Source organism: Anopheles aquasalis, chromosome 2 (genome assembly GCF_943734665.1).
Source record: "Anopheles aquasalis chromosome 2, idAnoAquaMG_Q_19, whole genome shotgun sequence".
In the NCBI taxonomy this organism is placed as follows: domain Eukaryota; kingdom Metazoa; phylum Arthropoda; class Insecta; order Diptera; family Culicidae; genus Anopheles; species Anopheles aquasalis.
Genome location: NC_064877.1, coordinates 65799579 through 65860646, shown reverse-complemented (window position 1 = coordinate 65860646; position 61068 = coordinate 65799579). Strand labels below are relative to the sequence as shown.

Here is a 61068-nt window from a genome sequence, read left to right as displayed (position 1 = left end):
AAAATACAGTATACGCGTCGATTTTTGGGAAACGTGGTTGCAAAAACTCACTGTTGGCGCAGTCCATTATAGCGACTCTTCCAATTCGCGCTGGTTTCTTTCTTGATATAATAATCGATGGTATTTTGTTAAATAATAAAGGTTTTGTCGATTTGTAGAAGTATTTCTTACTTTTAAATACGCTTCAAAAAGACTTTCTAGTGAATGGTGTACCATCTGTACCATGTACCATCTGTTCATAATTTGAAAAGGATTAGAAGGACTTTGCAAATGTTAATTTTGAGAAACAACCTGAAAGTTGTGATATGCTCTGAGTCCTGTATGAGTGCAGTATTTCAAATCGCTTTCAAAAGACTTGCGGTGAGTGTTTGAAAAGCGTTTAGGTAAATATGATTAAACAAAAAAAAATAAAAATAATATGACTTCAATTGCAGCAGTCATTGAATAAAATCTGAAGGTAATAATACTAAGTGAATGAAAAAAATAGGAAGAAAAGAAATAGAAAAACAATAAAAAGTACTATTAGTATTTTTTACTCTTTACAAAATTCAAAAGTTTCGCTTTAGTTATACCCGTTTGGAAAGACATTTTAGAATTAGAACCGTAAATAAGTTTTATGAGCAATTATTTGCATTTTAAGTTCCAACAAGACACTAGGTCATTTTATTGAACCCATTACTAAGTATTTATTTTTAATTTGAGTCAACTTTGTCTTCAATAAAACCAATATCCGAACTAATTCAAATGAGCAACACAACTTTGGAATTATTGAAAGAGTCACAGTAACCATTGCATTCGCAAAAAGGTTCATCTCAGAATCAGTTTCGAGTTTGTTCCGCGTAGCTTTAGTTTTCTCTAGGTCCAAGATGAGCGAGACACCCGGTAGCTGCCCCGAAGCGTTGTCCTCTGATACCGATTCGTTCCTGTTGCACGTCAATCCTGCGCTGATTGAATCGGCACTAACACCCATCCCATCCGGGCTAATTCAACCCAACGTATGGCCGCTGATGGAGCACAAGATAAAGAAGGGCCAAAACACGGACCTTACCGTGCGCATCGACCAGCAACGTTTCCCTTGCCATCTGCTCCCGCTGCAGTGTTTTAGCGGGTTCTTTGAACAGGAAGTGACCCCCGGTAAGGAGTTGATCGAACTGCCCGGTGAAAAGGTGTCCCCGGCTGCCTTTCGCATCATCTACGAATGGATACTGGATCCGAGGCGACGTCTTGAGGCTGCCCACTTTACGGCCGTTCTGGTGGCGGCCGAATTTCTTCAAATTCCCGCTCTGGTCGAACGCTGCTGGCAGCATCTGGACAGCCCGCGAGTGATTGAAGACGTGGCGTTCTACGTGTTTCTGCAGAGCATTCCATTCCGGTGCACCGAGGTGCGGACCATGATGTTGCGGCGTGTCTGTCGCTTTTTCCTGGTCCTCGTCAGCACGCCCGAGTTCTGCGAGATGACGCTGGACGATCTGTCGGTGCTGTTGTCCTCCAACATTATCGGCGTGTTTGACGAAACGGACGTTCTGTTTGCCGTGTGTCTGTGGTTGCTGTACGATTGGTTCGAGCGGTCAGAGCTGGTGGACGAAACGATGCAACTGGTCCGGTTCGAGGCGATGCGAGCCGCAGATCTGGGGCGGCTGTGCATTTTCCGCGAGTGTGCCGAACTGCAACCGATATTGCGCCATCCGACCACGAAACAGTTGGTGGACAAAGCGTTGGCCTCGGTGTGTGCCCGCGAGTTGAGCAGCGAAGGGGATGTCGCCGGATCACAGCAGACGGATTTGCGTATCCGGTTGCAGGCGGATTCACCGGAAACGAAGGCGTTCGCTGCGGGAGAACGGTGTTTTGAGGGGTTCAACGAGTTCATGGCGCTCATCCGCTCCGATCCTACCGTTTGGCAAACGTTTCGGGTGGCCGGAGGCAATACGGGGCCCCTGCCGGAAGTGTTCGCCGGTATGGAAGGTGGACATTGAAGCCGATCGGAACTGTATGAAGCTTGCGTAAATTCTTGTCGTTAGTGTAGGCCAAATTCAAGGTGCAAAGTATGAGTACGGGACTATCTTTTGAAGCTTTTTATTTGATAATATATTGACGAAGTGTTAGAAGCATGGTGTAATCACTATTAAAAGTAGCAAATTAATGATGTAAGCGAATTTCATTCGGAGGCAAGGTTCTGATTATCCAGAATGTTATTCAATCATAAGCCTTTCTTCAACGGTCTTCCAGAGAGATTGATTGTTTCCGTGATTGTCCGGTCAGGCTAAAGTAACCTGATTAAAAATGGAATGATAACAAATGAATACAACACCTGGTAATTATTTATTGTTTTGTTCGTCATGGTTTTTTAGTTGTTGGTGGATTTTCAGTTATGATCGTCACGGGAACTTCCGTGATGGAGGCGCATGATTACGGTGCTAACATTAAAATGTAATAACATTTCAATATTATTATATGTAATAAAATTAAATATTAAAATTACATATTAAAATGTAATAACATATCTTCTTTCAATTGATGCAAAAACTGCAGAAATTACTCTTCAAAAGCTAAGCATCTAGACATTTGACTCTTCACGATTTTCCCGGCGATTTTCCGGCAAATGAGTACGGTTTAAAAACGGCCGATCCAAAATGGGTTCAATTCATTTTCCACTAGAGTACGCTAGAGTACTAATTTTCTTTCTCGCTCTTGCGCGTGAGAGAAAGCGAGAGAGTTTTAAAATACAGTGATATGCTCAACATCATTTCGCGTTCAAAGACTACTAAGAACCGTTGATATTCTTTAAGAGAAATATTCGCTTGTTTTAGTGCCCAATCTATTGTTCATTTATTTTTTTACTTTGGTTTATGGTATGTTCAGTGAAGAAATACTAAGAATTTCACTAATGAAACGCGTGGCTGGTCAGATGATGAGGATGAAAAAAACTTCTTCAGGGAAGAGTGGTGGACTAGACACTCTACCCTGTGGCATGCCCGAAAAAAGAGTTAAAGGAGAGGACAAGGATTAATTTACGGCAAGGCCCCCAGTAAGTCGAACAGGAAGTAGTGAGGATTGAAGTTGGACGCTGCACAGGAGTTGGTGTAAACCACTTCGATTTGGTGGCTGTTTAATTTGTAGGGAAAAAAGTTATTGAAGAAGGATAATGAGGTTGACAGGTTGATATCCGTTTAATACAATGCATACATGAACAATTATTTAGGATAAACTCGTCTGTTTAAATTACATAGTATACTCCTTTCAATTTCTTCATAAAGAATACGAAAAGGAAATCATAAATAATTTAAAATAATTTGAGTCGTCTGCCATGCGGACAATTATGTGCAACAGAGCGATATAAGCAATTGGAGGTCGTCTCCCATCTCCTAACCTAAGGGAGAGGACCGGCCGTCGATTTGCTTTTCACTAACAACAAACGCCACGCCATAAAAACGAAAAATATTGAACCCTAATCCTCTCCCCCCTCTTTACAAAGCTTCCAACGCTAACAACACAACACGACCCGATCCGAGAGAGCGGAAAAAACTGAGCATCAAGTTGCTCTTCTCTTTGCTCGCCATGGCATGAAGCGGAGTACCGTACGGTGGGAAAGGTGAAGTTTGTTGCCAAACTCAAGGAGCTGTCCTCCCACCCACCCACCCATCCATCGGGCGGTTGAGCGGTTGCGAATCGCATTTACTCTGGCCGGATTCTGGCAGCCACCGACGCCGACGCCGCTGTCCCCTGATGGTGTCGTAGGTTACGGCGCGAGTACGGGCGAGTTTTCGTTTTCATTTACAATCCCACGGGTGGCCCTCCCCCGGTACCGGCTACAAAACGGCGTGCTCTCCGCTTGTGTACAAACACCGACAACGACGACGAGGACGACGACGAGAGTAAGCCAAGAGCCGACGGTCGACTCTCGCTGGAGCACACCAGGCCGGCCATCGGCGCTCAGCGAATTTTCCGGCGAAACTCTCGAAGCGTTCCTTCGCTCTCGCAGCAGCAGCAGCAGCAACAGTACGGCGGGAAAACGTTGCCTTCTAGTGACGACAAACCTCTAGTGACCGACCGAGCGGACCGTGGTGGAGTTCAGTTTTATGTTGTCGCTCGGTACGCCTGGAACGCATAACGGTCTGACCCTCCGTTGAGTTCGGTTTCGCTGCGTCTTCCTGTGGATGCACGACATTTGAGGCTTTTGTGTTGGTTTTTTTTTTGTTAATCAAAAGAACGGAGAACGAGAAGAACAAAAAATTTTGAACCAGTGAGCGTTCGGCGTGTGTTTGTCGGGGAAACTCTGTTTTGTGTACGTTTGGTGTGGTGGAAAATTTTGCAACAACACAACTAATCCTTGAGCATACCACACACCTGTTTATCTTTGTGCAGAAGCAGCGCATATGCGGATTATCCGTCGGCAGGATGTCGATTCACCTTGACCAGTGCCAGTGAGTCCGAGTTCCCCGGAAGAAGAAGAAGAAGAAAAAGAAGAACGTCTTAAAAGTAAACCAACTACTAGGAAGCACCTGCATGTGCTGCCATGATCAGCCAATAGTTTATCGGATACACCCGGTCAATCAAGATCCTCCCGCGCTGCCCGCACGCGGCGACTGCATCTCGTCCAGACTAAACACCGAGACCGTGACCGCGAGAAACATCCTCCAAAGCACCGAAAGATGGGCGTCAGTGTCTTGTAGTTCTGTGATCGAGTTTGTTTGATCCGTCGACGCTGCATTGGTGGAAGGGTGGAACACCGGTAAACAAGCGATGAAAATGTAACTTTCCACACCGGACACCGGTCGGATTCCAGTTGCAGGGCGGCGGTCTATTCACGCCCGGTGTTAATCGCACAAAATGGAACCCACCATCACGCGTGAGTGAGTTTGTGAAGGAGTGTTTTTTTTCTTCGTTTTGCCGATCGACAAAAGGCCCCCTCGGCGTGGTTTTCTGTGGTTTATAAAATTGGTTTGCACATTCGCGCTAAGGAAGTCTGAGTAGGCCGTGAAAAACATACGTATTTAAGCTTCTTAGTGCTTACATCGGAAGTAAAAAGTGCAGTGGTTTGATAACGGAGAAAGTGACGGCGACGAGAGTGGAGCGAGCAAGAGAGAGAGAGAAGGGAAGGGCTTCCAAGCTCCGGCAGACTGAGAGATACGTAAATCGTCACCGCAGGCAACGGCGAGCTCATTTCAGGAATCGTCGCGACAACCTTTTAAGGCGGGCGAGCGAAGGATATATTTTATGCTTTGGTAAGTACCCTCCCTGCCAAGCCACATTTGATGTGCACAATCTCGTGTCTCGTGACGGACAGTTCACTGGCACTGACGTGGACGAGACAAGACGAGAGTGGCGAGAGTTTTCCATTTCCTTTCAAACGATGTCGCCCCATGATGCAAAGTATGTTAGCGGTAAAACAAAGGTTTGGCATCGATTCTTCCAACATACAGAACGGTCTAATTGGATCACCGAATGTATGATTGCAGTACCGAGTGTCCAATTTCATGGCAGGGACCCTCTCACTCACTTTTACCAGCGTATTTCCACTCAATAGGCTACCACAAATTAGACAAATGAAGCACGGAATAACAAATTTCAAACTGTCCAAACATCACACCGCGACAGGTGTCTCACAACCGATAATCAGTTTCCATTTCAACGGAAAAGGTTGTTCCGGCACTCCGATGCTAAATCCGGATTCGTAAATACGTACCACCGTCGCCTGCGCGAGCTGATGGAGACATTGTAATAGCCTGAGAGAGAGGAAAACATAAAACTCTAAAAAAAACCAAGAACGCCCCATTGCTCCGTCACGGAATTTGAGGAAAATCCTCCGCTTCCGAAGCCTTCGCTCTATGCGTCTGTGCCTGCGTGTGTGTTTGTTTCGTGATTAAGTGAAGCGGAAAATAGAAAAAAACGCGCTGATGCCAGCCAGTCAGCCAGCCAGCCAACGGGCCGTCACTAGTTAGCCAGTCATTTGGCGCGCTGACGTCAGTCAGGCTAAGGTGGCCATGGAAATGGGGTAGCAGGAATGGGAGCGGAGGGAGGCAAAGCAACTGCGCGAACACGGAACGGAGCAACCCCGGGGTTGCTAGGGGCAGCACATCGAGCAATCGAAGCAGGACCAGCCACTGTCCTCGGCGTCATCAGGACCAGACGCCATTTTTTGTTGCTGCTACTGCTTCTCCGGGTTTCCGGTGAGCCAGTCCATTTCCGTTCATTCAACCGGCCGGCCAAAGGATGTGAAAGCTAAAGCGGCAATTGTCATCGGGAGCTGAAGCTATCGAGTTAGTGAAACGAATGACCTTTCCGTTTCCATTTTTCTACGCTCTCCTTTACGGATGGCCCATTAGCGGGTGTGATTGCCGCGTGCCGGTGGTACGATCTGTGCCTCTCGCTGCTAATTGTCCTATTTCCACCAACACCCCCTGCTTCCCCCTTTCCCTTCCCCCCGCGAGGTGCACACGTGATCACACGATTTCGGGCACTACGCTGTAAACACAAACATTTCCCGATAGTGTGTGCACCGCGAGGCCACCATTGCCGTAGCCAAAGTTCTGCTGCTGACCCCCCGGCACACTCTCTCTCTCCCTCTGCGGTGAAGAGATTGACAGGAGGCCGGACCGAGGGCAAATCGTCGTGGTTTTCGGTGCTAAAAATACCTTTTCCCCATCGACCGCGGCGAAGGGTGGTGGCCAGCCTTTTTGGTCACCGATTCTTAGGTAAGGGGTGGCGCATGGATGGATGGATGGCGGTGGTGGTGCAGGGTCAACACGGTCTTGGCATGGTCATCGTTTGCGTCCGCACCGCACAGCCTTGTGACGAAGGAAATAAATCGAACTATTAATCTTTCTTCTATTTCCGTTTCTATTTCGAACCGGTACACCGGTCGCAGTGCACGGAGTGTAGGCTGTGGCCGTACCAACGGGACATTGGAGACACACAGGTTGCTCGAGTTGCCGAGAACCACTTTGGCTCGATGGTTTATTCAGGATCAGCCATAAGGGCCCGAGCTTCGATTTATAAAAAGAGTAAACGAGGTAGAACAAGCCATCTTGGGCGGTAATAACACTTTCATTTGCATTAAATTATGTTATTCTCGGGACAGTGCCTCAAACCGGCATACCTTTTTCAAATGAAATTGAAGAGTACTTGGAATGTTTTATTTTGTTCGTCAAATTCCTGCAACGCAATTAATTGAAAAGCATCCTATATGAGTTTTCCTGCTCGCTGGAAATTCTGGAATTCATTCGAAGTACAAATACTGATACCAAGAAGTTTTCAAATATGATACCACTTTCAGTAGCAATCTTGACGCAGCACGAAACAGGACACTACAATCTCACTTCATACAGATCTACGGCCATGCAGTTGTTTGCCTCTGCCAAAATTAATTAAATTTGATTCAGAAAGGAAATTTGTAAAAGCTATGTATGGTAACAGTTGATATGAGGACAGTTTCATGCGATTAGAGCTGTGGATTAATTTTTTGGTTCATATACACATTCACAAATTTGATACTTTTATGAGAAATAGTCAATGAACTTTGGCCCTAAATCGTTTGTAATATGATCAAACAAGCAATATTGAGAAGGAGCAATATCTGGTGGTTAGAGCGGTTTCTGACACATTTTGAATAGTTTTTTCTTGAATTTGTGCCACGTAGCCCGGTGTAAAACTATTGGAGAAAATTACACAAACCATTCGCTCTAATAGGTAAGAGCATCTGCTTAATAGAGACTATTAAGCAACTTAATTAGACTTTTCCGGATAAAAATTCTGTGGATAAGAAATGATATACTTTACGCTTTAATCACTTCTAATGTAAAGGATAATCAATGACTACAGTAGGTGTTAAACGATTTCGATTATTTCACAAAAATATATTGTATATATCCTTTCTAAATGCATCAGAAATGCAAAGCCTATCCAAGTAAGGAATCCGACTAACTTAAGAGTATCGTAAACTTTTTTGAGCTATCTTTGAAATTAGAAACAAAACATGTCCGTCGTAGTTTACCTCGATGCCCGGGGGGTCAGTGCGCGGTCAGGTCCCCAAGGGTATTTTCTTCGGCTTCGGGGGCTTTGGGCCGATAAACAAAGCGAAGGCAATCGTATCCTTGTCAATCATAATTATCCTTGTTACCCCTTAATGAACGAAACCGGCAAAGGGATTGGGGATACGTTGAGTCATTTGCATCAACAGTTTATCAAGGTAATTACAAAAGAAAGCTACGACGCAAACACCATTCTCCCCCCACCAGGCATTACATTGCGAAGGATTGTGTGACTGGCAAAGGAATGAAAATGGGATACATCTCAATGCATCATTTCCTCCTCTCGCCCGGGGGACCGCATACGTAAACCTCAACCGTTGATTGACAGCCATTTGAATTTCACATGTTTGGTCACTGTCGTCGTCCTCGTCTATGTTGTTGGCCTCGTCGGAAGCCAACCAGCGTCATCACCAGGCTCGAGGTAATACGCCGAGTGCCAGCAACGCCCGTCGTCTTATCGCTTTGTGGTGACGGGCGGCGGAAGGAGCGTCCTGGAGGAGTATCCCCTTCCTTCCTTGGTTGAAGCTTAATTAAAACGGTCCGCTCCGGTCGTCCGATTTCATTTCCGGGCTTTTCGACCCCACCCATCCGGTGCCCATGTCAACCTTTGGACACTATCAAACTGGTCTCTTGGCCAATGCGGAAGGCGAAGTGGCGTTCGGTGGTCGAGAGTAAATCGTGGGATTTAAGGTGGACATCTCAAGCGGCATTAGCTAAATTCTACCAAACGATGCTGACGTGGACCGAGAGTCCGGGTAGCGCACGCGTTCAGCTAACCAAACGATATATTGACAAATCCCGCTCATGAGGGTTTTACGGACAATGATATTTCTTCGCTTAATTGTCCAATTTCTTGTGCCAGTTCTTTCGGGAGTTCTATTTTTATTTCGCTTCCCGTTCCCTCCTTCGAAAACTCATCTTCGAACGAAGCGAAACATTAGAAACCATTTGTTGTTGCCGTTGTTCCCCGTTTGGCTCGGGAAAATGCACGGAATCCTCCCCATCCTCTAATTGCCAACCCCGTAAGCTCATCATCCTTATCAAAAGGACCGCCACACCAGCGATACCAGCGCGCACCGTTCGTCGTCGTCGTTCCGGCGCTATGTCAGGTGGAAGCTTCCTCTTTTTCCCAGGAAATCCCGTCACTCCCGGTTGCTGAGAAAGGACACGACTACAGAACACTAAGTAGCGGGAGATTGTATGTGTGTGTCGTGGTCGAGTTAGTGTGCAAGTTACGTTGGTATTCGTTTCGCGCAACCATCATCGCTGGTGGTCCCTTTGGTTGGCAGAATTATGCTGGCTCTATTTTTAGCGACCGGAAGGCCGGAACCAGCACTTCAAGCGTTTGACGTGAGGACGCGAGCTGGAAGTGCGCGCGTGGCCACCGAATCCGTTGGGCTTATGGCAGGGGTGGGTTGGGATCCACTTGGAGCACGAGTTGCTCATGTGTTGCTCTGACACTCCTCCATTGGGGACGCTTGGATAATATTATCCAGAAGCCACAATCTCGTTCCAGTTGAGTGATGGTTGGTGGAAGTAACAGCAGCCTTAGTCGCTTTCGCGTCGATGTATGCATTCAGAGCCCTTGTCCTCTTTCTCCAGTTTCGCCAAATTGGTCGAAATGATGGAACTCATCCGCCTGTGAGGGTTCACTTTACATTTGGCCCTCGATTTGGATGCTGGAAGACTCGCCAGCCAGTGCCAGAGGCGTGAAATGGCGGTCGGAATCGAGTCTTTCTGTTGTTGCGCACCACTTGGACCGTTGATCGATCGAGGATCATTGACGAAAGGTAAACAACGTTGATGGTGCGGCATGGTGGCCGGTCTGTGCGGGCCAGACCGGATGGTTGATGGTTTTTCGACAGCTTCCATATGGCCACCGGGTACGGCAGATGATTAGGTTAGTTTGCGGTCTAGCGGGTTCTCGTTCCCTCCAAATGCCAAGCGCTCACGAACTCCCTAAGTTCCGCCGTCGACAGAGAGGAGAGAGAGAGCAGAGAGTGAGTAGAAGGGACCCGTATCGAGTGACGCCGGCAAATCGAGGTGGAACCGAGCATCACAGCCATCAGCGTTTCGGCGATTCGCGTAATCGAAACGGAAATGCCGGCAATTTATGGGAATGGACCGAATCAATAATGGAAAGCATAAAACCCACCTGGACTGGGGATGGGGAGATGGAGGATAATCGCCACAAAACCACTACGCTTGCCATTAGGTGACAACTCGAGGGCAACCAAACGGAAAATGGCGCAAATGCAAATGTTTCCCGTTTTGGGGCTGGCGGAAGTCGAGGTGTTCACAAGGTCACAAGGTAGCTTTTCGGGGTACATTGCGAGCACCGTTGGTGGGACCGGGCGGCCCTGGCATCCACCTGGCATCCTGGCACCCGCATGCCACACAGAAAAGACGGGAAGATGAATGTGGGCGTCTGTTTGGGTGGGAAAACAAATTGAAAAATAAAAGTGGAAATAAATTTCACTCACACTTGGAATCTGTGCTCGGTCGTCGGTTCCTTTCCTCGGGAAAGCGAAAGTGCGGTGGAAAATGAGAAAGAAAACTCAAATCCCACGCACACTGCTGGTGGGTTGGCGCGCCGGGCCGGCCTTTATTATCTTCGGGGAGTTTCGGCGATTTGTGAGGTTTGTTTATTTTCTTCGCACTTTTCCCGCTCTTTTCATTAGACTTCCGCTCCATAGGGGGTGAGGGATGGGGGGGGGGGGGGGGGTAGATTTTTCCACCACCAACCAGTGTGTATCACGTTATGGTCCGGGATGCCACCATTTAGATTTTAGAGGAAAATCATTTAATGAGATGCTGGCGCGATGAGATCGGTGGCCGGTCCTTCCTCCAGGTGCTCCTAAGCGAGCTTCTCGCTCAGCACAGCCTGCTAGAAGCTATCAAGTCGTCTGGCAACCTTGAGCAACTGACCGAACGCTTGCTGTGCGTTATGATGAATGTCCATTACGCGGCTCTCTCTTTCTCTCGCCCTCTCTTTCTGTGTGTGCCCGCGTCCTTCCTGCGAGCAGCCAAAATTCATTTTCATTTATTTACTTTGCACCCCCTCCCTCCCTTTTAACCACCCCTACAATTTGCGCTGGACGGCTTGTGGTGTTAATGATGCTTATCCCTCCGATGGCGGATGATACGTCGGTCCAATCCACCGATCTCACTCGCTGGCGAAGCAAATGAAGTGTATCGTCAATGGCGGCCAGGGGGTATGCAAGACTAAAATTGATCATTTTCCGCCCACCTGTGAAGGGCCACGACACGAAAAGGGGCGCGTTCGAGTGGATTCAATGCTTTTGGCGGAAGGTCTGAGTGCGGTACGCGTTTGGTTTGGTCTCGGTCGGCGATGGTCTCCGCTCCCTGAATCCAAAGGACGACATTGGCGACAGCAACGCTGTAGGACATCGGCGTGAAATTGAATCCTTTTCGGTGTCAATTTAACGATGGGCGCACCCGAGGAATGTTTGCTTAGGACGGAGGCTCAGGTGGAGCGAAGGATTGTGGTTTATTGTTTTTAAGAGATTACTTTTTTCGGGTCTGGCAGCGCTGCTGTTTTGGGCAACGAGTGCGACTTGATGATTTGTTGGATAACGACGGAAATGGCAAGTAAATGATTAAACAGAAGCAGAAACACTCTGCTTATCCTGAACCCGAGTAGCGAGCGAAACAGATTGTTGTCATTCTGTTGACAGAGGCAACTTGCTGGTAACATGATTCCTGATTGATCTACTCAATCGTGGCAAGCCTAATTGGTTGTTGTTAAGGTAAAATTTAAACAGTTTTTGTCAAGTAGATCAAGCTATAGAACAGATTATGTGGAAGTACTTTATCTTGTTTTCTTTGTTTATGAAGCTTCACTTTAACTAGAAAACAATCGCTTTTGTTTCTTAATCTCCATCCTTCGAATCTTTATCAATACTTCTTTCTTCCAATTTCAATATCTAACGATCGCACTGACGGGACTATCAACGCTGGCTCTCATTTAAATTGAGCTCATCGGAATTAATTATTTTAAGCTCCTTGCGTCAATGCTGTGGACTTCGAGGGGCATCTTGTCTTTGAAAAGAGGCAACAAGGGCAGAAATTCGAAGATCCTTTATTCATTCGTTTACAAGGGTGTTTGCGAGTTTCGTCCTCAAATTCCTGGAGACTTATAGTTAGCTCTAATTGATTCCAAATTCAGTGTTGCGTGCCCTTTTCGTGGATGACATTTCGTCCTTGTGAATATCTCGACTATTCCTCTGCTGTGTTTCCCTGTGTTTCTGCTGTGTGTAGTGACTATCACTGAACCTAAACTGAGATTGCATATAAAAAAACATCAAAAAGATGAATTTCTATCAGCGAAGCCTGTTCAATGCACTGTCGCTGTAGAGGAAAGATGAAATTTAAGAAAAAAATCAATACAAAACCACAATGAATCCGTACAACCAGCATCGGAGCATCATGTTTCCCGAAGCGCTGCCCCATTGCCATCTGACGACATTGCTCATTTCTGTCCACGATTTCTACGAAGGAAATACATCAAAGATCGCTGTGGGAAACAATAAAATGTTACACTTTTCTGCGAAAAACGCTCCCCGTTTGAATGTTGGCCAGGATGTTCAATGGAACGAACTCTTCCGTTCGCGAGCCGTACGCACCCCTAGTGTCCTTGCACCCTTGGCCTCCCGATGCGATTGAAGTTTAGTTTGAAGTGGGAAAAGCGCTTTTCCATGAACCGGTACTGCTTACGATGCGCGTAATACTTGGAATGCACAAGCAACGCTACAGTGCCTCAAGTGTTAGATCTACTCTGCTTTATTTCATTTCGCCCACACCTTGCTTACTTCCATGCGGCCTCCTCTTCAGTAGCGTCATCATCATCATCCATGCCAGCGTTGCTGAGGCTGATGAAGCGAGGTGACTCCACTCACTTATGCAAGTCTGCGTTTTGCAATCATCTCTTCGGGCCGAAGTAGCTGCGTCAGTGCGTCCTCGATCCAGCCGCTAGTGCTCGTCACTCCATCTGCCACCGTAGCGAAGCGGGGCAGCGAACGAACTTGATTGCTTCCTGAACACTGAATCCAAGCTGGCCCTGAATCTATTACCATCGTCACCACCCACCCACCAACCATCCATCCTGTTGCTGCAGTAACCGTATTTTCACAGTTGACTGGGAAATTATGAGTCGAAGAGGCCAGGGAAGGGAAGAAGGTTGAGCGTGTTGGGAGAAAATAGTAAAATTAGATTAATCTTGCCACTCAACGGCCAGAACTGGCTCAACGCTCAACGGAAATCCCTGCGGTGCTGGCGAAGGTTGTTCTAGCGCCCGGCACTCCAGAAGGTGGTTCCAGGTGGTTATAAGTTAAGCTACTACAAGGATGTGTACCATGTGCTATTCGCACTATTAGCAGGAGCCTCTTCAGGGCGTGTGTTTGAGAGACGGAAGCAGAGAGGAGAGCTCATACGCCAATGAGCCTGCCTTAACCTGGAACAACTGTTACCGATAGGCGGTTCCAATCGATTGGCTGAGCTACTAGGAGGGATATGAAGGGAGTGAAAGGGGGTGCTAAAAATAGCTCCCGGGATCCAGTTTATTTTGGGGGACCTCACGGACGACCTGGACGAGGCCGGAGGAAGGTTGCATGTTGAACATGCAATCGCTGCGGGAGTGATGGCAAAGCGCGCACTCGTTCTCGCTCTGGCATCGGACGTTCTTGTTCGTTGCTGGCAGGAGGAGAATGGAGCAAGGATATGCAGTGCGTTGAGGGTGGGTCGAGGATGGTGCCTTCCGTTCCATCGCGTGTGTTGTGCGCTTCCGGCCAGAGTGGAGTCCGTTAGCGAGTAAGTTCATACAGCGAGCTGACTATCGCAGGAGGCTGTATGTCCTGGTTGTATGTGTGTTGGTGTGTGGTTTGCTGTAGGCAAAGGACGAAGTGAAGCGCGTTGAACGGTTGATGGTTCATGGCATGCTTCGCTCTAGTTACTGCTCCCCGAGGACTGGGTCGCTGGCGGTTGCCAGAGTCGCTCTCTCTCTCTCTGATGCTCCTCTTGCTGCTCCTGACGGATGACACACAAAACACACACTTACACTGGGCACCTGAACGAACGGCCTACCACAACTGCTGCTGTTGCTGCTGCTGCTAATATGAAATGGTAACTGGGTGGACGTGCGGCGACTGAAGGTAGCGACCGATCCGAACCAGGACATCATCCAAATACACACCGAGACACTACGTCACGTTAGCATACAGTGGCCCGCTGTGGACGTGAGGGAATGAAGTCCGTTTCAATGGATAAATGAAAGCCAAGTCCGTTATTCGTTCTTCTTTCCTGAGCGGACTGTGGAGCGATTCTCTCTTGTCTTCGTCCTGCATCCGGCGTTTCGGTCGTCCGAAGGCCTTCCTACGGACACGGACTCACCATTTGTTGCGGGTAAACAGTAAACCGTTTGATGTTGCACACCTCAAGGACTCCGTCAAGGATAGTCGTGCTCCCAAAATGGTCGTAACAGATAGGCGTTTGTAGAGAAGGAGGAGGTCCTTGTAGGAAGCATTCAAACGATCACCGTGACCACGTTTCATCCAGGTGGTGGCGAGGTAGCCGAGGCCGTTTATCATGCCCGATACAGACGGCCAGGGACGGCCGGAGTTTGACCTTTCGATACCGACCGTGTGTTCCGGGAGAGGAAATTTTGTGTTTCCACCTGAAGGACGGACTCGTCGGGTGTTCCGAAAAACCGGAACAGACAGAGGGCAGGTGAACAACACGGGACCAGCCCCGAAAATCCTACACAAACTTTCACCCTTCGTCGAGGGCGCGAAATAAATTGCACGACGACTGTCAGCTGAGGGTGGTTCCGCTTCATTGGCGTCTCGCAATGAAACAAAACGGCTTCAACACGACCTCGAAAAGGATCCGGGGACCTGTTCAGTGATAGAAAAGGGCAACCATTTCGTGGAGGGCGCTCGTCTGCCTCTCTAATCTTGCGCTCATAAATTATCGGATGTTCCGGACCGGACTCCACACCAGAAAGGCAAAATGCCAGAATGTCAAAGTTCACGACCGCGACAACCGGGCCATCCTGTGTGCCCGATGCGAGTAATTGGACACATTTTGCGGCGAGGGTGCGCGCGCGTGTGCCATTAATAAGCATCGGTGTCATCGCTGGCATCAAGTGAGTAATCGCAAAGGAACAACCGAAGGAGGAAGGAGTTCCGTTCGCGAAATAACCCGATCGTTATCGGCAAGATTATTGACGAGCTAGTTTCTCCGAAATCGATGAGGTTGGGTGATTGGATTAATTAAAACTTGAACTACATTACCTGATTCCGATTCCGTAATTATGATATAATGTGGCAACGCGCCCTTGGGACGGTGCCTTGCGGAATCCATCTAGCACTAATTAATGGCTGTGTGCTTCGTCCTTCGGCAGGACTCGGCACACAAAAGGGACAGAAATAGATGGCTGGAGTGCTGCGAGCATTAACTTCTGCATGAATGCTTTAAGCCTAACGGCGCATGCCACCGGGAGGCAGTATTCCGACAGTTTCGTTCGTCTACCTCCAATTAATTGGATGGACAAATTTGCGAGAGTAAAAATATGATCCCGTTCCCGTGCCTGCAATCGTTCGTAAGGATTCATGAGCTTCAAAAAGCTGTCCCATCGGGGACGGCTTACGTTTTGTGCTTAAAACGGTGGTTTTCCCGTTCCACAAAGACGATGGAAAGATGAAAAAGGGGAGGAAGACAAGAACAAAGGACGCGGAAACCACGTCGGCTATTGATGCCGTAACGAGCGTGCCGAGCGACAAAGCAGTAGCAGCAACAGCAGCAGCATTCCGGTGGAAAACATTTTCAATTTTTTGCTATTTTCGTACGAAACGTCAACGACAACGGCGAGCAGCACCGGAGACGGTGACTGCAAATGAAGATCTTGTTTCCATCTTGTGACGCTAACGCGTCATCCTTGGTGTGCGCGTTTTGCACTGACTGATTGGCTGACTTTCCCTCTAGCAGGTAGCTCTAGCTAGTAAGAGTTGTAGAAACGAATATTCAATTGCAATAGAGTCATTGCACTGTATTTTAGTGGAATCTTTCATTTACATAGCAGCAACAAGAGTTGACCGAGGCAGTGTGCTTGCTATTAACGTTTGTTTTTATATTTTGAAAGTTTTATTGAATTCTTGCTATCGTGTCAGGCAGAAACAAATGTTGCTATGTCTCAAATGATAGTAAACCCTTGAGCAAGGATAGTTTATCGCTATTGAAAGTTCTTTTCGTGTACATGTACTTTAAGAAGTTAATCTTGAAACAAACAACGGTGCGGGTACGCCACTATCAATCGACAGAGAGCTGAAATCGGGCTTAATTTTTATGTGTTTACCATTCATCTTTAGTGATGGGCTTTCTAACGGAATCGCAACTGTTTGAATCCTCCAAGATGCTTCCTGCTTTATTTCAACTAACAGTAGGTGTTCAACAACCAAAAAGGCTCAACAGAATGATGCGTTTGACCTGTCACTGGAGTCTTCCTAGCCCAGGGAAGTCAACAATTAAAAAGAGTTGTGGGAGGATGCGGATTCTCAGAACTCTCTTCATGAACCGTTGCCTTTCAACCACAGCACCCACTCAGCTAATCGTCTTATCAGCGCGATACCATGGCAGCGATTCATCCTAAACTGCATCTACTTCCATGTTGAATGTTGAATAAAAAGGGGAGCTTATGTTTAAAGGACACCCCCCATTCGCTCCAATGTTTGATGCTTCCTGGAATACTTACGCTGCTCACGCTCACGCTGCTCTGTTTACAAGTACTTTATCCGAAGCCATACCCTCCAGCGACAGTCTGTGTGTATGCCACGAGAGGTGTGAAGCGATGTGTAGACGAAAGGAACGTGTTTGCGAGCTGCGCCTCATTATGGCTGCCGGCATCTGGCACCAAACACCACACACCACAACCACAGAATTCTGGGTGGAAAAGGCGATGCGTCGCGACTTGAAGAGCTAAGACAGCGTGCAAGATGACGAGCCCCAAAAGTGAAGAGAAGGGGGCGCGCTATTCTTGGTTAATGCCACCACAAAGTGTGTTCTGAAGACCGAGCTGCCGGTGGTGGTATTATGGAGGGACAAGTTTCTCGGAAACCACCATTAACACCAGCGAGAGGCTCACCCAATTAGGTCAGGTCCGGCGCCTCGCTTGTTGCTTGCTTGGTGGCCGGTGGCTGGCTGTCTATGCGATTTCCCTTTTCGTTAATGAGCGTTGGCAACAATGCTCGTATTTTATGGATGAACATTTTACGACCGACGATTAAACATCTTCCATCTTATCTAAGGTCGTGCCAGAGGAGTGAGAATGTTCAAAGCGAAGTTACTATCGATCCAGGAACCATCCTTTAATGCTTAGAGGGAGTTGATTCAATTAAAATGTCTCTCTCCACCTACCACAACCACAACCCGGGACCGAGCCGGCCACGGAAGTTACTGAAGACAAATTGAATAAATCAACTTTTAGAAAACTTTAGATCGACTCCAGCTCAGCTCACCACGGGTTCTGTAGAGTGTCGTAGCGTCGGAGAAAGTGTTATCGAAAAATGTAAATCACCGTCGACATCACAAGTCAGGCCCCGGAGCACAATTCGTTTTCCAATATATTCGTCCAACCGTCCCCCCCGGGGTCCCGGGATGGCAGTCACTCACAGACTGGTTTTTTGTTGCTCGCTCTCGCTACGGAGCGAAGGATTACTGTCTGGTGGAAATGGATGTCAAATTGTGGTTGTGCTGTCTGCCCTAGACAGCGGCCTTTCTCCTCCTGTCGCTTGCCCTTCTTTGAGCATCCCATGACTCATGCCGGATTGCGGTCGGCCTACCGTTCATGATTGCACGATAAGATGCGTTCGATGCGACAGGCGCGACCGAGCCCTGACAACTATCGATTTTTGCGCTATTTATAGCCTCACCGCCAGGTCGGCCTGGAGTCTGCCACCAATTTTATCTAGCCAAGTGTAACAACCTTCCCGTGGGCGCACCGCGTGGTCGCTAAGCGATTAGTGGGCGGTGGGTGGTTTCTTTTATTTTCCAGGAAATGGCTTTTTTGGCGCTCGGTATAATACAATAATTACGCCATTTGTGATGGGTACGGAGGCGTAACGTGGGCGAAACAAGAGCGCAATACAATTGCCGCGTGGGCAAACGGGCGCGAGATGTTGAAAAGACATCAAAATATGGGTAACGATCGGATTTGCAGAGCAAACTGGGCTAATTTTATTTTATGCATATGTTGGAACTGATGATTGGTAATGGTGACGAACAAAAGTGATCAGTAACTGTGTGTTCGAGTGAAATGCGCCCACGCCACCAACACTACAGACAGAATGGTTCGGATAGTAGAATCAGGCGAGTACGGGTTCATTTCCAATCGATCCACCGAAGGGGACGAAAGCTATAAACTATTCCACGAGCAATTTATCTGCAATAAAAGTAGTATTCGAAAAATTTAATGAAGAAACATTTTTTTCACATTTCAACATTCACAACATAATAGAGTTTGTGATCTCTTTTTTGTTTAACCATTTAAATTAACCGTTCATTTAAATTTTTGTAGATGGAGGCGCCAGGTATCCCCCACGAAAGTACCGGCTACCTGGCGCCTCCATCATCGGGTTTATGACAACGGAGCTACATCATTTCGTTTTCCTGGCGCTGCGACCAGTTTTGAAAGTACCTATATCTATCTGGCGACGAACATCAGCGCCGAATGGGCTTTGGTGTAAACAAAGCAAATTTAATAAAGCCATGCACCTCCAAATTATGTGATGAAATGGTTCGCGAACTTGCTTTTGCTTTTCTTTACATGCTAATATGAGTTTGAAACCCTTAATCTACATCAAGCTGATTGACGAAATGTACGATAAATTAACATTCTAAACAACATCAATTTCTTCTTGTTTTGGTTTTAAATACTATTTGAAATCGAACCAAAATTGTGCTCGGATAATGTTGCTTATAACAACCAGAATATATTTATATATATAAAAATCTCGTGTCACAAACTTTGCGTCCCAATTGCTCCGAAACGGCTGAACCAATTCTAACCAAACTTGGTGTGTATATTCTTTTGGTAATGGCAATTGATATAAACTATCCTACATTCACTTAACTTAAGTCATCTTTTTATAAATATTCAAAAACCACTTTTCACAATGTTAGTACCTAAACTCCTCCGAAACGGCTGAACCGATTCTCATTAAACTTTGTGTGTGTCTTCTGTTGGTATCAGAATCGGATGTAAACTATATTTCATTCACTTTACTTAAGTTATTCAAAAAATAAGAAAATTATTTTTCGTAACTGATTTGTAAGCTGTACAGGGACGTTTTTTATGGATTTTTCATACAAAAAAACGAATTTTCTCAAATTGTTATAGCCCTAGCTCAAACAGTCATTTTTATATGATTTTTTTAAAAATCGACTAAATCGCAGAGATTAGCAGTCAGGATGCTGAACAGCGGAAGAGTTGCTAACGAACAAGAAGGCCGGTGTTAGCTCTGTTGTGGACTGTATTCCAAATTAACAGACGAGACTTCTGATTTCTTTGCTATCTAATCGAATACACCTTTATTCTCTCTTCAACACAAAGAACCACGTGAGCGATCGTCTCTCATGAGTGCTCTTACTAATCTCAATCCAAATACTTAATCCCATCCTATAACACGCTCACACTACTCCATACATCGGTGAGCAGTTGACGCAACCGCCGGTTTAAACATTCATCGAACACTTCCCCCCATGTGCACCCCTCCCAGGTGCACACCCCCCTAGGTGCACCCTCCCCAGGCGCACCCCCCCAGGTGCACACCCCCCTAGGTGCACCCTCCCAGGTGCACCCCCCCCCCCCAGGTGCACACCCCCCTAGGTGCACCCTCCCCAGGCGCACCCCCCCCCCCCCCCCCCAGGTGCACACCCCCCTAGGTGCACCCCCCAGGTGCACCCCCCCCCAGGTGCACCCCCCCTTGGTGCACCCCCCCCAGGTGCACCCTGCTTGAAGGTTTGAATGTAATCTAATGTTAATTCCTTTGCAAAAATGAACAATAGCCGTCATGAACAAAATAGAAACTCAAAGAAAGAGAAAATTTCGGATAACACCTGTCTTTCACGCGTAGCGACGCACGCGGGGTCAAGCTAGTTTGCCTATAAATTTCATAGTTTTCTTTACGCTTTTTGCATCTCCTTTGAAAAGAAAAAAATGAGTTGAAACTGCACCATCCGCAACAGCAGCTTAAGCGGCTATGGAAATCCTCCCCAACTCTCTCCTCTATCTACAATTAAACAACAGCTAGTGCACCGTTTTCCATTTGTCGGAAGTTCATTGTACTGTGGCGGAAAGTGAAGCGCTTTCCAGTAAACGGCACCGACTCCTCGTGAAGGACAAAGATACCTCCGGTCATTCTCTTCACCGAACGCCCAAGAGTCTGGCATTACAAGTGGCGCATCCTTAAGCACACGCACTCGATCGCGACTGCGTTCGTGCTAAAGCTCATCCAGCCAGCCAGCCAGCCAACCATCGGGCTGCTACTACTGCTTTCCGGCACGTAAATCTCGCTCCCCTAATCGCTGCTGTCTACTCTCGCGTTGCGTTGAGTAAATTGTTTCTTCTTTTTACAAAGACGGCCCCACCGACAGGATGCTGGAAGAGGGAAAAGCTTTTACTTTTTACGAGGAAACTTTCCCCTTGAAGTTCAGTTCGCTTCTCTCGGGATTGACTTGCTCGGGCGGTCAAGTTAGGTCATTCATCCCCATTCCACGACGGATTCCGTTGGGCTGGCCATGACCGGTCGAAGGCTTTCGTCCGCTACACAGGTCCGCTGGTCTACCGCTGGCCAGTATGGTGCTCGTCAAAATCGATGTTAAGTAAATCACGAATCCGATCGGAGGAGCATCCGTAGTAACGCTTGATTGCTTCTCAAAAGGACCTCGCTCCTTTCATGCGCTCTCGTTTTTGGAACGTTCGGATCGTTGGGATTAAAAATAAATCTCCGTCACTCCGACTGGACGTCGTCAAAAGGGTCACCAGTAAAAGGACGACGAAAATGGATCGATTTCTTCGAGGGAACCCATAGTAGACCCCCCTTCACACCCCGAAATCCATCACCATTAACGTTGCAGCCCACCATTAAAGTATCATCCGCTGAGGTTTTCGCGTGGCTATTCTCTTTTTTTTTGGGGGTGGTGGTTCAGCAACGTGTCAACCGCAGGGGAGCTAAAAATAGCTCCGCTCAATTTTATTTATGAACTTCCGATTAATCTTCATTTGGATCGTTCACCGTCCACCGTTCGTGGGAAGACTGTTCGACAACCACTAATTCGTTCTCACTTTCGGGTGTTTTGGTGGTCGCTTCCTGTCTTCCGGACCAGTTCTTTCTTGATCCTTCTCGTTCGTTTGGTGTCACGATACGCATCCTGGATGGGGTGACACTCGGCGAATCAACAGAGAGAGAGAGGCGCCAGGAGCAACGGGTGGGATTTTTTCCATCCAAATCTGCTCGCAAATCGCATAGAGAAGCTTAAGACCATCAAACGACCATCAAAAACATCAACAAAAAGCCCGGAAAATCGGAACAGCCCTTCACTTCGCTGCCACACACTTATTAAGGCCTTCGGCTGCCCGATTGGAGCGTAGGCCGCCATAACACTTTGCGAGTACACGTTTGATTGATGTTCGGTCGTTTCGGGGAATAATTCTCACACTTTCCATGCCAACCAGGAGCTGTGGGTGTTGTTATTGTTAACGGTGAGTGGTGTGCTCGAGCGCAGGTGTTGAGAGTCCGGATATTGACTCATTTTCACCACAGGCAGCCACTGGTGAGTGGCGAAAAGGGTTTTTGGTAATCATTGAAGTGAGCTAGCGTCGATACGGCCCTCCTGCGGTTGTATTTTTCATTTTCCTTTCCACTTCATTGTCATCGATGAGCGGCGCTTTTGATGTCGCTGTTCACCATCGTGCCGCCTCATTACGCGATGATGAATGGCGCCTAATGGTGCCCTCGGCGATCGAACGATGAACGATGACTAATGAAACGCAGCGCAATCGATCGAGGCGGTGGAGCGTAGCTCGTTCGGTTTGTACTTTCTAGCGGCATCATGTTGCTGGCTGTTCGTAGAGCGTCCGTTTCCACGGCCTACAGAATGACCTTGAAAATGTGCAGAAGCCGAATCCAGTAAACAGCGAACAATGTTTAACGATTGAAGTACGAAAATGTACGAGCGCATCTAGATGACTTGTTTGCTACCGTTGGTGCGACTGTTAGTTCAGCTGCAGCTTCAAAGCGTTAATGGACTCGCACTTTCTGCAACTATCGACCGCAAATCGGTCTTTCCCACAGTCCCAGGAGGGGTTGCGCTTCGATCTAGCATCGGTTTTCCCGCTGTTTTCGTTTCGTGCAGTGCGCACCTGCATCCCGGCCGGAAACTCCCTGGCAAGGCACGCCAACCCGGTTTACGATAATCGACAGCACGGGAATCGTTCAGGTCGTTCCGAGTATTTCGTTATGGAGTGCTAGTGGGCGCTAGTGGGAGGTGATAGGCTCTGGCGGGAAGCTCGTTCTCTGGTGCAATCGATTGGTTTTTCAGTGCCAGCAATTTCCCCGTTGCACGTCAATCCAGCCAGCTGCGGTTTGGTGGTTTGCACCGTGCAACAATCTTACCCTCCAAAGAGAGATAGAGAGAGAGGGGTTGCAGTTTAGTCATTACGCGAGGGAGGCTGGCGTAACTAACGGCAGTACTGACGGTACTAAAATTAATGCATCGAGTTTGTGCCACCGGGCAAGGCCATCCGGGAACCGGGAACCGAGAGGGAGCGCGCCTTTTAATTATAAACAGTTACCGAGAGGCCCAGCGAACTTTGGATCACTGGTTAGGTCCTTTTAGCCGTCGAATCATCGACCGTAAGAGCAGTGAGTGGAGAAAGGGAAGATGATTCTAGTTTTAAATTAACGAAATCACCTGGGGCCACCGTTCGCTCGATAGCCCAGGTTGTCGTTTTCTACGGCTACGGAGAATTGTAAAAAATTATGCTCAATTGCATTACGTTTACGGTTGAGTGAGCTGTGCATATGCAATAATTTTATAGCACTGCATTGCAATGCAATCTTTTATTTATTGAGCAACGACGAGAGCTAACGGAGGCGATGCGTTGTATCGGCTTCACCATCGTCCATCGTCACTTTAAGGCCTCTTCTCGAACGCGGATAAGAGGATTTCGTCCATTCTGGACGTCATTACGCCGACGACTGGAATTTCGCTGAGCCGAAGTGGTATTTTTTCAGCAAATAAACATTAAAATGCATTAAAATTTATGAAAAATATGAAAGGGAACGAAAAAAAGGAAAGTTACGTAAACCGGGTTTGGAGACTTTTTGGTTCATAGTAAAATTTTCTCTTAATATAGCAATTCAGTAGCTAATGGTTGGAAGTTTCGACTGATACATATTACAGATAACATCTTCCTATTATTTCTACACAGAAATAGACCACACACGGTGCGATTCGACTCGAATTTCCGTCCACTTAATGAGGTTTAAAGCGCAGCTCGCAAACTCTTCATCCATCGTCCAGAAACACACAGATCGGACACAAGGTCAAAAACCGAACAGCCGAACACAGTTGTCATCGACCTTTTCGGCAAGCATTCCACCCCACGAGACGAGACGGGACTCTTCATCTGCGCCGCCGGTGGGGGCCACTGGCAGGACGACGACGACGACGACGACGTTGGAAAAACAGTTTTACGACCCATTAGCGACGCGTACGCGGCTGTTGCTCCACATCCCGGTGGCCGGTGGCCGGTGGCCGGTGGCCGGTGGCCGGTGGCCGGTGGCCGGTGGCCGGTGGCCGGTGGCCGGTGGCCAGTGGCGGACATTCGCCCGGTGAGAGATGGCGGCCGTTTGATGCGTGCGATGCGAAAAGCAAAAGAAAGAAAAAAGTAACACAAAAGCCATAAAATACGATACGAGCTGCAACCTTCGTGTGCTGTCCGGCGCCCTGCGCCAGCGTAAGCAATTCGCCTGGAACCGTTTCAGTCAATCCGGCGATCCGCCGGACGGCACTTAAAGCTCGTGTGTCGTTCCACATATGTGTGTCCCCGGGGCGTATAAATTTGTTTTCAAAAAAGTGTCAAATCGTATCGAAATTTACGATGGCAATGCTAGACCCGCCCTCCCAGTGCTGGGGAGATTTTTCCGAGGCCACTGCACCCCCACTGGTCCCGGGATGGGGATGATGCATATGCTGGATGGATCATGGCGTGGTGGTTGGTTTGAATTTCCATTACGAGACACGCTGATTAATGAGAAGGAAAAAGGGAAAGGATTATGGAGATGTGTGCCAGATCTCGGCCGAATTTCGGGCCCCGGAGAGACCACACAGGAATTGCGTGATTTATGATCCGGCGGAATGGCTCGAGGGATTGGATCGTAGCTCGAAAATGGTCCAAATTTCCAGCCCTGGGATCGCTGTTGGATTAATGAGTCACAAACTCGTGGCTTTGCTCGGGGGAATTGTCTAATGAAGAAACCAAACAGTTTTGTCCGGAAGACGCTGGCAAGTCGCTCCCGAGAGTCCTAAGTCTAACATCAGAAAACAGAGTCACTTTCCACCGAGACTAATTAATAAGAAAAATCGCAACCACCAACGATCGCGGTGGCCATTGGTGGTGATGATAAATGAGATGCCAGCGGCCGACCGTTCGCTCTCCAAAAGCCAGAATTGCGGCGAGCTGCATGTGACTTTCGGTGAATCACTGGAGGCGACATCGTGGCTGACAGATTAAATAAACACATCACTAGACAGGCCGACGGGCTGCGACCAGTCGTGCGGCTTTGCGTGTCGCCCCCGCCCCTCCCGTCGTTGTCCTTTTTTTCGTGCTGGAGCTAAGTCTAATGGTTGCTGGCGTGCCGCATCATCGTCGTCGTACGTCATTCTAGGTCAAAGAGGGAGGGCACCACGCCTCGTCTGCGCGCGCTGTTGGTGGAGGTTTGGATTTTTGCAACAAAAAAGATCAAAAACAGCGTTTCAACGAAAGTAGAAGAAAAGGAGACCCACGAAGAAAGGTCACGATAGTGGCGACCAGACTGGAGATAATGGGCGCGAAATTTGCTCCACCACAACAAAACTCTGTCACTGGGAGCTCTCCAATGGCAGACGCACACGGCGCACGTAATCATGTGCGTCGCCCTTGTCGTTGAGACAGCTGTGTTGATGCGTCATCCTTTCGCTCTCGGCTCGCGCACGGAACAAGCGAGAATCTACATCTTGGTGGCAACGGAACAACGAACGAAGCGCGCGATGAAGAGCAGGGAAAAAGGGGGATGGTGTTTCTTTTTGGAAATACTGTAGAGACCATAATGCTGCACGGTTTACGATTCGGCGCTCGCTCCCTCGTCTAATCCGCCGAGAGTTTAAGAAGCGCCGGAACGATGGCCCAAGGGGCATGGCGGCGTCCTCATAAAGTCTGCTGCTGGTGCCTTGGGTGGCAGACAGTGCCCATCGTGAAGGAGACGGAGGGGTAAAAACGTAAAACGCCACCGGGTGATGGTGACGGTGACGAAGGCGACGGGTAGCGCGACCTCCGCACTTCAATATCACTGACTGACGTCATTCATGGTGAAGGCGAAGGTCAAGAGGGAACGAAGGGAGGGGGGGGGGGTAGCTTTTCAAGAACACCCTTCCCGTAACACCAGCATCCCCACCCGGGATACCGTGGGTGGAATAGAAAACCTTCCGGACATGGGTTTCCGGATCGTCACCCCCGGGTACGCATTTCGAGAGGACTTGGAAAGTGTGTTTGAGAGTTGCCGCCGCCGCCGCCTCCGCTTCTCGACGTTCGCCGGTGTGTGGAGGAAGGGAAGGTGCTGGGAAAACAAAACCGATTTTTCACGCGAAGATAAACTCATCTCATCTGCGTGCGTGCGTGCGTGCGAACGACCAGCGTAGCACGTAGCGAGTTCAGTGAAGAAAGCAACAAATGGTGGATGGGCAGAGGAGTGTTTCAATTTGCCGCAAGCGCAAATCGGATTGCTGATGGAATCTTTGGTCCGAAGGGCGTTAGGCGAAGACTCATAATCCTCCCAAAAGGGACGACGGATCTGTGGTGTAAAATGGGTCTTCGTTGGTTGGTGTGGTCTCTGGGCGAATCGGTGAAGTGCGTTGTGCGTTTGCGACAGGCTACGTTCTGAATGATGTTTCTTTCTTCCTTCGGCACATATGAAATGCTGTTTCGGATCATGTTCATGCTTGCGTTACCAACATACTTTACATGTTTCGTGAAATGCGTTTGAAAAATTGCGTGTTTATTATGCTTTGTTTCTGTCAAATCAAACATTCAAGAATTGTTTCAACACACTGACTGAGCTATGTTTAAAGAAATATTTATAAACTGCACATTTCACAAAATAACTTCCATTAACGCTCCCTGATCATCATTCTCGAGTAGCTCACTGGCCAAACATCAGTCCCTCCGTAAGATGTAAACCAAGACATTGCTTTTGGGTCGTTAGCATTCATGTACCGAGCGTTTAAATTCGCATCGTAACATCCTGCATGCCACCAGGCACCTTCCCGAACCTGAGCACAGTGTGTATTGCTCTCATCATCATTATCCCGGTCTTTGGTCGAGAATTTCCTCCCTTCACTATACTCCAATTGATAACTTGCATTTCCTTTATACTCTCCAACATCCTTCAAGACGTACTGCTCGCCCTCACTTCCTATTTCGAATGCATCAAATTGCACTTGGTTTGTTGGTTTCGTGAACACCATCATTTGCTGCAACACATAACACCGCACAAATCATGAGATACCAACCGCGGAGATTCATTTCTGGAACGCACTTGTTAGCAAACCGAACGCACTGAAAGTTTGAACCGAATAATGTGTCTTAGTTGCGCAGAGGGGATTTTTGTGCTGATTTTATACTGTTTCCCGTTTTGTTTAGGAATGGAACGCTGAAACTGGAATATGAGGAAATCTACAATCAAACTTGACCGTCTGCTTTTGGCGAACATTGTTTTTGATAAGCCAACTGCTTCGCTGGTGTGCTAGCAGCTGTTATTCGATTGATAAGCAGCATCTTTCATCCAATGCTAGCCTCGTTTTATTTGTAAAATCGGCAGCTGGTGATCGCAGCATTGCTCTTGATGCACAACAAACACACATACCCGTTGTGAGCAGTGCTCATGAAGCATTCATATTCATATCTCTTTGATCAGTTTCTGCGCATGAGATAAGCTTGTTGATTTGGGGCTTTTAGGCACATATCAAACATAAGGGTTCATTGAACTCACTGGTACAGACACATTTGCGCTGACTTAACGGATCGGAATGGATTTGAGTATCATATAGGCTGTAATGGCGAGGCACTGGCTCTGCGCTCGGTTCTATTTGCAAATTAACAAATGCATTATTATGTTCATTTGCAAATTATGTTCATTTGCGACGCGTTGGCGCTCAGAATGGATGATCATTCTAAATTCTTTCCATGTATGATTTGCATTATCAAAATTCTCGTACCATATCTTGTTTCAATGCCAAGCCGTAATAGCGTAATTTTGAATAATATCGCCAAATTTAAGTAATGCGGAAAGTAATAGCTTATTTTTTCTAGTTTCTTTTTTCAAAACAACTGTTTTCTGGTTATTATTTCTCTTAATTATTCTTCTTTCTATTAATCTCCTGGAAAGGAGCTGAAATGCGCAAAATTTCATGACAGTACCACGGATTTTAGGAAAGATCAAACAGATTCCACTCAAAAGACACCAGCGCTTTAGTACATCTTACTCTTTGCATTTTCAAATACCATTCCTACTGTTGCTGTCACCCAGCCAGCCAGTGACCGACACCAACCAATGTACCACCTCGCTGGCCTCGCAGATGCCGAGGACATCTTAACGAATTTATTAAAGCTGACAAGCCGACCGCTCGCTGCGCTAACCGCGAACAAAGTGAAAGGCTTGCAGCTGACCAAACCACGAACGTCGCGAATGCTGCTGCCCCGGCTCGGACGGTTCTGGTTTGCCAATTATTGACGATTATCGCCTGAAACATATGTTTCGGCCTTTTGGCAACCCAATGGAAGGTTGCCAGTGAGAACCGAAACCGAATGTGTGTATTTTTTTTCTTTATTTTTGCAATACAGAAGACACCAGACTCAGTAGCTTAGACCTGAGGCGACATTCGACCGACCGACTGACCGACCGACCGGTGAGTGTATCTGTGCCTGCGTGTCCGCATAAAAGACACCATCCCCAGTAGTCTAGGAGAGAAGAAGAGTGCAAAACGGAGGAAAATAAAACCATTTCGATTGGCGTCATTGGGTGCCACGGTAGCATCTCGAGCATCAGAGCATCATTCTTCCCTTTTTTTTCTCAAGCGGTCAGCATCCAATCCTTCTCGATCGCTGCGCATCCGAACCGTGTGGCCGTGCGTGATGGCCACCCTCCCCCGGGGGGAGGGAATGATGGGGAGAGATTTATACTCTTAAATCAATCAAACATTACTCGCCCTGACATGTTCCATCTGTTTCGTGTGTTGTTAGTTTGGCCGCGATCGAGTTCAGTTCGGGTAGGGGGAGCGGAAGCGGGATATGACAAGTTGGTCATCGGTTGCGTCTTGGTTTGGTGTTGCTTCCCTTCTCCCACCACACCACACTGCAGTGCCACTCGAGGAGCGGAAAATCGAACCAACGAACGGCCAACGAACGTGACGCACAGAACGGTGGCGTGGTGGTGATCGCTGCACATTCGGTGTCGTCTCTTCGTTCGTAAAGAGCAAAGGTTTACGCGCGCGTTCTGGCCCTTTCCACTGGTGATCGCTTGGCGGCTGTCGATTTATATCGCTCATCACGGAATGGGGCGGGGGGGTCATCGAGCACTGCACCCCTTCGCCACCCCCCTTAGCATGAGTGCACTACGGTTGCACTATGGCTGACGGTTTTGTGGTTCTGGTTCTGGTGTGTGTTTGTTCATCCCGTGCTACCACTTCCCAGAGAACCACTTTACACCTCGTTGGCCACCGTATGACGTCCACGGTAAGGTGGTTAATACCTTGGGCACCTTGACATCCCCAGCTGTCCCCCCCCCGTAGCACATTGGAAGAAGAGCAAACGGATATGCGACTATAATCCATTGCGAGTGTGAAATCCGGTTGGCCAACTCCGTTCGGCTCCCGTTTGGCATTTGGTGACCCTCTTATCCTTCCCTGCGAAGGGTGGTTTTTTTTTTCAAGGATTAAATATAGTTTCCGTGGCCTTCCCTTTCTCCTCTCCCGATGCACTGCTGGAAACTGGGCACCTGCATGCGAACCAATTTCGATCACTCCCTCACTCGCTTCGTTCTATTCGTGTTTTGGGAGCAAATCTTTGCCAGCTGCCCAGGGTGGTCGAAGAGGTGGGGCTATTTTTATGTGTGTTCGCACCGGGATTATCGATTGGATTTGGGGAGGCGAGCGTTAGCGATCGCCTTGAGCACCAAAGTGAGAGAGAGAGTGAGTGGATTTAGAGTGCCGCTACACGCTAGCGTTTGGCACGAGTTCAAGGGAACGATGCAATTATCCGTGCACCGCGATGCAAAATGAAGCAATTGCAAGGTGATTCTTGTCAAGAGAAATTACCTCCCACGGGGCCTCTGGCTTGACGTAGGTTTTCCTTCCAATTAGCAGTCATAATTTGTAGTGCTGGCCGAGCACCCTTTTGCTACCAGTTTTATACCGCGTCTCGGTCAAGGCAAAAACCATGATTTGGCGATTTGACGACGGTGCTCTTTGAACCGTCGTTATCGTGTCGTTCATTAGGCGAACGTTCATAAATAATGAGGCCAGATGGTGATCTTGAATTGATCTCTAAAATATTACTAATCGATAACTGATATTTTGTGTATGGCGGAGTGGCTGAACGGCCAAGAGACTGAGCATTTGTATGTCGGGCGGATTTCACGGTGCGGTGGAGGAGAAGAGCTGCGGAAGATGCTGTAGATGAAGGTGAATTTCGGATAAAGTTAACGTTTGTGCTTAGAAAGTAACATCACTCCACTCCATCAGAGAAAATACGTAAACTGATACTCGTTTAAAAAAAAGCATCCGTTTTTATTGTCGTTTCGATTCGCCATCAGCGGATTACGCAACACCATTAATCAACGTAGAAACTCTATTTATCTCCCGGATCATCATCCTGGAGAAACTCAATCCTTGCCATTTGGAATTGAATGTAAACCAAGTCATGGCTGTCGAATCGACAGTATTCAGGTACTGACCGTTTAAATTAGCACCGAGACAATCGCCGTGCCACCAGGCACCTTCACGGATTTCAACACAGCTATCATGTCGCTCGTCGTCATTATCGCGATCCTTTGTCGAAAATTTCTTCCCGTTATGATCTTGCATTGCTTCTCCTGCAGTTCCATTGTACGCTCCGACAGCCTTCACCATGAATTGCTCGCCCTCACTACCTATTTCGAATGCATCATAATGGGCGTACTTATAGGTACCGTTGAAATCTTTCAACTCTATCATCAGTTCATGCTTACGCCCCTTCGTTATCTGGTGAATGTTCTCAAGGCCTAGCCAAAATTCTTTCTCTAGATCACCAAAACCATCTTGAAACTCATCCCAGCTGCGGTAAAAGTCCAGTGATCCATCGTAACGATGTTGGATCACGATCCACCCACCACCGTACGCTTGTTGTTCGCAATACACACTGAACGGGGCGCTTTCATTATTCATATGGATCGAATACGTGCCCGAGATGTTGGTTTGTTGGGTCTTGCACGTGGAAAAGATAGGTCCACGTTGGTTTTGTAGCACAGTTTCCACGTTTCGATCGAGTTTATGCAATAACGTATCCTGGCTGGATCGATGTTCGTTGAACTGGTTCTCCAAACTCTCCAACTTGTTCTCCAATGTATGTAACTTGTTCGCCATCAATTCGAGCTTGGTCAGGATCAGTTGCCCGTATCCCGTCGAATTAATGGCACTTGCTTCAACGCATATAACTGCACAAAACATGAAGTACCAAACGTGGAGCTTCATCTCTGGAACGCACTTGTTAGCCAACCGAACGCACTGGAAGATGAATCGGAATGATGTGTCTGAGATGTGCCGAGGGGTGTTTTATGCTGATTTTATGCTGGTGCAAACATTGAACACCACCACTCTGATTCCCGTAGGAATGGATCACACCAACACAAGCATGAGCAAATCTACAATCAAACTTGAGCTCTTGCTTTTGGCGCATTTTCCGTTTCGATAAGCTCATTGTAATGTTGAGCTGATTAGCTGGCTCAGCTGCCACAATGGTGAGGCTTCTATTCGATTGATAAGCACCAACTTCTTTCCAATGCTAACACCGATTTTTTTTGTTGCAAAAACGACAGTCAAATCACAATCAAAACTCAACTCATACGGTTTCTGTGCATGTGATAAGGTTGTTGACTGCTGCCTTTGGTCGCATTTGACCCTGACGCAGCCGTTTCGTTCCAATTAAAAGAAATAATTTGTAAGCTCTCTCAAGCACCCCTGTTATCATCTTAATACCCCTCCGTAAATTCCAAAAGCCATGCTCACTGCCCAAGGCATTTCGACGACAGTATTCTATGAACCACCGTAATCATGATGTATCTTAAGCAAACATTCATAAATAATGAGGCACTTGCCTGTGATCTTAAATTAATCTCTCAAACACCACTGTACACCGACCGACAGCCAGGAAGCAAAGAAGATAAAGTCATTTCTTGTTCTCCTGCCACCTCGAAACACGATAACGGGACGGGGCCGGAGCCTTCTCTCATCCACAGCTCTTCACATTCAATCGCCTCCACCGAAAATCTGCTCCGGGCAGAGTAGAACCAAGCAGCAACAGCAGCGGGAGTCCTTTCCCTCTCGACACCGGTTAACCAACCGGCGCTCTGTGTGTGGGCTGGGATTACCAAGAGGATTGGCAACCGAACGAGCTACTCGGACACTCGGACACTTTATTTATTGTGTTGTGCCAGCTCACGAGACACAAGGAAGACGCACAGGCATAGTCCGAGTCGGAGTGGCGGTGAAATGCTGAATTGGAGTCAATCCTCACGTGGCCCATTCGTACGTCAGTCCGAGTGCCAGCGGGTGGTAACGAGCAAAACGACGACGACGACGACGAGTGCCATTCCCACATTGACCGCCAGCAAAGCAACCAGCGGCAGCGGCACCGAACTGGAAGTGGTACGCGGGCGACGGCTCTGTCTGGTCGCAATCAGCTTTATTTACATCCCCAGGTCCTCAGGTCGATGGTCGCTTCGGGCGGTCCGCCGCTGTTGCTCCTCTATTCTAATCTACATCCCCATTATGCTCCATCAGGGTGCAGGAGGAGGAGAAGGAGGGAGGAGCATCAGCAAAAAGTTTCTACGACCAAACCGAAGGCAATCTCTGCTCCGGGCTGCTGCGAGGCGACTGCGTGCGTCATCATTCCGTGCCGCAACCTCACCAAAAAGGTTCTGTTCTGCACGACCCAGCAGCCATCGATGACGTCATTCGCTCGTGGCGTTACCATGGGCAACCTGTGGCTCCCCTGGGCTGGAGGCTGCGGAGATAGAGAGAAAGAGAGAGAGTGTAAGAGTATGAGGGAGAGAACGTGAGAGAGTGTTAATGATATTGTTGTCCGATGCCAGTTCCTGTTATCAATTTGCCAGAGTCATCCAGAGAGAGCACTGAGGATGATGCCGAGGGACAGAATGGCTTAGCTTTTGATGGCTTTTGATGATTCGAACAAACAATTGAAGTCCTGGTTCAAACATTAGAACGCCACGAGGATGCTGAAAAGCGAGTGTGCGCAAAAGGAGAACTTTCACGACCAACACCAGTTCCACTTAACCTCCCTTTCACCCTCTCATGCCAATCAGTCCGATAAACACTGCTTGGTACACAAGAATCCAACCGAATCAATGACATTGGCGTATTGGCGTCGTGTCCCCGTGTGGCTCGAGCATCACGGGCATGCTTTAAGTGCTTGACCGCACAAAACGGGCCGTGCGAAACCATTTTGCATTCTAACCTCAAATTTAATCGACTCACCGCTAGCTACGGCCATCAAACGCAAAGTGCCCCAGCCAGCTCGGTCCAAACGAAAAGATAATAAAACGAATGATCACCCCCCCCATGGGGTGGAACGCTATAAATTTGTGTCCGGGCACCACCCGGGATCATCATCCTCCCTTGGCCCCTCTATCTAGTAGCTAAAAGGCCTCGGCATAAATTGGCCACCCAGTAGCCGAATCGCAATGGAACCGAAGACACCACATTCTGTATCCAATTTGCATCGCTGGCAGATGTCCACATTCATAGCGATCACATCCCATATTTTGGTCCGGGTCCGTGGGGCTACCGCTGGAGGACGGTCGGCGGCCAACCCAACACGGTCCCGTTTCACACGCAACCGTGCCATCCGAAACCTTGCGGGAGGGTGCCGGTTTCGGTTCGGGGTTTAAAAATACGAATTTATTTTTGGGGTTGTTTTAGGTTTAAAATAACTTTTCCACATGACCTTTTCGCCATAAACATGCACAGATGAGAGAGAGAGAGAGAGAAAGCGAGAGCAGAGCTCGGTCTGCAATGATTGTCTGTGATGTTCAATCGTGCTTTGCGTGCGAGCGTGACGGTCTTGGAACACCCAAAACATCGCCAGATAATCCCAGAAGGTGGTTCGGGGGGGTGCGTTCGATGGAAAATCGCCTTGGATCGTCTTGCGGAAACGTTACGACTGTTTGTCCAACCGCGAAATGCCGGTACGTTGCCCATGCGATGTGATGTGGAATTTGTGAGCAACGTTCAACACAATTAGATCCCGGCGTACGGCGTGCGTTTTTGTGTGCGGTTGACATTCCCAGCGGGGGAGGAAGCTGTTTGGTTCAATTGAGCAGCGATTATGTCACTGAATGGAGGCGCGCGCGCTGGAATGTACAACAGTGCCACGAACAGGTCATCAAGCCCGTTTGTAGCGCAATGGACGTTTGTTCGGTTGAAGGATGGAAATAGAATTCGTTCGAGAAAGCGAACTACCTTTGAGACTATGTTGCTCTATTCGATTAGTTCCAGGAACCATATCAGTTATCAGGTAGCAATACGGAGGAAATAATGTTTGGAATGTATGTGGTTTAGCTGTATTTAGAATTACAGAAATGGAAATTCATGTAATTTTCATGTTTTGCGTTACTTGTTTGCTATTTTCCTAGAAATCCATTATTATCGTATCAATCAAACAACGTTATATGCCAACCTATCTTTAGACTCTTTAGAAGTTTTCCAATCGAATGCCTAGGATTCAATAGCAACTGTTTTTCCCATGGAATTTTATTAACTATCCCTTCGGCTTATGCGAAATCGCTTTATTCATAATCAGGAGCGAGATAAAAGCAGTTTCAAAATGATTCTGTGTTCATGGAAAAGATGATTTTTGAAAGCGTAAACTAAGCATCTGTTTATTTACAAAGCCATGTGATTTTACCGTTTGTATTCATGTTGAAGCTGTGAAACAGATGATGCTAATGGTGTTTGGTAGAAATGATCTATTTATGTAACATCTTCAAAACATTATCATTAGTATTAATTATCATAAATCATTAATATGTATCCGTCTAAAATTGTTGAAGCAACAGCTAATTATTGTTCACTGTTCTGTCTGTTTTTGTCACTGGCGCCATTTGCTGATGAACCTCACAAGATCTCTGTCATATTCATGTTTCTATCATCTCGTTGATTAATCGAACGCTGCTTCATTCGCTTTCTTTCTCCTTCCGCAGATGAGAAATATACCAGCAACGGGCCCCACGATGAAGCTATCCGAGAGCAAATCCGACACGTCGATCATCGCGACACTGTACAAATCGATCAACAACAGCTACCGGCGGCTGTCGAACACGAGCAACGTGCTGCACCGGATCCCGGACATGGAAATCCCGTGCATGGCGATCGCGGACGAGTACGACATCGAAAAGATGATCGCCGAGGGTTGCTTCGCAAAGATCTTCCTGGCGCACCACCGGCCAACCGGTACGACCGTCGTGCTAAAAGCAATCCACACCGAGCTGACGAGCTTGAAAGAGTTCATCCGGGAGTTCCACTACAATTACCAGCTCAGCCACCATCCGAACATTCTCAGCTGCTACCAGGTAAAGTTCCAGACGAAGGAGTACTACGTGTACGCCCAGGAGCACGCTCCGTTCGGGGATCTGGCGGCGAACGTCGGTGCCAGTGGGCTACCGGAGAGTAGCTGCAAAAAGATCGCCGAACAGCTCAGCTCTGCCCTCGGTTTCATGCACCTGAAATCGCTCGTCCACCGCGATCTGAAGCTGGAGAACGTTCTCGTCTTTACGCCCGACTTTTCGCGCATCAAACTGTGCGACTTTGGGACGACGACACGCGAGGGCGTGCTGGTGAGCCGGAACAACAAAACCTGGACCGCCTTCCTGTCGCCCGAGGTGCTCGAGATCGTCAAGAACGAGCGGTTCATCTGCAAGGCGTCGTCCGATTCGTGGCAGTTCGGGATCGTCCTGTTCGTCTGCCTTACCGGTGCGACACCGTGGAAGTCGGCCGATTGGGTCCGCGACGCGAAGTACGCCGCCTTCATGAAGTACCAGAAACGGGAGACGACCAAAATTCCGGAAAACTTTCGGCGGTTTACGCCGCGGTTGTTGCGCGCCTTCCGCCGTATCTTTGATCATCGCGAGGAGGATCGGGCGAAGGTGACGGACATTATGAAGTACATGAAGAACCGGTGGATGGACGGGAAGATCGCGGTATCGAAGTCGGCCTCAAACATTGCGAGCGTTGGGCAACACCAGGGCCAAGGGCCACACCATCAGCAGCAACAGCAGCACACCAGCTCCGATCAGGACTCGGTGAAGTACATCAATCATCGCGAGAGCCGGAATTCGTTCGATGGTCGATTGCGGGCACGGCGGATGACGAGTGCCGGTGCGCTGACGCCTGACTCGGTACCGGGAAGTGTGAGCTTCGGTGGAAGTGGTACCACCGATCAACAGGAAGCGATACGGAGCAAGGTGTGGGATTGGCTCGAGACGAACGATCTTAGCTGCAGTGGTAGCGTCGATGATTTGACCTTCTGGAGCGACACCAAAACGTTGCAGCTCAAGAAACAACAGATCCAGCAGCAGCAACAGCAACAGCAGCACCAGCAACTAAGGCGACAAAGCGTCGGTGGCCTTCAAATTCATCATCATCATCATCAGCAACTGCAGCAGCAGCAGCAGCAGCAGCAGCATCAACAGGACTTGATTACCTTCACCGAAAGCCACAGCCATGGTACGATGTCGACCAGCATCGTGCGAGAATCGCGGACCATTACCAGCACCAGCAGTAGCAATGCGAAAATGTTCAAATGAAATCGTTTCCCTCATCAAAAACCCTACAAACCTCAATGGCCAACCTGAAGTAGTAGTAGCAGTAGCAGCAGCAACCGTTACAGAACACAAGCAACCAGAACAATACGACACGCGGCACACAAATACAGACTTCCGCACCCTGGTGTGATCGGTGTCCGTCGGCGTACTATAACCAGTAGATAGATAGTACATGTGATTATATTAATTATGTGTGTGATCCGAGATGGTGGCGTGGAATAGATTTAAAGCGAGAGAATGAAAGAGAAAAGCAACAAAAACTTACCATCGTAGCCATGTAGCCAACAGCCACCCCAGCAGCTGCCCGGTGGAAGGCAAAGGTTTTTTTTTGTAGAATCCTTTTAGCGTTTGATCGGAGATGAAGATGAAGGAAAGCAAAGGGATGGGATGAGGATAGTGGAATTTTCCCCTAGGCTTAGTGTAGCGTCTAGCGTGTGGGAGTGGAGAACAATATTTTGTAAATTGAAAAGTGCAAACAATAGATGAGAACCTGGCCGACGTGGTAAACACGTGGCGGGCAAAACCAAACAGGGAGGAATTATGGTAGAAAACTCGTTGTTTCGTGTAACGTTGAGGTGATAACGGAGTGGCGGAGGGTATTTATATGGATCTATACATATACATCTATACATATACAGCTATACAGAGATATATTACCGATATATATATATTTAGAAGTCCTAGTTCGAGTCTTAGACGGAATATGGAGGAAAAATAGAAGGAAAGAGAGAGGCGAAGCGAGGGAGGATGCTTCGCAAATCCCTCAGCGTATTCACACATCTCGAGAGACTGTAGGAAGGATTGAACGTAGCCGCATTGTCGTGTGCGTTAGGAACCGACAAGCGAAACAAAGGAATGAAACCGCAAAATTGCTCATCCCTGTATTATCTGTTTTCCAGCTGTAGGTGTTATCTTGTTTTCTGTATTAAGAGAGGGCGTTTGGCGTATTCAGTCAATGCATCAAAGGCGATAAGAAAGGACGATTCGATTCGATCAGGAGGATTGCAACGTGAGAATTCCGCAGAGAAGCGTCAAACCACCGCATCATTGCTCACTACAACCATCAAATAAAGGTTCGCGGATCGACTACATTGTACATACGACCGTCATTACTTAGGAGGATAGGAACGGGGTGGTGTATTAGGGGGCCGGCACCTGACCGGTGGTGGTCAGGGTCAGGTGTGTAGCGAGCTGTTTAGTCGATTAATAAAGTATGTGATAGTGATGAATTGAAATCTGCCCGGTCATGTTGTTGTTATTGTTCCCCCTTCACCCGCTCCAAGATCGATCAAGCTAACACTGTATCGAGGATTCGATTTCAGGTCGAGACGAGGAAGACGAATCGAACCATTTCCATCCAGAAATTGATTTTCGTCAAGCGTCCCACAAACAGACACTAGCGGATCATCGCCACTAAGCTGTGAGTTGCCAGGAGCAGCAGTTCAACTCCTGCATTCAAATTGGTTTGGTCTGCTAGCTGGCAGACTGAGTTATGTCAATGCGAAAACCGCTACGGCAGTGACGCCTATCAGTGAGTGCACACTCGCGCCAGCTGCTTGTTCGTTGAGAGTGAACGATTTTCAGCAAAAACAAAACACAAGAACACGACACAACAACGATGAAAAGCAAACGATCGCTGTTGACAGGATGTTCTCGGGCGAAGCTGTCGGAGTGAAAGCAGGAAGCGCGACCGTGGATCGGCTTTTTGGCGTTATTTTCGCAGAACTCGGGCGTGATTTGCGTCGGAGTGACATCAGTAGCAGGCGAGGGGGCCAACCGGTACTCGGGGGTTGTACGTCACCTCGTTTACAACACGTTATCGATGGCGCGGAGAACTCCTCCGAATCTCCTGTCACTCCAAGCATCAACCGGCAGCGCGATCCCTGGTGTTGTGTTTGAGGTGGCGACGGTTTAGAGCTGCTTTGTGGTGGTAACGGCGAGTTAGAAAATCCCACAACACAGCAACCTCAACAACCACACCACAAAACCCTTGGCGTGGCTTGATCACCACCAGCTACTCGATTGAGACTACCAGGAAGAGCGGCGTTTGCGGTGGACACCATTGTTGTTCGGGTTTCGAATTTCCTTCCACGGAAAACTCCTGGCACACATACAAACACACGCGGGAGATGCGCAAAAATAGTCCGTAAAAGTTAAAATTTCCATTTCGGTCCATCCGAGCGCAATCCTCGACCATTTGCTCTCGCGCTACTCGCCACTGACGTTAGTGGTGGCGTTTGGCCGGTTTTGGCCGCGCAGTGACCGCGGTAAACATAACCGCGATCCACGCCTAACGCGTTTTGGGGCACCACTGTTTGCGAACCAAGCGTTCGAGTCAGGTAGTGACCGCTGCTGCTCCTGCTGCTCCTGATGATGATGCTCTTCCATTCTTCTTCAGCGACAGCGAGACGGGCGCACGCGATGGTCTTTGTGGCTTTGGTGGGTTGGAAACGCGAGACGGATCCTTCACTTTTCACTTTTCACTTCAGCGGTTCACAGTTTGCGTTGACGCCCGGGGAGGGGGGGGGGTGGGTTCTATTTTCGACTGCCACCAACACCATCGACACGCTTCGAGCGCTTCCAGGCGCTGGCGGATGGCGAAGAAACCATTAATGAAGGGGCCACGGCGCAACCGGCCGGTTGTGAGTTGAAAATCTTCACTCGCATCGCGGCCACTTTCTAATAAACGAATTTGGAGACCACCCCCCTTCGCACGATCCCTCCCCTCATTTCCTCCCCAAATAAATGACATTAATGATGGAGCATCGATTTTCAAAAACGTTTTTCCTCATATTTCGCACACAAGATTACCACCGGAGTGAAAGTTCAGGGTGCTGGGGGGAAGGGTTTATAAATACTTCCATCACGGTTCTTGCTCTGTGGCTTCGGATGAAACCGGACCGTACATCAGGCGTGCCGTCTTGGGGCGTACAAGCAACGCACGCAGTGTCTGCCAGTGGTATTTCGAGGAAAATTGTCAATAAATATTAAATCATTCCATGCTACAACCGAAAGGGAGGAGTGCAGGGGATACGTTTCCGTTCGTTAGTGTTTTGATTTTCATTCCACCTCTTTCCTTCGCCATTTCCTGCCTCTCTCTCTCCGTCTGGCATCGGCATGGCGGAAGTATTGATTACGATTCTATTAATTCCGGTCAGGTGGACGCACCCCCCCGGGGGGTGCGTGAGAATGGTGAGAAAGGGGAAGGAAAGTGAAACCAGCATGTCCTGCTGCTGATGCTGTTAAAAGCTTCATCAACGTTCCCCTGTCGTCGTCGTCGTTGTTGTTGTTGTCGCCGTGAGCCTTCCGAGAATTTCCCGGATGCTCGCTGTCACAATCAAGTCGGTTTTGTCAAGGACAGCGCATGGAGACCGGAAGGGGACCATTTTCCCTCGACCGACCAACCGATGGACCGGAGGATGGAACACTTTTGCCCCGCTGGTTTCCGCTCTCCACTTCGATTGCGCATTTTGTTGCCTCCGATAACAAACTTATCCGTGTCAGTGTCCGTGTCTTGCGTGAGGCATTTCCGGGGACTGCCAGGCAACAGGAAAAGTATATCACTCCCTCGCTCTCCCCCCGGTTGTCCTTTTTGTCCGAACAAAGTGTCAACTCGTGGCGTGTGTCTCGCTGTAGCCAAGGCCAAGGAAGTGATGACCTTCTAGAGCTTCCCCCAAAGTTTGCTGACTAAGAGGAACAGATTGACATTTCAAAAATTTTCCAGATTCACTTTCACTCCACTTTCAAGCGGGAGGGGGGAGGGGAAAAGGACTTCTTATCTGCCAGCATAGTCAAGGGACGCGAGTACCATTCCCCAGCCCAAAATGATGATGATGCCGGTGATTGTCGCCGTGGGAAAGGTTCAGAAGGAGTCGGGATCCAATTGAGTTAGTTACAGTGTGCTGCCCCAGCCGTCGGGCAGCCAGGGGAGAAATCTCCATGTACAAATGCTGTTTAGCGATGCTGACGATGATCGACAACCACCCTCCCAATGGCGGCGAATTGGCGAAGAATGGAAAGCCCCAAAAAAAAAGAGAGGAAAAAAAAAACCGAGAGATGATGCAAAAAAGGTTGGAATAAACAAATTGCGAATGCTTTGCAAAAATGGCGTGAAGGTGTTGACAGCAGGGAGGGGGCGCACGTTGCACCGTTCGCAGGGGAAATTAATGTTCGCCGCGTGAAATATGTTGTAAATAGTGTGCCCCATTCCGACGAAACGGACAGCATAATGATGAGCGAGTGAGTGCCTCCGTGCGTGTCGCGTCTGTTTACATTCCTGGCTGACACATTCACGGAATTCACGACCTTTTTCCTGTGGCCGTCGGGTGGCAATCGTGTCGCGTACACACCTGCCGATGATGATGATGATGATGATGAGCCTTAGATGATACAGATGATGAAGAAACTGAACGTATCAAACCTACGATTCCCTCGCGAGACACAGAAAGAGGAAGAGAGAGAGAGCGAGGAAGAGAGGTATTGCACTTCGTCGACGTAAGCGACGAGACAGGAACAGACCCTCCGATGAGTACTACAACCCCCCACCCCCCGGGGTGGTGGTGGTGTACTAATAACTCTATTCTGTCCGTTTCTGACGTGCTGGTCACTGGGGATCGTGTTGCTGCTTCTCGTACAGGTCTCGCCTGTTGGTCTAATGAAGGGAGGAGTAATGGAAGGGAAGGGAGGTGGAGTGATGACGGTTAAAAATAAACAGAACATATGCCAAAACAATTTGTGTATTCGTTGTACGCCACCTCCGCCCCCCCAGCGGCCCAGTACACCCTCTGTGCAAGTCCTTCCTCCGCAAACAAATCGCGAACCACCGGATCGCGTGGAGATCGCCTTGGGGCCGGTTGCGAGCCCCGAAAACCGATCGATATTTAAACACTTTCCAATGCTGCCCCCCTCTCGGTGGTGTGCCCTGCCTGGACGGAGCTTTCCCTGCGTTTGAGCAAAGATTATTTTGCTTTCATCCTTTCCATCTTACGCCAATGATCTGTCTTGCGGTGAGGGAGGAGGATGCGGAGAGAGACTAAGGGAGCAAGTGGGGGTCAAATAAAGGAACAGTTGTTTGTGGTGGTGGTGGTGGTGGTCCTGTGCTGTGATCCTCCCCATTGGATTTTCGATACATTTACCGACTCCGGGGGCCCTCCATACTGGCGCTGCTGGCCGCACCGCACGGCGGAGCGTTGGCGCGTTGTTGGGATATTTATAAATTCTTCACTGCCAAAGGTTAATCGTTTTTGGATAGGCGAAAGGTGGCAGATGGGCATTTCAAAAATAGAAACACCTCGACTGACCCCCCCACCTCCCCATAAAACCTCACTCCCTTGTCTGTTGGCCAGCGCTCACCTCGAACCGTTTTGTTCTCGCCGGTAGCGGGGTGGCCGGTATTTTCGGTCGAACGGGACGAGACGATATGTTCCTGTTCGCCACTGGTGGACTGGGAATGTAGACAGCGGAGTTGGATGGAGGGGCATGCACTTGGCATGGCGGGACGCTCCCAGTCCCCCGGTTGGTCGGTTGTTTTTTGGCGAGCTGATCGTCGATCGTTTATCATTGTAATTGCAGCATGTATGGCATGGTTCGCGGCCGTTTCGCGATGGTTTGGGGTTGGCCGGCCGGCAAGCGGCCGAAGCGAATGCCACCGTGGAACGCATCGCGATCATCCATCTTCCAGCTGCAACATTTGAAAAACGGATCGCGTGAATCCACCTAGGGTGTAGAAGGCACTGGGTGGCATTTGAAGTGAGTCGGTAACGTATGGTTTAGGCTGACTACAGCGCACACCACGTGTCCATAATCGGGGTTTTTTTTGTAGTAGAAAGATGTTGATTTACGTGATGATGGGAAAACTGCTTTCAATTTAGTTGCTTTGCTTAAGATATTGTCAGTGCAGGAGCTGCGTCTCTACCAATAACTAATGAACAGTCATTATGAAATGGAATTGACAAGCATCAATGGTAAAACTTGAAACTAATAACCGTTTGATGATTTCTTTTTTATAAAATGTTGATGTACGATTATTGTTTAACACAGAAATAACCTCTAATCATCCCACTCTTTCTAATGTTAATGCTATAGAAAATGAGAAAAAATGTTGAATATTGCTAGAATATTAGGATAACAGTTCAAACCAATAATTCAATGAATAACAGTATTCTTAAAAAAAACTAGAAAGACGAGAAAACAATCAATAAAAGACAATCTCAAGCAAGGCCATTCCAGGAAGCTACATAAACGGATGTGATATATTGGAAAATAAAACGAAGGACACGGACACTGATTTACAAATGGTTGGATTTTTCATTTTTCTCTTTATACAACGCTAAACTGCTTAACGGTTTCGTTATCGTAACTGGTCGTTGCAAATAAACAATAAAAAAAAGAAAGCTGATGGCTCAAACAGCGGTATTTCACTGAATTCGAATACACCTACACGCTACAAACGAACGTTACTGTAGATTCACTCACTGGTAATGCGAACGGTTTTCACGGCGGTGGCAAAAGTTATCTATAGGACAGGCGCTAGGAAGTTTTTGTGTACGCAAAAGCTTTGCGAAAAGGAACAACACGAACCAAGAATATGTCTTATTCTCAGCATAACAAAATCAAAGAGTTTTCGTTGCTGTTTTCGTCCAAACATAGGCACACGCAAGCGCCCGCACACCGCACAATCTTGTTTGGTTTGCTGTACTTCGCCTCGTTGGATAATCTTTTCCTCGTGTGCTTCGTGCCGGAAGGACGGGGAACAAATCACGCACAGACAAAATTCCCATTACTCATGACACTCATGGGCACCTGCTAGCTAGTTCGAAGGCACAACTCGTGACCGTTTGTTTGTGTCCCCGACCCCTTCGACTCAACAAGTTTCAAGAAAACTCTCCTGGAAAGCAGCACGAGCATGATCCTTTTCTTGGCTCAGCTCATCTGACGCAACATTTGGTGGACAATAGTTGGTGGATTGGTCTTGGGCGCACTCCTCAGCTCAGACATCGTCTGACGATCCCCTTCGTCTTTAAGTGCCGGCAATGAATGGAACGACAGACGACACGACAACACCGCACAAGTAGCAAACAACATCCAGCACGATGGTGCTGTAACTGTGAGTGGCTTTTGCGAACTTCCAGGACCACCACGGGGGTATGCGGTCGGGAAATGGTGAACAGAAGGAAGGAAGTCGACTGGAGAAAGATAAAAACTTTTGACGATTTCATTCCGAACGATTATGATACTTCTCGGAAAGTACTCCACCGGGCCCGGCTCCTCTTCGGAAACGGCTCGCCGAAATGGCCTATGGTCACGGGCCAGGGAGGTGGTCCTGCGCTCGAGTGGTAAACCACTCGACAGACCGAAAGCTAGAGAGATACCGGATGGGGCCGACAGGGAATGTGAAACAAATAAAATCGAAAACACTCTGGTTGATATGCGCTTTCGATTTCGACTACAACTTTAACTTTTGCTGCCACAACAAGTAGAATGAGGAGGAAGAGCAGGTTCGCTCCGTTCGTGGCTCCGATGGTTCCTGGGTGATCGGATAGATGGTGGTTTGGAGTACACAGTCTCCTCTTCTAACCCTAAGCTAAGCTCTAATCCTTAAACGCTACAAAACATCCATACACAAGTGAACGTGATTACCGATCACCACGCATGCAACACAACAACAACATTCCACAACAATTCAAACACACACGGACACACACTTCTTATACAAATGTAAATACGCAAGGGTTGGCACTTATGGAATCCTCATTGATCCGGACGCCCCGTGGTGAGCCCCCGGGGAACCAGGTTCCGGATGTTCGTTGAAGAAGAGCGGTTGCGAGACAGAGAAAACGGCTCGTTTAGCGTAAGCGTAAACCTAACGATTAGCTCGATAATCCTATCGCTTACAATAATAATAATAATAATAATAATAAGAATAATGTTATGTTACTCTACTAACAGAGTCTGGTGTGGTAATACCGCGGTGTGGGTTGTGCTCTTAGAAAGGCCCTAGAGAAGCGAGCCTCGTCTCGAGATTGGTCGATTGTTTGTGGCTCTGGTTCCGTTCTTTCCTCATCTTCACAGAAAGAGAGAGAGAGAGAAAGAGAGACGCGGAAGCTGAGGTCCGAAGGTGGAAAGGTAAATTTTAAATATTAAAAAAAAAACGTGATCGTAACTCGGCGCTCGCCTCGCTTCCGTCTCTTCCGCGCGTTCCGCGGAAGCTTAAGATATTCTTAAGGTTAGTGTGGGCGGCACACACCTAGGTCTGGTCGCTTAAGAAGGCTATTCAGTTGCCGTCGCTTATCCTTATCCGCTAAAGATGCTCCCGTTTAACGATGGGCAGTCCAGGTTCCCTGTTTAGCTCCTATCTACTAATGCTCCTGCTTGTCTTCTTCTCCTCTTACACTCTACAGACTCCTCACTGGAGCTCCCGCTATGTTACATAAACGGTGGCCAACTGGCACCTTTTAAATGTTAACGGCTGTGGCCGTCGGTGGTGACCCCAGCTCCCGCAGTCTGTGTTGCCGTAGGGGCACCAGCGGCACCCGGGACAATCGTTTTCACCAGCTCCATGTATTGGAACGGGACGTGCAAGCTGATACCGTTGTGTTCGACGATGAGGTGGCCACGCCGGTGTGACGCACCGGTCACCGTGACCGCTTCACCCTTGCGCAGCTGTTCACCGAGTCCAACGGCACCGGGATCCTCCGGGAAGTTCATCTTCATGATGCGCGTCTGCGGATAGCCAAGCTTCGAGTTGCCGGTGACGGTGTACGACCGGGATGGCGGTACCGGTGGTGGTCGCTCCTGGAAAGAAGAGGCAGAACACGATCGTGAAAAATCAAAATACGACCACAAGCGAATGTGTCCGGTCGTTAAGCGTGTAACCGGAGATTATTGGGGGGGTGGAAAGCAATAAATATTAATGGCCGTTTGATGCGTGCGTGCTCGTGTGTGCCGAAGGAACTTCCGGCTAGTTTGGTCACAATTGGCCCACACTGCTGGCCAGAGCGTAAGCGAATGGAAACCGTTTGCGTCCGAGCTGTTTATTGCTGCTGGCGTGCGGTTGGTTCGTCTGTCGTGCAAATATTGACCTTATGGTTTTTCACAAATTTTCACTTCCTGCGATCATGACCGAGGTCTCATTACCGAGGTTTTCCCGGAACGAAAATAAATATTTTAATGTTTTATGCCACGATTTCATTACAAACGGGACGCATTAGGGGTGCTTGAACTAGAGATTTGTCTCGAAGGAATAGAGTGACCTGCAACTTACCAGATCTAATCCAAAGAGGGTACAGGTTTGGGCGATGATCTTCGAATCGCACTTTTCATTCGGATCCGGTGGTGGTGTCCCGGCAATCGGTTGTGGTCTCGGTCGCGTTGCCGTTCCGGTGTTGTTGGCATTGGCGTGAGTAACATTACTCGCCCGAGTACCTGTAATGAGCATGAGCCACAGTGTGTTAGTTACAACGTCTTCATTCACCTTTTTGTCTACACTCGCTGTCCCATACCGGAAGTCTTGTTGATTGAATGCATCGCACCACCCATCAGCTGGATGTCGTGCGTCCGACGGATCGTACCAAGCCGCTTGCGCAGGTTCCAGCCACGCCACGTCGCCTGTATCAGCGTAGCGCTCTTCATGCGCACCTCCGTCCGCAATCGCTCCAGGTGCTGCCGGATGCCTTCACTGAGGAAAATGTGTCGCTTCCCTGGTGCCCACGATAACGTCACCGAACCATCCAGTTCCGGTGGATTCTCAAGCGCAAAGTCCAGTATCACTTTGCAGTCCTCGAGGGCTTTCTCTTCGCAGCGACGCAACAACCGGAAAGGTGCCAGCATCCGGTAGCGAGCGGTGAATTGCTTAAAGCGCATCCGATGAGGGAATCCACTGGCCATCAAATTGACTGTTTCGAGGACCTGTAGTGCCCGGATTTGCCGCACCACCGCACCCCGATCAAACATGCCACCCTTCTCGCTGGTGTTGCTTCGAATGCAACGCACAAAGTGTGGCCGAGCGTGTACCAGTGTTCGCAGCAGGTTGTCCAGCCGTGTGTGGAAGTCTTGGGTAAGCGTCGAGACCGGCTCGTCGCCGTTTAGCAGATCCGTATGGGACGTTGGTGCAATCCGGAAGCTAAGACCCCGTGGCCCACTGTCCTGGGCGTACAGTGCCTTCAGTTCGGTGCCGAAAAGGTGCGTCGCAAAGCCAAAGTTGCAGGTGTGCTTGTAAAACACGGACACCAGATCATCCGGGACGACGTCCCGGTTTGTGTCGAGGAAATCAGTCGTATCGTACTCAACGCGACCGGCAAAGTGGCGGATGGCGAACAGCCTCGGATCGTACGGCTCCAGGGCACGCTGCTCAAGGCGCGCCGAGTTACGGTGCTGCACCTTAATCTTGGCGACGTAACTTTCGGCCGTACCACGCACCGAACACTCGGCATCGAGCATACTGAGCAGCCCGGTGCGGAGCGATGAAATTAGATCGATGCACGGCACGTTATCCACGTAGTCCACCTCCGTGTCGCAGATGATGCCCTCTTCACGGCACGATTCGACGGAGCTCTTGAAGATGTGCGTGTTGTAGAAATGTTGCATCGTTTCGGCGCACAGATTGATGCAGAGATGCTCCAGCTGTGCTGGCCGGGGCTCTTCGAAGCCGAACATATCCAAAATGCCTGAAAGGAAAGAGCAAAAAATGAAAAGAAAATCAAAAATCCAGCTCACTCGCCAAATGGCTAGTTTTTGAATAAGGCGTTGTACGCAGCCGTCAATAGAGGGCGCCACTGTAGGAATCTATTTTTAGCTCATTTTCTCTAAGAGTGTTTCTACACTGCGCCAACATTTTCGCTGCCAAAACGAAACTTACAGGATTTTAGGCGAAAATTTTGGCGCAGTGTAGAAACACTCGAAGAGCGGAAGAACAATCCGACCACCAAGGATCACCAGAAAAAAATGATTTTCTTTTAAGATGTCCTTATGGAAGAGCATAATTTATGTAGAACAACTCAAGTGTTTTAGTTGTTTGCTAGTTTACTCACCAATAAAACCGTCGGTCGCATGCCGCACCGCGTTGTTGAGGGCAGCCATCGATTTCGATCCCGCGTTACCACCGATGGTGGACGCATGTTGACTCGCGACTTCGGCCTGATTATGCACCGACTCGTTGCTATCGGAGCTGAGCGTACCGAGCGTCGAACCCAAGCTGCAAGGTGGAAAATACAGAAGAAGATAAGATTTGATAAGAAAACTGTTCACGTTTAACCATCTCATCGTTCTCGAGGTTTACCGTTTGAGACTGTTGGCACGCCGTACGATGGTCGCCACTGTCCGGCAGTAGAGCGCCTTGGCCAAGCAATCCCGCGTCATGTTGGACATGTTCGCATCGCACACGGATTTGATCAGTTGGCCGCGGGCATTATGCGTTCGTGTGGTCAATCCGCGGAAGAGTTGTGCCGGTGGAACTCCTAGCAGGCTGGCCACGGCATTGAGCTCCGTCTCACCAACCACCTCAACCTCAAGACCCTGGGAAATGTGAGAAAGAAGGCGAACAATTAGAATTTATGTTCAATCAGCCAGGATATGTTTCACGTTGTTTTGGAAATTAAAAAGGGATTCAAGTTTCGCTCAGACGTTAAAAGCTAACTTTCATTATGAATCAGCCGTAAATTACCCATAATAAGTGATCATCATTGCGAAACTGGGAGAGAGAGAGAATTTCCTCTCTTCAATTCTTGGAACTCTCAAGAACGGTTGGGTTGGAAGAATTTCTTTTAACGAGCAAGGAGAGATACGCGTCTCAAACCGTGGCTCGCACGCATCCGTCATAACACTACCACGCTACCAACTGTTCTATTTGGTCCCTCCACAAAAAATAACTAATGTAAGGAAGGCAATCACCAAGGGTGGAAATGTACCTAATGGTTGTTAATTATTCAAAGTTTCATTAAAAGGCAGATCTTAAATATTCATTAAAATGACGAAGTTAATTGAAAGAAACTGAAACCGATTTCATGTAAGATTGCTAAGAACAGAGATTGATATGCACAGCACATTTTATCCGATATTTTAGCATCGAAGAAAGGGAAACTCCAGGAAGTAAGGGAAAAACACGCCACACTCACCTGACCATCGACGAACTGGACATTGCCGAGCAGCAGCACGGCGGCCAGGACGCGCACCACATCCAGGAACGGGATGCCGAGAATGCCAAGGCAGGCCTTCCACGCCTGGAAGCGAGCCGCATCCTCCTGCTCGTCCTGCCGGATGTCGCCGTGCTGCAGGTAGCGCAGATTGGCCGGCGAGTAGCCCTCCAGGTTGAGCCGGGCACACTCGTCCGCATTCAACCCCGCCAGCATTTGGTAGAAGATGTGATAGTTTTTCTCATTCGGCAGCGGCCGTATGACGCGCGTCTGGTCGAGGAAGTAACAGTGGATTTTGGTCCGATAGAGCGCCCCATCCGTCACCTGAACCTCGATGAACTGGCCCTGTGGATGTCGGAGATGGAAGGAGGAAAATTAATTTCGTTAAAATCTCTTCACCTCCTTTTCGAGAGGCCACTGGAGACCAACTTAGCCCACTTATTGATACTTACAATACGACTGGACTCGGAGTTGGTGGCCGTCTTGGCCGATCCGAGCGACCGGAGTACGGTGAAGGCCGCGGCCAGATGCTTGAACGCATCGGTTTCCGGTCCACCGCCGGCCACAGCAAACAACTGCCGCAACAGCAACATGGAACAGTGTGTCTTGCCCGAACCGGATGTACCTGAAATGTGGTGTCTGTGTGTTAGTAACTCGATCAAGACGCTGACGGTGGGTCCAGTTTACGGGTTCGACCAGGGGGCCGTTGGGGCCGAGATCAAGATCATTAAGCCTTGGCGAGCGCGCGCGCACTAGGGAACCGTTTGGTCGAATGGTGCTAATGATGCTGATACGACTCTGATCTCCAAGAGAGACGCAGAGTGAGAGAGAGAAAGCGGAGAGTGGACTTACCGGAAAGTATGATCGCCTGCGGGTAGCCAGTTTCCGCCTGCTGCCGTACGGCCTCCTGTACGATCTTGCGGAGCTGCGGCGCGAGCGGTACCGAGCGGGTGGAGGATAACGTTAACGGATTGCCAACATCGTGGTACGGGTTGACGGACAGCAGGATCGGTCCAACGTTGGTCTGCAAATGAGCGCGAAAACGGTGCGTTTGACAATTTTAGACACAGTGATCGCCATGTTTGGGGCGCCATTTTTACGATCTAATTTCGCTTTACGATTATTCCGTCGACGTATTAACCTAATCTCCATCGTTTCACCAGCAGACGCCATACAATCTCCCTCAAATTCTCGCACCTTTCTGAGCCACAAATTGTGCACCAGAAAGGGGTCCGCTGCTGGTGCTCACTAGGAGGAGTCCCATTCCCATTTATCACCGCCCCGATTCCTGCGTCGTGGGCCCCAACGACAGCAATTTATTAGCATGGGTCAGCATGAGAAAAAACGCAAACGTGCACGTGTGCAAATTTGCGCACAACATAAAACATACTCCGCGCCGTCGTCTACCGTGGCAAACCCCGTGACAGCCGCAGACCTCTAACACTTATCTCGTCAGACGTTAAGCTGCTGCTGCTGCTGCTGCTGGTGGAGTGACGGGAACTTATGCAACTCTTTCGACGCTGCACTAGTGTTGCTTGTGGGGAGCGATATTGACTTTTTTGTCCCGCTTTTCTCGTCTCGTCGACAGAGAACGCAGTGACCAACACGACAGACAGCGACCACAGCGAGCATGGACGTGCAGAATTCGCGTGGTCGTCGTAGTTGGTGAGTTTGTGCAGCTGCTGAGGCTGGCACCAGACTGGGAACGGGGTCTGAGGGCCCACGGCGAGTATCGCACTTTGCGGGACATTAATATTAATGAAATGTGTGTGGCATGTCATTAGAGTAATTTGAGTAACCGCGGCTTGAATCGGCGGTGATTGACATGTTTGCTCGTTAGTTTGCTTTCGTTGACAGGCCGAATTGGTCGAACTCATCCGGCACCAGTTCCTCATTGTATGCCAGCTGGCGGTGTTTGTGCAAGCGCATTACAGTTCGGATCGCATTGTTTCGCTGATCGGCAGACTATACGATCGTGGTACTTTCCGAAAAGTGTCCATCTTTCTTTGACACTTGATGCTGTAAGTGACAGAAGCTCAGAGTCACTTGAGCGCCACCAAACCTCGAATTAAGAACGATCGACAGAACACCTTCCTGCGCTTCTTCAGCCGTTCTCCTTTCAAGCTTGTGATCCTCCAGTCCAGATCGCTCGAATGTCTCGTGAAGTGTCAGAACCGTCACCATCCGTAGTGACACAAGACCTACTTAAGCCCGGTGCAACATCGACGACCCAGCATTTCGTCATGCATTCCACTGCATATTACCGTCACAGACCGGTCGCGAGCTCCGAAGTTAGTGTGTATGTGTGAATTGTTGGAGCTTTGTCTCCAAAGGGTTTATTCACCTCCCACCCCCCTCCCAACACTTCGCCCAGGGTCCCCACAGTTGACCGGAGCTCCGGTGGGCTCGAAATGTGATTTATGCGCAGCCTCCAGTCGCCAGCGGCAGTGTATTGTAGAAAGTTGTGTCCCAAGTAGGTCGTCGATGAGTGATCATCGCGGGCTTTGAAGTCGTCAATCGACGGTCACACCGCGGTGTGGTCCATCAGAACCGAATCTCACACAATCTTCATAATCGCGAGAAGCGGTCAGCGAGCGATTCCGCCTCTAAATTGGCCCCATGGCTGCTGACCCCCCGTTCCAGACCCTGAGAGGTCGCCGACATCGCGGCGTGGCTTAATCGAATCGGTTAATCGATCGGCAAAACGGGAAATCGATTTTGAACCCCTCCGCGGCGATCGCCCGAGTGCGCGCGCGCATGCCTGCAGCTGATGTTGCTGATGGGAAAGGGGCGGCACGATCCGATCTGCCCACTTGAACCGTTTTAGGGCCAGCTCGCCGTCTGTGCGCGCTCGGACTTGGGATTATTGTTAATCTTCTGCCTGATCGCTCACGAACGATCGCTAACGATCCTCGCTGGGGCTCGCGCTGTGCTGCTGCTGCTTCGTTCCGCTTTATCCCGCTGGCCACTACCACCACTTCTCCGCGACCTCTTAATGTGCCAGCTGCCGTGTGCGTTCTACGGGTTCGGATCGGTCAGCAACCAGGTAATGGCCACCGTCTGCTAGCAAGCCTGTTGCCTCTTGTCAGACCGTAAGCACAACATTCACTCGCGAATGCGATGCGAATGTGTCTCTGGCCTTTGCTCGTGTGCGCTCGCTCGTTGCTGCATCTCCAGCATCTCTACCGATGAGCAGCGCAATCGGCATTTCCTGTGCTGCTGCTCCGTTAGACACTCCGTTCGTCTCCGATTTTCGCCTCCAGCTCTCGAACTCTTTTGCTTCGCCAAGCCAGCAATTGCAAGCACCAACGCATCGCAATACGCAGCACGCACCATAATCAACAGCAACTGGCAAAACAACCTTTTCTTTTCATCCTTCTTCTTAAAAGCTTATGTTGATATGATTGTGCACCCCCCACCCCACCTTGGATCTCGGTGCCCAGCTCGGTGAAGCGTCCGGAAGAAGAAGGCCGCAGATCGAGGCCTTGGTCCGCGCGAGCATTTGCAAAACGAAACGGAATAAGCAAATGCGGGAATGTCCGGGGGAAACGAAACGCGAAAGACATAAAAGCAGCCAGCCAGCTAGCCCACGGGGACCACCCCGAGACCGAGTCGGGGACCGGTTCCAGGTGGGCACAGTCGTCGCAAAAGAGGGGCAAAGAAGGCGCGAGCGAGCGAGCGAGCTCACTAACGGAAATGCCGCGGATCGCTGAAATAGCTGGCTGGACGCTCGCGTCGCTGGGTGTTGATTATTTTATTTCATCGAGCATAGCGATTAGCACTAGCAGCAGGAGCAGCAGCAGTAGCAGTGGCAGGTTGAGATGAACGCCACGGAATGGAATGCATTGCACAGGAGGCAAAAAAATAATACAGATCGATCGTAAAAAAAAGGGCACCAACAACGTGATCATCGCTCGCGCGCTTAATTGGTTGTAATATGAAAATAAGTGCGTTCGCTCGCCCCGCGTAGTTGGAAAAATGTTGGAGTTGCCTCCAGGTGATGGTGAGTTTTGAAATTATGTTTTGTTGCTGCAGCGATCAGCGAGCCAACATAACATACATTTCGCTCCAAATTGCTAGCCAGGTAAGTGGTAGGTTTAGCTTTAATTCATATTCGCGCACTGCCAAGAGGCCAAAGGAACATTTAGGACCAGCTGATGCCGGTGCCAAGTTTCACCGATTTATGCCAACCTGCAAAGCGATCAAAATCGTTCAGTTTTTGGGGAAGAAATTTCACCATGCTGGCTGATTAACTTTCCAGCTAAAGGCCACCGCTTGGTTCAATCTGGGACAATCTGTGTTTGTTGTCCGGACAGACGTTGAAATCATTGTTTGAAAATCGAAACCCCCGGATCCGGATCAACACTTTCCATTCGAGTGGCCCCCCAGCGCATTTTCCATCACTTTCCCGGGCCTCAGTTCACTTTTCATTCTTCTCCGCGGTGGCCCGGATCCGGAGCGTGGAAAACCGGACTCACTTTCGTCAATCGATCGTAAGCGATCCGATGGACGACATGGACAGTGTGGACGTTTTTTCTGAAGCATCAAACAACGCCGAAAAAATACATTCACTCGCCGAACTGGAGGCTGGTCCATGGCGTGGACAGATCGCGCCACGCACTCGCCGAGACCCAGATTCCTCGACTCCGCCACCCGTTGGCCATTAAAGCCCGTTCATTAAAGTTAATTCCGTAATCAAGGAGCTGGCCGCGAGCTCGCGCGTCGATCATTCCGAAACAATGGCTGAATGTTGGCTGGTGAAAAAAGCTGGTGGGGCTTTTCGGCAATCATTTGGGGCTCTAATTTTCCTTCGCTTTGCTTTCATGCTCGGTCTCGGTGGGAGGGAGTACAGGGGAGGAGAAGCCCATCAACCTGACCGTGACATACTTTTCCCACTATTTATGTTCCGTGTGGCCAAAACAATCGCTTTTCCTTCAGCCGCCGGCAGCAAGTACGGCAGCAAGAACGCAATTAAATGTGTAAATCTCGTACTGTCTTTCTCTTTTCCACACACACCACTTCACTCTTTTGTCTGTTTGATGATTGAAGAAATTGAAAGCAAATTCGATCGTTGGGGCGCGTGGGCCTCAGTGGGTCACCGGGTACCACACCGCAATGCCGTGATTCGTTTGTGCAACGTTTGCTTTACGACTCTCCTCGAGGACCCAAGGGGTGTGTTGCGGCGCTTGAGGTCAGAAGTTCATTAAAAGCGGAGGACGTGATCGTCGGCGGTTTAATTGGTGGCCGCATGAAGGTGGCTCAGCGAAAGCGCGTCCACGATGATCGCAAGATTCGAATTCAATTAGCATACGCGGTGTGCCAAAAAGGAGCGAAGGAGGGAGTGGGCGCCAACCGCTCTCCGATCTCTCGGGCACTTTGATTTACCTCGCTTGTCTTCGCTAATTAGCAATATCGCATGGAAGGATCTCAGAGATCGGCCAAATACACAGATGGAACGGCCACGGCGATATGCAGAGGGGTATGCGGATGGGTTTGAACGGACGCTTGCGAAGCAATTCTTTATGCTTCGTGGTATTTGGGTACTCGATCAGTTTGACTGTAGTGCTGCTTCCTCCTTTGTTTTGATATTTTGTTCATCAGATCTCTCTGAAAGTGAATGGTTTCGTTGAAGATCTACTAAATGATTTCATCAATGTCGAAGGAAAAGAGAACATTCTTTTGACACTCACATTGTAAATTGGATTAGGTGTGGCTCAGCAAAAGGTGGAATTTTTTAATATGGACAATCACATTTCAGACGGTATATCCTGGAAATTGTGTAACGGAAACTAACTCTTGGGAAATTTCAACAAAATGTCTTCCTTATTCAATTTTTTTTTTCTAAACCGAACTCAGGCTACTAAGATTGAAAGCACGTAGCTCAGTTACCATAACAATCACAGCAACCATACAGATTTGCCTGATCTCTGAAAAAATAGAATCCTTCCAATTCTAACAGCAATTGTGACTAATAGAGGATGCTTATCCAGAACAATTTGGCTGATATCGAACTGAAAAACTGCTGGAAATCGGAGAGATTTTGTTTATTCTGACTCTAATCTCTAAAGTTATACACTGGTTTTCTCCTTTCTCTAAACACTATTAATTCGGTCAGGATTGGAATAGTTTTAGATAATGTTAACGATTTTTGTAAAATCAGCCATGCTACTTATGCAAAAAAGAACTTTCATAAATGCTCGTCGTCTATTGAAAAGACTCCCAAAAAACTCTCATATTTATTTGGTCCGGTTTGGTACATCTTTTATAGCACTTAGACTCTTCTATAAACAAGCAGAGGCATGTGAAAAAGCAGAAAAGATAATATGCCTTCAAAACAATTTGCATGAATAATGGTTTGGATGAAATAACAGATTCAGATTATTATAGATTATTGTTCAACATCAAATACGAAACATCAGTCGACAAAAAAACTACAGATTGAATCAAAACCTCGAAGGAATGTTTTGCGTTATGCGTTTTAAGTAATGGGTCATTCATTACCTTCATTGCCACATACAATTAGAAGGGCTTATCGTAAACAAATTACATAAAATTCATTTCCCCCCTTGTTCCTTGTTTGACTTCCCCCTAATCTCTTGCCGTCGATCGCTTCGTCGATCTTGGGTTTCAAATCTCGATCCCACAAACAATGAGCAGCTCGAGGGGACAATAGAATGGTGATTCCCTTGAGTGAGGGAGAGGAGTAATACTTACGAAGTACTTTCCATCGTTGAAGCGATTGTGCAGCGTTCGCATGACGGCATCCTCGGTCAGTGGTCCGGGCAGATGGATCAGATCGTCCATCTCGGTGACGGTGCCACCGGTCTCCGATCGCGCACCTTGATGACCACCGGCAGGTCCAGCCCCTCCACCGATCAACGTCCCCATATGGCCACCACCGGGATGCGCAACGATCGCTCCACCGTGTCCGTGGCTCATCGTGTATTGACTGTTGACATTGCCACCATTGCTGCCAGTAGTGGCACCGTGGCTACCAGCCCCAGTGCCGCCAGCACCACCACCACCACCACCTCCGCCGCCACCGCCGTGGTATCCCATCGCCGTACGTCTCGGAAGCGTTCCACCACATTGTATCGTGTCTGTTTGTGAGAAGAAAAACGCCATGAAAGTGTATGTGAATGAAATGTCATCAATGAGGGTTTTATATGTTGGTTGGCCACATTCTAGCGAAAAGAATTCCCGTGAAAAGATGTCCCGTAGAGTGCGGACACCCTGGAGGTTATGTTTGGTCTCTTTATATCCGGGAGGACCAGCACCAAGCAGATGTCACGCAGAGAGAAACTATGATTCCCAACGAAACCCGGCACCACAGTCACTCCCTGCGGCGTGGTGTGTCCAGAGGGCACCACATCATGAGGGCTTAAGCGATAAGATATGGCCGTGGCCGGAAAAGGAACGACTTAACGGTGTCACGCTTAATGCTGCTCGATTTGTCTCCCCAAGCCCGTGGTTGAATGGGTCCCTTGTGCATCACGCACCACTTTGGCCGCGGTGACTCTCGTCGGTGATCCTTCGCTTACGCACCACACCACCGATTGCCGATTACAACTTTCGCCCCCGGGAGGGAACCCATCGCTGCTGGTGCTTTCCCGATGCGATGCCATAAATTACCGAATATTCAAATGAGCTATCACCGGAATCGTTAGACCGCCTGGGTGATTATGGTTTGCCGGCAGGCCGAGGCGACCAGGCCATCACTGGAGTGGTGAGATCGCAAATGCGCTATCGTCGGCTCGTATCTTAATCATGGGCTGTCCGATCATGATCCAGTGTGATCGTTAAGGATCGTTGTATCGAACACTAAAGCTGGTAGCGATTTTTCCCCGCTGAGCCAGCTTCTTCATTTGACTTTCAAATTGACAGAGCCCAAAGACTGTGCAATTTGAAGCAACAATTTGGTTCGTTAAACAACCGAATGTCTCACCACCTTCTCAGTGTCACATTCTGATAAATGTGCTGCCGATCGAGCAAATTATGGTCGAACATTACGCGACCAGAGTGTACAGCACAGCGTGAAGGGCATTCTAGACGAACGAAAGTAAAAATGATGATGAGAAAATGATGATCAATGTTCAACCAGTGGGCGCCCTTCGGTGGCAGCGAACACACACGCTGCACCACGGATTGCACTGTGGCATTATGCAACTGGAAGCCAACTTGGACATTGGGTGCATCGTCGATCGTGACCGAAGTAAAAACAAAATAAACGCAAAAAAGATCATTCCGGGCAAATTACTATGCGGCTCAGGTTCACCTGAAAGGGAGGGGGGGGGGGGGGGGGGAGGGTGAGCTGCTGATGGATGATCGTGCATCGTCGGCTGAATGAGTGAAATGATTTGTAGCAGCAGCAGCAGCAACAGTGATCTCAAGGAGGAACGCGCTGCCTCCTGACTGACAGATGGATGACAGAGGACGGCACGAAAAGGCACTGGTACTCCATTAAATCCGAAACAGAGGCACTCCAGGAGAGGCTGCACGTTAACCTTCAGCCGACATCACATCGCAGACGCAACTGTTGCTCAACTTTCCAGCTCGATCTGTCGTGACCATCCGATGCGCCTCCCCCAGCCGCCATGACAGTTTTCCCTTGGCGATCAACTTCCCAATCAACTCACCTCCGATCAACATGGTTCCATTGGTGGCGTTGTGGTGTGGCAGCGGGTACGGGATCGAGGTGTTACGCGGTGATACGACGGGCAGGATACCGTTGGCACCGTTGGTGCCGTTGTGTTGGGCGGAATGTTGCAGGTTGCCGGCGCCAGTGGGCCCATTCGGAGGTAGACACTGGCCCGCGACCGTCAGCATGTGATTCTGTGCGATGGACAATCGACGATAAAGGAACGGATCAGGATCATCATTACATCATAGACGAATCCTTGACACTTACCTTTGCATTGTTGGCGGCGGCATTGTTTTTGTTATTGTTCGAGTTATTGTTGTTGTTGTTGTTGTTGTTGGGGCATCCATTGGCAAGATGGTTCGGTAGGACACCGTTAAGACCGTTGCTGGCGTTAACGTTGGACGCGAGCAGTCCGGCCGTAGTGAGGGCTGTCGATCCACCGTGGGTCCCAAGATTGACTGCGGCACCATGCTGTGCTCCTCCATTTTGTCCAGTGACGTTGCCATTTGGTGTTGTGGCCGCCGGTGACACTACACCGCCAGCACCAACAGGAACGGTTCCGTTTGGAGCACCACCGTTGGCGGGTGGTTGGCCACCGGTGTGCAGCCGGTTCCGCAGAGTCACCAGCTCCGAGCTGAGACTCTTGAGTCGTTGCTGCAGGTGGACGGCTTCGTTGGAGGAGGATGCATCTGTGGATGAAAATGGTGGAAAGCGTTGTTAGGACCAAGGTATTGCTAAGAGTTCTCATAATAAAGACAATAATATCCTAAAGAACGATTTTTTAAGATCGAAACGGAACATAAAAAGGTAGCGCATGTGTGCGTGGCATGGAACTCCTCGATTTAAATCGAGATCATGCAAGAGAACTGGCTCTTCGCCGACGACCATTCGAGCATCGCCATTGAATGGAAGAAAACTGGACGCCTTGGCTCAGCCTGGTAATTGTCCGGTGCGTCCGGTTGCTTTTTACTGGTCTGCACGAACGCACCATCAATTGAACATCGGCCATCGGCGACCATCACGACTCTCGGCCTTTTTCATTGAGGCTTTTTTTTTTTTGCTCCCAGGTTCGTGCTCGGACGGTGGCTGGGCAAATTACAACTTGTTAAACGCCACTACGCATGCAAGCAACGCTGCATGACCGCAAACGCAAACGCTTTGAACGAAGCAACACACATCTAGCACCAGGGCACCGACCACCTTTCCGCGTTGTGCCACTTCCTTCTCGAGTCCGGTCTCAATCCGTTGGTCTGAATGGACCTCACGCTCACTCTCGGCACGATGCCTTCGCTCTGGCTTCATCTTATTCGCAGGGCAGGAGGGAAACATTCGAAGAAGAAATAGCAGAGCGTTGAGCGAAGTTGAGCTTAATCTTATTATATCATTAAAATTCTCTCAAATAACACCCGTGGACGCCCAGGGCACCGGCGGTGTCTGATGACGCAGGAATGAGTGCCGGGAATGTGGCCGGGAGAATCCGAGATTCCAGTGGAGGGCAAGGAGGACGGGTGCGAGATGTTATAAAGCGGGCATTATCCAATTAACTCGCCTTGCGGCCAGCGCCAGTACGCCGAAAGGATGCCTTCGATTTTCGGTGATCGCACATCGCAATCAATCGCAGATCAATTGCGATTGCGGCCCCGGTAGCAGAAGGTGTTGTCCGATTGCGAGGTGCACCAGATCTTGACGACGGCATCGACGTGTGACATTATTTTTTTTTTGGCAATCCCAAGCGTCCAATTTGGCCAGGGCGGTGGTGCTCGAGAGGAAATCACCGAATCGTGACCAACGGACCCGCGTCCTCTGCCTCCTTCCTCCATCGCACCCAGACTGGCGCACAGTTCCCGTTATGATAATCACAGCCGTAACGCTCACCGGGACCAAAACAGAATCCACCGGGAAAGGGTGGAAAGTCCCCCCCCCCCAGCAGGCGGTACACCAGGAGCAACAGCACCGCACACGGTCATTTCGTAAATAAGCATTACGAAATAATTGACTTCGAATTGTTGCCTGCACGGTTTTCGGGAGCGGCAGCAGCAGCAACGGCGTTGCGATCGGTGCACTCTTCGATGGCGCTGCAATCGCAGCAACGCAGCGTGGAACGGAAAGTCGGGAACAGAATGGTCCGACCCGAACGGGCACCTTCTTTTATTGTTTCACCTGCACCGAATCGGCAGCAGCGGTCACCGGCGGTGCTGCGTGCTAGGTTTGCATTAAGCGGTTTTATTATAAACATAAAGCGTAATGATACGTTTTACGTCAGCTCATTTGTGCGGACATCTTGCGAACAAACGATGTGCCGACAGCGTGGCGAGCAGAGAGAGAGAGAACGTTCCGAGATGGCCGGCAGCGGTCGTCGAGTCGGGGATCGGTGACCCGGGAGTCACCGCGAGAACATAAAACAAACCCCTTGGCGACTAATGTATGAGATTGGCGCTACAGAACGAGCTGCTAACGGAGTGTCGGGCTCAGGCGGGGGGCCCAGAGTTCGGTTGTTAAAGTTCATCTGCCGCGAACGGTGCGAGTCATCGGAGTGCTCGCGTGGATTATGGAGTGTTTGTGTCACAGTGCCGCGTGGCCTTTTGCTCTTTAGGGGCTGGAGCTTCATAAAACCAAACAATGAAGAAGTTCAGGCTGCAGTATTAAACAGGGAAAGGAATACGTTGGAGTACTGGAGGAGTTGACTAACTAAAAGGTGACAAAAGCTCTCTAAAATCGTCGAGAGTTCCTGCTAGTTGAGGTCAGGAGTTAGTACCGTTGATAACGTAATACGAGAGATTCTAGCTAGCAACTTGTCAATCTTCAGCCTGAAGAAACGTTTGTTCAGCCAGGCGAGACTCGAGGCATTGGTCAAAGAGGAAGAAACTAGAACTATATAGGACATCTGTACTACTTACTGCACTAACACTCTCGTAGCACTTTAATGCGTTTATAAAGAAGAAGAATCTTAGTAAAATATTGCAAAAGAGAAAATAGAGAAACCAGTGTACGAATGCCATGAGAATAATAATCGACGTACCAGTCCATAAAGATGGGTATAAAGACTCATATTATCTCGGTATCGACATTGATTTGAAAGGAATCGAACTGACTGAGCTGGAAGATCCCATTCGGAAGAAACTTCAACTTCAGGAGTCCAGGATCGCTGGTCAGTCGCATCGCCGGTTAAGTGAAACACGTCACATCTCTTCCACTACTCCTCGCAATCTACGTCGTCTATCTCTTCACCTCTATCCCATTAAAGTAATTCAGTAATTGCAGCGCTTAGCACAATCAGCTTAGCGATAATGATTCCCAGGTACATCACCATCCGACGATCGTCCCTCACTCTCTGGTCCTAAATGCGATTTACGACTTCATCGACACCCTTCGTGCCCTATAGACCCAATCCACGGGCGTGCGTGCTTCTCGCACATCGCGTCACTTTCTACCCAGCCCAGCCAACGCCATCCCATTTGCGTTTCCCCATGTTCGGCCTCATTTCCCTCTACCAGCGAGCGAGCCACCGATGGACAGCATCACAGCGACGACGACGACGACGACGACATTTGCGACGAGTCCGAAAGCCACGACTTTCCAGCCATTTTCCAGCGTTCAAGTGGCCACCACCGGAGCGCGTGTGAACGACACACGTATGTAGGACGGAGTCGCTGGAGTACACCGGACCTCCCGGGCACCGGTTGCCATGCCCGGTGCCTTATGCTTATGTGTGGTCGCGATCGGCTCCGTTGTTTTTCCCCTTTTTTTCTCCACGAGTATCGGGGTGGTTTGCAACGCAAAGTTCAATGACCAGCAGGGTTAGTAGTTGCTCGTTCAAGCGAAACCAAACCACACCGGACGGGGAGCAG

General features: G+C 48.9%; 4 protein-coding genes across 4 annotated transcripts in view; 2 read left to right on the top strand and 2 right to left on the bottom strand.

Annotated features, from left to right (window-relative positions):
- Window positions 1–834: 834 nt before the first annotated feature.
- Window positions 835–2062, top strand: LOC126569372 (uncharacterized). Its single transcript, XM_050226413.1, has one exon. It carries the CDS (start codon window positions 867–869, stop codon window positions 1971–1973), a length of 1107 nt encoding a protein of 368 aa, XP_050082370.1. The 5' UTR covers window positions 835–866; the 3' UTR covers window positions 1974–2062.
- A 2905-nt stretch (window positions 2063–4967) lies between these two features.
- Window positions 4968–37390, top strand: LOC126581221 (serine/threonine-protein kinase meng-po-like). The gene is made up of 2 exons (XM_050244730.1): window positions 4968–5222; window positions 34832–37390. Exon 2 carries the CDS (start codon window positions 34832–34834, stop codon window positions 36431–36433), a length of 1602 nt encoding a protein of 533 aa, XP_050100687.1. The 5' UTR covers window positions 4968–5222; the 3' UTR covers window positions 36434–37390.
- LOC126576499 (ficolin-3-like) lies at window positions 30174–32078 on the bottom strand. The gene is made up of 2 exons (XM_050237793.1): window positions 32073–32078; window positions 30174–31118 (listed from the first exon to the last, which is right to left on the bottom strand). The coding sequence occupies exons 1-2, from the start codon at window positions 32076–32078 to the stop codon at window positions 30174–30176; spliced, it is 951 nt and encodes a 316-aa protein (XP_050093750.1).
- Window positions 37391–44904: 7514 nt separating the features above from the next.
- The window catches only part of LOC126581776 (unconventional myosin-Ia), a 31352-nt gene continuing 15188 nt past the window's right edge, over window positions 44905–61068 (bottom strand). The window contains 13 exon segments of the mRNA XM_050245654.1: window positions 44905–44935; window positions 44937–45244; window positions 45714–45946; window positions 45949–47115; window positions 47479–47642; window positions 47727–47962; window positions 48562–48924; window positions 49032–49204; window positions 49432–49603; window positions 55294–55496; window positions 55572–55679; window positions 57216–57411; window positions 57488–57909. Coding sequence (XP_050101611.1) covers window positions 44905–44935; window positions 44937–45244; window positions 45714–45946; window positions 45949–47115; window positions 47479–47642; window positions 47727–47962; window positions 48562–48924; window positions 49032–49204; window positions 49432–49603; window positions 55294–55496; window positions 55572–55679; window positions 57216–57411; window positions 57488–57909 — 3776 coding nt within the window.

Coding starts and splice junctions, on each gene's coding strand:
- LOC126569372 (XM_050226413.1), top strand. CDS start 867: ATGAGCGAGACACCCGGTAGCTGCCCCGAAGCGTTGTCCTCTGATACC.
- LOC126581221 (XM_050244730.1), top strand. CDS start 34,832: ATGAGAAATATACCAGCAACGGGCCCCACGATGAAGCTATCCGAGAGC.